We start from the raw sequence: 66,010 nt of genomic DNA, 5'->3' as shown, positions 1-66,010 counted from the left end.
GTCCATCCCAAAGTTTTATTTAGTTTGAAAGGATCGGAAACAAGTTGACAATCTACGAGGGCCGAAGCTGCAGGTGACAGTCTGATATTTGATGAAGAGACCGCCTAAGACCACGTTCTCACATGCAGTTTTTGGCTCAGTCTTTTAGCCAAAAGTGGATCCAAAATGAAGGAACGGTCTGAAGAAAAGACGGATGCATCTTCTTTCTTTTGTGTCTGCTCCTGTGTTTGGCTGGATGATTTTGTCTGTTACCTAAATAATATTCACCTGACCTAAGCTGTTAGTGAGACCGAGACGAGCGCTCTTCATCGACAGCATTGAGACTTGCACATTAGAAACCTGACAGCTGGCAATATTCTGTTAGCACAAAGGCATCACCCGAGGTCCTTAATTCGGGGCATCCCTGTAGGTGAACTTCTGCGACTGCAGAAATTTCTCTACTCTAAGGGTATGTTCACACGACCTATTTTCAGACGTATACGAGGCGTATTATGCCTCGTTTTACGTCTGAAAATAGGGCTACAATACGTCGGCAAACATCTGCCCATTCATTTGAATGGGTTTGCCGACGTACTGTGCAGACGACCTGTTATTTACGCGTCGTCGTTTGACAGCTGTCAAACGACGACGCGTAAAAATACAGCCTCGTCAAAAGAAGTGCAGGACACTTCTTTGGACGTTTTTGGAGCTGTTTTCTCATAGATTCCAATGAAAACAGCTCCAAAAACGGACGTGAAAAACGCCGCGAAAAATGCGAGTTGGTCAAAAAACGTCTGAAAAGCAGGGTCTGTTTTCCCTTGAAAACAGCTCTGGATTTTCAGACGTTTTTGGTCACTACGTGTGCACATACCCTAAATTAAAAAAAGAGGCCCACGATCTAGCTCTGCGCTTCAAACAGAGGGTTTACTCTGGCAGGTGTATAAAACGGGGGTATAATAAAGCCCTCCACACCGATTGTGAACTCTTACCTTATAAAAATATGAACCAACACGACAGAACTAAAGATAATACAATAAAACCTCCTGCGGTATCTAATGTTATGCAGAACAGGGTCAGATTTATTTCTCGTTTTGGTCAGCACTGGGATAATATAAGGCTATGTTCACACGCTTAAGAAAAAACCGTCTGAAAATACGGAGCTGATTTCAGAGAAAACAGCCTCTGATTTGGAGCTTCTTTTGAGGCGTTTTTCATAGTGTTCAATGGAAAATCCGCTCCAAAAAACGCCTCAAGAAGTGACATGCTACTTCTTTTTAAGGAGCGTCTTTTTACGCTTCGTTTTTTGACAGCGACGCATAAAATAACGGCTCGTGGGAACAGAACATCGTAAAACCCATTGCAGGCAATGGGCAGAAGTTTGTAGGCGTAATGGAGCCGTTTTTTCAGGCGTAATTCGAGGCGTAAAACGCCCTGAAATACGCCTGAAAACACTGCGTGTGAACATACCCTAAGGCTATGTTCACACGGCAAACTAAAAACGGCTGTAAAATACAAAGCTGTTTTCAAGGGGAAACAGCCTCTGATTTTCAGCAGTTTTTTTAAGCATCAAATGCTTTTTGAGGCAGCTTTTGGATCGGTTTTTCGATTGACACAATGAAAGACGGCTCAAGAAGTGACATGCACTTCTTTTATTTATGCAACATTTTTTCAAGCGGCCACGCAAAAAAAACACCCCGTCGGAACGAAACAACTTTTTTCCCATTGAAATCAATGGACAGATATTTGGAGGCATTCAGCTTCCGTTTTTCGGGGCGTTTAGGGGCCGAAAGACGTCTGACAATAAGCCGTGTGAACATACCCTAAACTCCGTAATTTTCATCTGTTTTTGAGTCTGCGTGTGAACATAGCCTTAGAGGGTTCCTCGTCAATAATTGGTCACATTTAACTTTGTGCAAACCTATACGCAACATGATAGACGACTATCCAAGTATGACATGAAGACGCGCTCCTAATTTGCGCGATCTACTTGTTTGGTCAGAATTTAGGAGATCACGCACAAGGTTCCGGCCAACTCATTCACTTAAAGAGGCTCTGTCACCAGATTATAAGTGCCCTATCGGCTACATAATGTGATCGGCGCTGAAATGTAGATTACAGCAGTGTTTTTTATTTAGAAAAACGATAATTTTTGACAGAGTTATGACCTATTTTAGCTTTATGCTAATGACTTTCTTAATGAACAACTGGGTGTGTTTTACTTTTTGACCAAGTGGGCATGGTGGAGAGAAATGTATGACGCTGACCAATCAGTGACCAATCAGCGTCATACACTTCTCTCCATTCATGTAATCAGCACATAGTGATCCTCCATTGTTCACGACGTGCTGTCAAATACACACACATTAACATTACTAAAGTGTCTTGAGAGTGAATAGACATCACTGCCAACCAGGACGCGATGTCTATTCATAATCCTGACACTTCGGTAACGTTTGTGTGGGACTTACAGCACATCGAGATCACATTGTGCTGTCATTTGCAGCGTGATCTCACGAGATTACGCTTGCGGTCATTAAGTCCCACACAAACGTTACCAAAGTGTCGGGATTGTGAATAAACATCGCGTCCTGGCTGGAGGTGATGTCTATTCACTGTCAAGACACTTCAGTAACGTTAAAGTGGGTGTATGTGACAGATCATGATGTCCGAGTACATGAATGGAGAGAAGTGTATGATGCTGATTGGTCACTGATTGGTCAGCGTCATACACAACGGCCACTTGGTAAAAAAAAGTAAAACACGCCCAGTTGTTCATTAAGAAACTCATTAGCATAAAGCTAATATAGGTCATAACTCCATCAAAAATGATCGTTTTTCTAAATAAAAAAACACTGCTGTAATCTACATTACAGCGCCGATCACATCATGTACAAGATAATATAATACTTATAATGTGGTGACAGTCTCTTTAAGGGAATGTTCCAATGGGGACATGTCCACAGTGTAAACATGTGAAAAAAACAATGAAAGTTTTTTGGGAAAAGGTTTTTGAACTGCTGCTCCACTATGGTTGTAGATCTGATTTTCTGCCCCTGTAAGAAGTATTATGTTGGTATAACCATCAGGGAATTACAATTACGTATCTCAGAACACACTCATGACATTAAAAATGGTGATGAGAGGAGCTCATTAGCGGTCCATTTTAGGGTATGTGCACACACACTAATTACGTCCGTAATTGACGGACGTATTTCGGCCGCAAGTCCCGGACCGAACACAGTGCAAGGAGCCGGGCTCCTAGCATCATAGTTATGTACGACGCTAGGAGTCCCTGCCTTGCTGCAGGACAACTGTCCCATAGTATAATCATGTTTACAGTACGGGACAGTTGTCCTGCAGCGAGGCAGGGACTTCTAGCATCGTACATAAGTATGATGCTAGGAGCCCGGCTCCTTGCACTGTGTTCGGTCCGGGACTTGCGGCCGAAATACGTCCGTCAATTACGGACGTAATTAGTGTGTGTGCACATACCCTTAGCGAACATCATGGACAGTCACCTGATGGCCTTTCCTTTATGGCTATTTACCAACTCCCTGGGGATAGCAGGGGCGATTGTCGTGATCGATTATTACTCCAAAAGGAAAGCATGTGGATATATACACTAAGGCTACCTTCACACGAGCGTGACAGATTTACGCGTGTAAAAAATGCACGTAAATCTGTCCGTGTGCTTTGCGAGTGGCATGCGTTTTTCACACACTCGCTAAAGCACTTTTTTTCAATGGAATTGATGCGCAAATCAGAAGGATGTGCATCCGTGTGCAGTGCGTGATTTTCACGCACCCATTGACTTCAATGGGCGACTAGGTGCATAAAAAAAGCACCAATATAGGACATGCAGTGAGTTTCACGCAACGAACACTCACTGCGTGAAACCTCCTGCATGTGTGAATAGCCCCATTGATATCAATGGGGCCGTGTGCTGTGCGTTGTTTCAATGCACAGCACGCGGACGAGAATCACGTTTGTGTGAATGGGCCTTTAAGTTCCTTCACCCACGTGGGTTGAGTAATGAATTAAAACTGCATGTTTCTTTAGATGCGGCCTTTGTCCCGGGACTTAGCCCACGTTACTATTTTCCAGTGCGCGGTCTGACTCCCAGGACCCAGTTCACATTTTCTACAATCGCTTGTTTTGCTTTTGTTTTTTCTTTTTCTCTCTTATTCACCTTATTTTTTATCTTAATGATTATGATTTATTTTTCTTTATATTTATAATTATATTTTATTATTTTTGATACATTGATTTTTGGATGACACCCAGTGGGGTAAATAATCAATAACTTTATTTATGTATGTGTTGTTGTTTTTGTTGCATTACCTCTAACTGTGTACGGCTATGTTCACACGCTTAACAAAAAACGTCTGCAAATACGGAGCCGTTTTCAAGGGAAAGCAGCTCCTGATTTTCAGCCCTGTTTTTTAGCAACTCTCGTTTTTGGAGCTGTTTTTCTATAGTCAATGAAAAACGGCTCCAAAAATAGCTCAAGAAGTGACATGCAGTTCTTTTTCTCGGGCGTCTTTTTTGAAAATCAGGCGTAAAAAAACGCCCCGTCGGAACAGAACGCCGTATTTCCCATTGAAATCAATGGGCAGATGTTTGTAGGCGTTCTGCTTCCGATTTTTTAGCCGTTTGAAAATAAGCTGTGTGAACATACCCTAAAGCCTTATTCAGACGAACGGGATATACGTCCGTGCAACGCGCGTGATTTTCACGTGCGTCGCACGGACCTATATTAGTCTATGGGGCCATGCAGACATGTGCGTGATTTTTACGCAGCGTGGGTCCGCTGAAAAAAAGTCACGACATGTCCGTTCTTTGGGCGTTTTTCGCGCATCACGCACCGATTGAAGTTAATGGGTGCGTGAAAACCACGCATGCCACACGGAAGCACTTCCGTGCGACCAGCGTGATTCGCGCAACAGCTGTCAAAAGGATGAATGAAAACATAAAAGCACCACGTGCTTTTCGGTTTACAAACATCCAAACGGAGTGTCAGAATGATGGCAGCTGCGCGAAAAGCACACAGCCGCGCATCATATGCTGCTGCCACACGGATCGGTTAAGTGCCTTTTGCGCAGGCAAAACGCAGCGTTTTTTGCGTGCGCAAAAAGCACACGCTCGTGTGAACCCAGCCTAAGGGTTAATACATTTAAGTCTGCACAAGATTGCTAATTGGTAGCCTATCCCTTTTAATACTCACCTTGCACTTACCTGGTCATGCAACGCTCTGAGGAAGTCGCGTGGTGACGAAACGCGTCAGCATATGCAACATACAGGTATGTCTGTCTGCCGGTATTCTTATGCCACTCGTTATGCTGCCTTTCCTGCTATATAACAGGTGAAATGATTGACATCACTGACTGTGACTGTGGAACGTGGCTACCTACTGCTGGGACACGTCTCTAGCCGAGAACCATTCTGCTTGCCGCAGCTGCAACCTTTATTGTATACTTATAGTGTGGCTTGAACTTTTCAGCTTATCAAGACCCTGACTGCACCTGTCTGGTCCGTTCCTCACGAGTACTCCGGAACTTTGGAGGTAATTTTCCTTGGTTGAGGCATATCTCCGGCAGATAAGTATTGGAGTCTCTTCACCGACATATGCAATATTGAGCTGATTTTCGATGCTCTCATATTTTTGTGCATCTTAGTTTTCTATCTTTACTGCACTTGTACGGTCTTCTGCCAGTTCTCGCCTTTATACTCAGCATAATATATTAAAGGGAGTCTGTCACCAGATGTCCGTATTCAACTACCAACAGGCTATTATCGATTAGGCTAACCCGATTCTGACGTGTATTATGTTTTTCCCCAGAGTGCCTCCTTTGAAGCGAAAAAGCCTTTATTACCTTTATGCAAATTAGCATTTTGGACCAGCGAGGGCGTCATAGTTGCTCCAAAAGGATCTCTCGTCATTCCCCAGTTCAACCCCCCTCCCTCCCTGCTTCCTTTGATTGACATGGGCCAGGCAGCGTACTAGGCAGGTTCACCACCTGGCCCCGCAGTGTAGTGAAGGTGCGCGCCCCTTCATTCCGGAAAATACGCAGCAATTATGTTAGATGTGGACGAGCCAAAGGTTGATTCAGCAGAAAGAGGAAATAGAAGTCCTACCTTTATTTCCTACTCCTTTAGAATCTACTTCTAAGTTTAGGCAAATTTATCAGAATTTGCACCAGAAACTGGCATAAATTGAGGCAGAAATCTCCACTAGCTCATGGCTGACGTAAATCTTATTTTCATAATAAATTAGGCGCATTTTACGCTAACTTTCTTTATATTAAGACATGGCTCTTACATAAAGCTCTAATACAATCGTGTAAAAAAAAAAAAGCCTTAAACCGATGAAAGGACGCACATACCTTTTTTGGCAATCAATCTCTTGGTCGGTGTGCACCAAGAGACTGATTGCCACTGATACACACCAATCAGGAAGGCCATGTGGCTTTAGGTCTTCACCTCTACAGCTCGATCACAGAAGACTAAGGCTGGCCATACAGATTGGATGTGTCGGCCAAACCCACAGATTTCGACGGGACTGGACTGGGCATGTTGAATTTAACCATGCATGATCCTTTTGTTCATTAGTAGATAAGCCGCTCCCAGGAGTCTGACAGCTGCTTTCTCCCTTTTCCCTATTGAAAACATTCACGCTCGGCCGTGTATGGGGGAGTCGGGAGGAATAGCCGCCATCTAAAGTGTATAGCCAACCTCAGTCTACTACCCGGGCAGTGGGTCTATCCTAGGGGGTGCAGAATAAAGCTTTGTTTGCAGGGAGGCTACTTGGGTCTTTCTTCACACCGTTGCAAAATGATATAAAGTTGATTGCCTTCATCTGGGGAGTTGTTGGACTGTGCGCCACAGAGTGGATTATAGGCTACCAATAACTCAACTCTATACAGCTAATGGATTTCCAATTCCTCTCAGCCCTACAAATTTGTTCACAAAGGGAGTAAATAGAAAGCCACACAATCCGCTTCATTTGCTTAGGATGGATTCAGAAAATATACTTTAGGGAACTGCTACTTGAGCAATTCCATAATATTTAGTGTTATATATCACAATTATCGAAATAGAGTTGCGAATGTCATACACAATATTTTTGACCCACTGATATAGAATTATGTTTTATTTGTTAGACATCTGGATAGAATGATTTTATTCAAAGATTTTATAGTATGATATAAATGTAGTGCGTTATGGATTTAAGTTGGATCTGTACACAATGTGGGCGATAATCCTTCATGGTGCATATGGATATAATAAATATAATAAGACGGCTGGGAACTTATTTTATCCCCGTTTGGAAATGGTATTAGGTAGAATGAAAAACAGAGTGGACAACGCATTTGTCAATTGATGAAATCAGATATTATAGGATGGAGAGGAGAGTGCATGGTTTTCACTGGCTGGGATAATGGTCCACTTTCTAAGGGCCTCTTCACATCTGCGTTGGAGGCTCCGTTAGAGGTCTCCGTCACAGACCCGGCCCAAGATACTGGAGACAATTGCGCAGCATGCTGCGCTATGGTTTCCGGTAAAACTACAGACAACATGACTGAAACCAACAGAACTAATTAAAGTCAATGTGTTCCGTTGGGCACCAATGGTGTCCGTAATGCAACGGTGCCGGCGCTAGTATTTTCGTTGTTCTGCTCCTCTGACAGAGCGGAACGGAAACACTGATGCAGGTGTGAACAGGGCCTAACTAGATCTGCGTGTGTAAATAACCATATTTTACTTCCAGTGCAATTCACAAACAGAAGGTGGCTGCAGGATAGAGCCCCAATCTCTTGCGCAAAAATACGTAAACTTTACCCAGCTCCAATGCCAGTGTAACTAAAGAAAAAAACTGAGGACTAATGGAACGTCTCCTGCCATGGTCAGGACGAGGTGATCCTGCTCAATACAATGGCCCTTGTTATATATACAGACAGCAACATCTGAGATGATCAGGTCTTCGGAGTACGAAAGTTTGGCACAGACATTTAAGTGCTTAAAAAAACCTAAAACCTTTCATTCCTAAAGCCTACAAATTGTAAGTAAAATATTTGACTACGGATAATATGCCTGGAATATGAAGCAATGACATGAAATTGTGCAAATATATTCTTCTCTAAAGGCCGGCCGTTCTCTCTCATTTACCAAGAACGTTTAAGGGATCGTCAAACGCTGTAGAAACCTTAGTATCTGCCTTTGTTTCAGACCCCTGCTGAGTCGACTTGGATTTTGACTTGGTCTTCTTTACATTGGACACGGATGCTGAAAATATATCATCTGTATGGAAAGAAAAAACTATTTTAATGGCACTGAAATACTTTATTGAAAAAGTTCTCATTGGAATTACCAATTTGAAAAAACCCCAAAACAATGATTTAACCCCTTAATGATCAAAATTGTTTGGACCTTCATGACCAAGCCGGATTTTTCAAATCTGGTTTGTCTGACTTTATCAACTTTATTTAGCTCTGCAATAGTTTTGCATATCCAAATAATTCGGACATTGTTTTTTTGTCACATGTGGTCATATATTTAGGTGGTAAAAGTAGACCAATACAATTTGCGTAAATTAATTAAAAAATACAAAAATCTGAAATTTTGAACAAATACATTTTTTTTCCCCCTATTTTGAACTGAAATAAATCACATATGTACATACTGTACACATTTTTTTTAATTAAATATATATTTCCATCTTTGTTTTATTTTAGCAGCACTTTTGTAAAAGAAAATAATAATTTTTTACAATTTAGAAGACTTACAAATGTAATAAATTTGAAGTACATTTTGTTTTCCTGCATCAAGCCAGGTTTTCAGAGGCTCATAAGTGTCAGAATGATGGAAACCCCCAAAAATGACCCCATTTTGAAAACTAGACCCTTAAGGTATTTATTTAGGGGTGTTGTAAGTATTTAGACCCCAAAGGTTTTTTTTGTAAGAATTCATGCAAAACAGGTGAAAAAATATATAATTGAAATGATACATTTGTGAAAAAATTTAAGAGACAGATTTCTTTCCAAAGTGAACATGAGAATGAAGAAACACGCCCCAAAATCTATCACCCCCTTTCTCCTGTGATCAAAAATACCCCCTTTGTGGCTATAATGCGTAGCCTGGACACACGGCAGGGCCCAAAAAGAATGGAGAACCCGGAGGTTTTCAGGACACATTTTGCGGTTTAGGCCGCTCTGCACATTTGGAGAGGCTTTGAGCTGCCAGAATGACAGAAATCCCGCATAAATGACCCCATTTAGAAAACTAGACCCCTTAAAGAGGCTCGGTCACCACACTATAAGTGCCCTGTCTCCTACATAATGTGGTCGGCGCTGTAATGTAGAGAAGTGTTTTTATTTAGAAAAATTATCAATTTTGAGCAAGTTATGACTTATTTTAGATTTATGCTAATTACTTTTTTAATGCCCAACTGGGCGTTTTTTAGCTTTTGACCAACTGGGTGTTGTACAGAGGAGTGTATGACGCTGACCAATCAGTGTCATACACTTCTCCCCATTCAGGTGTAGTGAGTATTTTGACCCCACAGTTTTTTGCTGAATTTAATGCAAAGCAGGTGAAAAATTAATTAATTCCACCTTTTCCACAAATGTATCATTTTAAAGACAGATTTCTTTGTAAAGCGAACATGAGACTGAAGAAACACGCCCCAAAATCTATCTCCCTGTTTCTCATGTGTTCAAAAACACCCCCATTTGCCTGTACATTTATGACTATGCCTTGCTGAAGAAGCCGTTGTCCCGCATCTGTGCCATTATGATGTCATAGGGACAGAATTCTGTTCTAATATAAAATCAATCAAGGAGAAAAAAATAAACTGTACTGGAGTGACGGGCAATTTCTTCAAACAAATGGAGGAAAATGTATGCAAACTCGAGTCTGTTCACTAGATAGAAGAACACCTGCAGGGCTGTCATGACAAGGTTTTTTTTTTTTCAGTGACTGGTTGTACATCTTTTTAGCTCTATCATTCCCTATATGAGGGACGAATGTGCCATGTGACGCGGTACACCATAACAGGCCCCTGCCCGCCAGTGTAGGAACCGCTATGTGCACAAAACAACCAATCACCTACAGAATATATAAAGGGACAGTGTCCAAAACCATCTATAGGAACAGTAAAGGATCACTAATCCCCAAAATGATGTCAGTATTTCCAGAAGAATTGTTGGGTGTACTAAGTCCAGTAAGAACCCAAACAAAACTGTAACAAAGCCCATGGTGTATTGATAAGGAACAGCTCAATTATTAGGGATACTCCAAAAAAATATCACGGTACAGAATTAGGAATGTAACAGCCGTATGTGGCAGGACAAAGTCATAAGAAAAAGGAAATACATCCCCAATTTATTCTTGTAACCATTGCTAAAATGCACGACTTCCACTAATTCAGGGGCGGCACGGGCCGCAGGTGTTGGATTTATCTACTAATAAATGCAATGCCCACATTTATTTTTTATTTCAAGAACAATTGTGGGGTCCATGTTCTGCACAGACAGATGTGGCTCCTGCACAATAAACTGCGTTAATGAAAAAAAAAATGTTTTTTAAATTTGTGAGAATTATATAATAGAAATGCTTTTGTGAGTAATCAATTCCTGGATTTAATTGTCCAAGAATTCTATAACATTTTTTTTATAAAGGGGTAAAATTAGTTTTACAGCCTGAAATAAATACATTTCCCTACCTCCCCATGAAAACATGAAAATCCCTCCCTCCCCTAGAAAGCCCAGAAACTAAACAAAAAATAGGAGTACATTAAATTGACTTTGTAATATGGTGTTTTGGTGTTCCCTAAATGTTATATAAAACTAATAATTAGAAACGGTGTGGTAGGTCTCAAAACAGGGAAAGCTGCACTGGGCTGGTTTTGAAGGGCACATCGGGAAGTAAAACCGGGTATCCCTCCTCCGTCCATGTTTACTGCACAACCGGCATCTTTGGTTCTCAGCGGCAGGGACGGGGTGAAAATGGCGCTCAGCGAGCCTTTTGATATCCTCTGACTAAGGATTCTCCAGGTGCGGGGAGTCAAACAGGAAGTGCTCTATCATTTTTTCCCGGTATTGTAGGAAACGGAGCGCTCCTTCAGTCTTGTAGAGCACACAGCGGTTATATGTAGCTATCTGGATGAGGTAGATCGCTACCTTTTTATACCAGGCCCTAGTCTTACGTTTTACTAAGTAAGGGCTTATTCACACGGACGCATGTATTTCAATGTGGACTTTCACACGGCCGTTGTTTTAACCCCTTAATGACCAGTCTATTTTAAACCTTCGTGACCAGGCAAATTTTTACGTTTTTCCCATCGTCGCATTCTAAGAGCTGTAACTTTTTTATTTTTGCGTCGACATAGCTGTATAAGGTCTTGTTTTTTGCAGGACAAGTTGTATTTTTTAATAGCACCATTTTGGGGTACATAGAATTTGTTGATTAACTTTTATTAACTTTTTTTGGGGGGGGGGGGGGGAATAGAAAAAAACCTCGATTTTGCGTCCTAATTCTACGCCGTTTACCGTGTGGTATAAATAACACAATAACTTTATTCAGTGGGTTGTTAGACTTACGATACCAAATTTGTATAGATTTTGTATGTTTTACTACTTTTACACAGTAAAAACACTTCTTTTTCAAAATTATTTGTTTTTGTGTCTCCATATTTGAAGAGCCATAACTTTTTTATTTTTCCGCCGATGCAGTTGTATGAGGGCTTTTTTTTTGCGGAACGACTTGTAGTTTTTATTGGTACCATATTGGAGTAGATGCGACTTTTTGATCATGCAAGTTGCATGACCGAGACAAAAAGTACGTTTGAAATGCCCTCCCCTTTATGAGGCTTCAGAGCTGCCCTTTCCCTTTAAGGCTTAGCATAATCTTAACATTTTCTTGAGGTGCTGACATTTCCTGAAATCAAGAACAAAAACTTACCATAAAATTGGACACAAACAGCAAAGGTTAGGAGAAACAGTAGAAATGATCCAGCGCTAAGTCCAATGGTAATTAAAAAGGAATCGAGGTTCCCATCTTTATTGGAGTAGTATGAATAAAATAGAAGGAAGACGCAGTCCCAAGAGAAAAAATACGAGCGGGCAACTGTGTGCTAGCCTACGCGTTTCGAGCAGCTCCTGTGCTCTTAATCATGGCAAAGAAATGTGAGGACACTAGCCGCCATGTCTGCTTAATAAACGTAGCTGATTAGTACGCAGATAGAACAGGTGAATAATTAACCCTGGTTTGCAATGGTCTCCACCGGAGAAATACACCCTGCATAAAAAAATGTTTGCAATAGTGTGATCTAAGAGGTAAAAACTAAATGAGTACGTTCAGGCACCCTAATTGAATTGTAATAATATGCATGCAGGATCGTAGATTTGGTAATATATACAGCAGACACGGCTATCATGTCCTCACAACGTATATCACAGATATTATATATTCGATATACAAGATTTAAAAACAACACATTTAACAATTCAGCCAGATTCTGAATATAACTTCTTCGAATACTTATACCAGCTGATGAAAAAAACATACAAAATCAAAATATATGATTAAAACATGAACGGGAATATAATTCCCGGTACAATAAAAATTAAATTGATTTTCACATGAATGACCTAGGTGAGCCTTATCCGTGTGAAAATACATAATGTAAGTGCTTATAGGTTCATATACAGATTACGGAAAATTGTGTAAAATTGCATGCAGGTTTAATTGGAAATGGTTGGCCAAACTGAATAAGAATAAGGTCTGAATGGAGGTATAATGTGCACATGTGTTATATAATGGAAAAAATATAACGCTCAAAGATTGCTATACTGGTTCATTGTAGGGAAAAGAAGTTAATACCCGTGCTTGCAGTTTATTGATTGTGAACATTCATTTCTGGAAAAAAATTCCTAGAGGTATATATATCAAAAGATCACTCTTTGAGTTAAACGTCTAAATGGTATTATATACTAATGTGTAATACATCTGTTCCTTTAGATATACACAATCATCGACTGCAAGGCGTCATCAGAGACCTATAGTATAACCCCATATGGGACAAGATGTGTCCAAGAAATATACCGCAAGAACATCTATATACACGAACCACCGGACCGATAGGAAGAAAAAAAAATGATTTCTATGTTCAAGTGTACTGAAAAAATATACATCCGTGGATATCAGTTATATTTAATAAAATTAACTACAAAACATTGCTGTCATTAAATAAGATGCGTGCTGTAAACTATCTGATATTGAATGATCTTGGATTTCAACTCATAAGGTGAATATTTTCCCAAAAGAATGATACTTGGACAGCCCAGTATAATTGGTATACATGTCCGGTTGAATACAACCGGCATGAATATAATATAGCTGGGAATAGCTCGTATACCTGATGGCGCTGTCCACGAGATATGGTGCTGAATGTACTGCAGATGCAGTGTTCGTTATAAGAAAAACCTCTCAGTAAAATATTGATAGCAAAAGATATTAAGTTGGCTGTACAAGATATGCCACCGTTTCATAACCATAGACTTTATTAGGAAATGTAATATTACCAATAAGTACCCGTCCTATTATTGTATGACATCTCTAGAAATCTACTGTGTTGGAACTGGCTTTCGATAATACTAGTATGTACATAAATTCTTAAGCTGACATAATTTGATTGTAATATCGCTGTCCGTAGTGGATAGTCTTTCATATGATCTAAACTGTCACAACAATCGGTCCCCTAGATTGAAAAAACTGAATATCAGAGGAATGTGCTCTATTGCTCTATCCGAAATGTCAGAGAGATATTTATAAAATAGAAACATCACATTGTCAATATTACAGTCCACCTTAAGTGGTACTGAAAGTGATGATAAGCCCAGATAGATAATGTACTAGTGGGAAAAGTCATGTAGTTGACAATATCAATCCCTCCATATACTAAGGGGACGAGATAGGCTAACTGTATACTTATTTATGAAACCTTTATACATGATGAATAGTACTTGATGTACTCTAGACTAACTCAGCTACTGGTCCCCCAAGTTGGCAAAGCTACATATCAACATGATGTACTTAGTTATGCTATCAAAACTGTCAGAGAGATATTTGGAGTAGGAACAGCACGTAGTCAATGTTGCTGTCCACCATGTGTAGTGCTGAAAATAATGATAAATCCAGAGAGATCGCATCCTAATAGGAAAAATTGAATAGCTGACGATGGTAATCACTAAGAGTATTGAGGGGACAAAATTAACTAATTTACTACGATTTAATTATTCAGTAATGAAACATGAGTTCCTTCCTCACATTTAGACCCAATGGGAATCGTGTTTCCAAGTAGAAGATCCAAAAGGCCTCCCTTGTTAGCAGGCGTTGTCTGATGTTACCCCCTCTTGTACTGCCTCTAACTTTTTCCACTGCATAGCAACAAAATGAATTTGTACAGCGGTTGTGTTGTGAGATGAAATGTCTAGAGGCACTTGAAATATTCAAAAAATTGGGGTTCCTGATATAGCTGAGATGTTCCAGAACCCGGAGTTTAAATTTCCTTATGGTGCATCCCACATATTTCAAATTACAAATAGTACATTCTATAACATAAACTACATTGTTACTATTACAGTTAATGTACGATTTGATGGGGAAATTGATATTGTTTGAGGAATTTGAAAACTCTTTAGTGATCTTTGAAAAATTACAGACCTTACATGGATGTGTTCCGCATTTAAAATACCCTTTGTGGGTTAACCATGAGGGTTTAGGGAGACTAGTTGTCAAAAGCGAGGGGGCTAACATGTTCCCAAGGGTAGGAGGTCTCCGTGATACAACACGACAACCCTTGCTTAGTACTTCTTCCAATTTAACATCCTCATATAACAAAGGAATATACTTAAGTACCATATTTCTGATAAGGTTAAATTGGTTGCTGTATTGTAATATTAAAGTTGGTATGTTGGTGTCAGTCGTGCTAGAGCATGTGGTGTCTGTGTTGCGTTCGATGGACAGGAGACTATCTCTATCTTTGTTTTTGACAATAGTTTTGGCCCTTTCTAATGTCCAATTCCTATATTCAGGATATACTAAAGAGGAATCCAGAATATGTCGTAGGCTCGCAGCCCGTGGGTATAGGAATTGGACATTAGAAAAGGGCCAAAACTATTGTCATATAGATCATATGAAAGACTATCCACTACGGACAGCGATATTACAATCAAATTATGTCAGCTTAAGAATTTATGTACATACTAGTATTATCGAAAGCCAGTTCCAACACAGTAGATTTCTAGAGATGTCATACAATAATAGGACGGGTACTTATTGGTAATATTACATTTCCTAATAAAGTCTATGGTTATGAAACGGTGGCATATCTTGTACAGCCAACTTAATATCTTTTGCTATCAATATTTTACTGAGAGGTTTTTCTTATAACGAACACTGCATCTGCAGTACATTCAGCACCATATCTCGTGGACAGCGCCATCAGGTTTACGAGCTATTCCCAGCTATATTATATTCATGCCGGTTGTATTCAACCGGACATGTATACCAATTATACTGGGCTGTCCAAGTATCATTCTTTTGGGAAAATATTCACCTTATGAGTTGAAATCCAAGATCATTCAATATCAGATAGTTTACAGCACGCATCTTATTTAATGACAGCAATGTTTTGTAGTTAATTTTATTAAATATAACTGATATCCACGGATGTATATTTTTTCAGTACACTTGAACATAGAAATCATTTTTTTTTCTTCCTATCGGTCCGGTGGTTCGTGTATATAGATGTTCTTGCGGTATATTTCTTGGACACATCTTGTCCCATATGGGGTTATACTATAGGTCTCTGATGACGCCTTGCAGTCGATGATTGTGTATATCTAAAGGAACAGATGTATTACACATTAGTATATAATACCATTTAGACGTTTAACTCAAAGAGTGATCTTTTGATATATATACCTCTAGGAATTTTTTTCCAGAAATGAATGTTCACAATCAATAAACTGCAAGCACGGGTATTAACTTCTTTTCCCTACAATGAACCAGTATAGCAATCTTTGAGCGTTATATTTTTTCCATTATATAACACATGTGCACATTATACCTCCATTCAGACCTTATTCTTATTCAGTTTGGCCAACCATTTCCAATTAAACCTGCATGCAATTTTACACAATTTTCCGTAATCTGTATATGAACCTATAAGCACTTACATTATGTATTTTCACACGGATAAGGCTCACCTAGGTCATTCATGTGAAAATCAATTTAATTTTTATTGTACCGGGAATTATATTCCCGTTCATGTTTTAATCATATATTTTGATTTTGTATGTTTTTTTCATCAGCTGGTATAAGTATTCGAAGAAGTTATATTCAGAATCTGGCTGAATTGTTAAATGTGTTGTTTTTAAATCTTGTATATCGAATATATAATATCTGTGATATACGTTGTGAGGACTGTGAGGACATGATAGCCGTGTCTGCTGTATATATTACCAAATCTACGATCCTGCATGCATATTATTACAATTCAATTAGGGTGCCTGAACGTACTCATTTAGTTTTTACCTCTTAGATCACACTATTGCAAACATTTTTTTATGCAGGGTGTATTTCTCCGGTGGAGACCATTGCAAACCAGGGTTAATTATTCACCTGTTCTATCTGCGTACTAATCAGCTACGTTTATTAAGCAGACATGGCGGCTAGTGTCCTCACATTTCTTTGCCATGATTAAGAGCACAGGAGCTGCTCGAAACGCGTAGGCTAGCACACAGTTGCCCGCTCGTATTTTTTCTCTTGGGACTGCGTCTTCCTTCTATTTTATTCATACTACTCCAATAAAGATGGGAACCTCGATTCCTTTTTAATTACCATTGGACTTAGCGCTGGATCATTTCTACTGTTTCTTCTATTGCATACCGCCAGCCGTAGCGGGGATCCGAGCAGCAAGTCAGGAGACGCAACAAACTGGTGAGCTGGAGGTTTCCTCCCTTTGCTATTTCTTAGCAAAGGTTAGGTTCTATGTATGTTAATAAGATAACAATGATTAACCCATACATACCCATGTCATCATGAAATATGGATTTAGGCTCTGCCTTCTTTTTGGACTTCTTCTCCTTAGGTTTGTGTGTAATATCAGCAAAAATATCAGTATTATCATCAAACAGATTGGTTTCTGATGCCACTTTTTTCTCTTTTGGTTTCTTCACTGCTTTGATATCTTCAGCTTCAAATAGGTCATCCTTAAAAACAAAGGACACCAGAAACAGATATCAGTGGTATCGTCATTCGTATCATTTATTGACACACCAATGCAAAAACCGCTCAGACATCTGAAAAGAAATTGCCTACTGTCAGGTCACTAGATTCCGCCTTTAGCTGTCCAGTATCTTAAATGCTGAAATCATGTTGTAATGTTACGAGGTTGTATCTCATTCTCAAGCCTTGATCAGAGTGAGATCAGCTGTAATCTATGGAAAACCTGGCAGCAAGTGCAGAATTTCCCTGCAGTGCCACCAACAGGGAAATGAACACCGTTTACATTGAAATCAATGATCTGTTCATATAATGCATTGACATTTTGGGTCCTCCAGAACGAGAGAAACATTTTGTAGCCTCTCTCTGCCCTGGTAATAGAGGAGGGTCCTGAATGCAGGACCCTCCGCTATTAACTTAGAATTGCCTAATAGGATATTTGAAAATTCATTTTGCGGTCAGATGTTTGCTGGAAGCCAATAATGAAATATAAAACAATGTTTTTTTTGTTTGAGAGGTTTTTCCCCCCTTTAGGCCAGGATCACACACAGTTTTTAGAGCCAAACGAAGAAGTGGACACTTCAGACTTTGGCTGAAAGAACTTTGCCAGAATGCCATAAAAAGTGTGTGTGTGTGTGTGTGTGTGTGTGTGTGTGTGTGTGTGTGTGTGTGTGTGTGTGTGTGTGTGTGTGTGTGTGTGTGTGTGTGTTTTCCTGGCCTTAGTGCGTTTTTTGGGTCTATGGCATTTTTTTTTCTAAACACAGCATGCTATAGGTGTATTTTTTTTTTCATGTGTTCTCTATATTACATAAAAATGTGTAAAAAAAAAAAAAAAACATTTAAAAAATACAAAGGGAAAAACAGGTTTGAATACAAGCAAAAAAATTAAAACACTGAAAAAAAAAAACAATTATGTGAAGGAATCTTTAATTATAACTCATTTAAAGAAGTATTCCCAGAATAGACAATTATCACCTATCCCTCACCGCGCATGCACGGTGCTGCTCAACGCAAAGTCTAGACAGAAACATCTGAGTGCTGTATTGCCTGCTTCCGTCAGTCCCATAGCCTTTGCATAGAATGGCCAGGCAAATGCTCGTCCCCTGCTCCTGCAAGCTCCTCCTCACTGTGGGGGGTGCAGTGAGGAGGAATAGGGGTCTGGGATCCCCATTCTAGTGATTGGTGGGGTCCCAGCATTGGGACCCTCAGCAATAAGGCAATTATCACCTATCCTGTGGATAAAATATACTCTCAACTGTCCGATCCCTGAAAGCAAGAGATCATGAAACGTTATAGTAATTCTTAAAGGCTATGTACACCTGTTAAATATATATTTTTTTGTTTTGCAACTTCCTAAATACATTTTATTAAAATGTTTTACTTTTTGAGATACAGCTGCTTTGTATTCTGTGTACAGAGCAGCTGTATCTCGCGCTGAATCCTGTATCCGTCAGGTCAGCGGCACTGTATCGGTCAGTGTGTCCTGTGTGTAAAAATAATTTTTAATAAAATGCATTTAGGAAGTTGCACCAATCACACTGATGCACAATTTAAATAAAAAACAAACAATCCAAAAAAAAAAAAAACGATGGCAAAAAGGCGTACTTGGAAAAAAAACGTACACCACTTACTTTAAACAGGATGCTGGCCGTGAACTTCTCTTTCGGAACAACCGGTGGAACATCTACTTTCTTCTGAGGTTTCTGAAACCCAAAAAGATCATCTTCAGGCTCCTTGTCTATTAGAGAGGTGACCTGGGGTGTCTTTTTGGGTTTGTCTTTTACAGACTTAAATAAGTCATCATCAGTGCCATAACCATCAAACAACACAGCTGAAGATTTCTTCCCCGGATCCAAGAAAGACGTATTAGGAACCTCTCTCCCTGGAGACTCTACTTTCTGTTGCCTTGATGCCCCTGGGTTAGGCAGTGAGCTCGCTGCAAAGAAGTCAGACCCGAATAAATCATTTACATCCGGAGTCAGGGGATTTACAGCTACTTTTGAATGTGTTCTGGGCTGTATATCGTTTTCTGAGAAGGATAGCTTCATAGAAGAAACGCCACCTCGATCGCTTCTCCAGTTAGACTCCGCTAGTCCAGTTTCAGTCTTTGCAGCTGATGTCGGGGATATTGGTGACGATGGGTCTCCATTCTCCCCAGAATCTTGGGATGCCAGCTTCCTGCCCATTCGTGTCGGAGGTCTTCTTTTACCGCTAGCTTTCACACGAGTCTGATGAATATAAAACAAGCCACAAAGCATAGAAGACTTACTAGAGATACATACATTTTGACTCTAATACAATAAACAATATAAAATATATTTGCCCTAGTAGGTGGCAGGTAAATATTTTGAAAAAACACAATTTGCCTATAAGGCAACTAACCCTATTTTCCACGCTACTAACAAAAGGCATTGAATTGTTCTATTCACATAATTCCTAATAATGACAATAACCTTTATTAAAGGCACGTAGCCTATATTCTAAGGACAACCCATGAGCCCAGAAAGGTTATCACTCATATCGATGTAATGATCAGTCTCTGCTGACAGCAGTAGAATTAATATACTGTCTATACGTCTGCAGACCACTATCCCAGAATTGATTCTAAGCTGATCGTATGTTAAAAGCATTCAACAGAGCCCCCCCGACATGCTTCCTCCCAGATAGCGTCAACGGGGCAATGGCTATGTCGCGGTTGCATCATATTGTGCGTAACACGAAGATATACACAAGGTGGCCTTGTGATCTTCGTGTCGCCAAGTTCGCCGTGTAGCTCTACCCTAAGGGCTCCGTTGCAGGATAGGAGCTCAGCAAAGCTAATAAACTGACCATAATCGAATATGTCTCCAATCTGGCCAGCGTTCCGATTTGTCGCTATAAGGACACTGATCATACACTGCAAGATATCCGTAACAATCAAAATAATTTTCCCCAAAGAAAGTCATTTAGATCGTTGCAAATATTGTACCTTAAAATTAGCGGCTAACAGTAACAAATGACCAATATATTAAATCATCACATTCCAGTAAGACGAATACTGGTTTATTCTACAATAGGTCTACCCAAACCAGAAGTAGACCCAAAGTCCATATATAAAAGAATAAAAGAAAATACCTTATTAGCATTATGAAGAGCGTCAACTTGTGCTGGGGACTCAAAGCTCGCGCTCTCCAGATTTTTTCTGACAGCGTTTGAAGCCAAATTCTCCTCCGCAACGGATGAAACTTGAGCTTCTTGCTCCGAGACAACCGCTCTTGCGCCTGACAGCTTGGGAACAGCCCCCGGTAACAACGCAGCTGGGTTAATGAGCAAATTTGCCTGCAAACAAATGATATATAAATGGTTTTTTTTTACGCAGTTATGATCAGGACTCAGCGATTGAGTGTATAGTAGTAGAAGATATTAGAAGGAGTGTTGCACTGGTAAGAAAATATGCCACATGCACTACCCAAAGGAAAGGCCAGCCCGGTATCCAGCTCTGCTAGTGGCAGAAAATGGAACACTGGATGAGTCTTAGGTTTCAAAGAAAGACTCAAACCAGTGGAAATGTTTTATAGGAAGAACAGAAGAAAGTTATTGTTTCGAAGAAATCTAGTGTGCAATAGTTACTTGGAGTTTTCCAATCCGAGAGGAAGGAGTTTTTGTTTTAATTGGTGCTGGGTCACTGGTTTTCTAAACAGAAAGAATTTAAAACCAAAAAAAAAAAAGATCAACAACAATAAAAATAAAAGATCAATAATAAATGACTGAAAATTATCTGGAAATATGAATATAGGGTAATTCATATGAAGGGTAGGTCCTTCCCTAGATTTGTAGAAGCACTTCAAGTTATAGAGATAAATCCCTGACCATAGACGGTCTTACAAAGGGTATGGAGTCTCCTTGTAGAGATCCAGCAGACGGTTGGAAGTCTTTGACTAGGGCTACCTGGCGACTTTGGCTGCAAAACAGGCTGCATGGCCAGAGATCGCTGTATTGAGCTGCCTGTAATTCGAACGCATTACGGATGATTTTTGCATCAGTATATCATCCGTATTAATGGAGGGCTGCCCTCTAGGGCAGGGGTGGGGAACCTTTTTTCTGCCAAGGGCCATTTGGATATTTAATGACATCATTCGCGTGCCGTACAAAATTATCAACTTATTAATGCCCCCATAGATGCCTCACAGTATAAAGCCCCTACAACTGCCCCCACAATATATTGGCACCCATAGCTGCCACATACAGTATAATGCCCTCCATAGTTGCCCCATACAGTATAATGCCCGATAGCTGCCCCATACAGTATAATGCCCGATAGCTGCCTCATATAGTATAATGCCCCCCATAGATGCCCTATACAGTATAATGCCACCATAGTTCTCATACAGTATAACGCCCCCCTTTAGCGGTCCTATACCCAGTATAATGCCCCCTCAGCAGCTACCATATGAGCCCCCTTCCATACCCAGTATAATGCCCTCCATAGCTGTCCCATACAGTATAATGCCCCCCATGCAGTATGCCCCCCGTAGCTGCCCCATACAGTATAATGCCCCTCATAGCTGTAGAATGCCCCCCATAGCTGTCCCATACCTAGTATAATGCCCCCTCAGCAGCTACCATATAAGCCCCCCTCCCATACCCAGTATAATGACTTGGTGTAGATAGGCGTCATGACGTAACTACATCGCGCCTGTCTGCACTGAATCGCTCGCGGCACAGTGAATACTGGAGCAAGGCTCCAGCATTGAACCCAAATGAATGTGCGTCCTGCGGACGCACATTCAGTTGGAGGCGAGACCAGCGCGGTCAGCGCTGTGTGGCAATGGGGCCCTGCGGACCCCCCAGGCTTAGGGGCCTGGTTGCAATTGCGACCCATTTAGCTACGCCACTCCCGGCCCGGGAGTGGACCAGTCCGGTCACCTGACCTCACGTAACTGACTCAGGTCAGGTGACTGGACTTGTCCACTCTTGGGCCGGCACCCACCGACCTCACTCAGACCGCCGCTGCTGACATACTTAGATCCTAAATCTGAGTGAGTAGGGCGGAATTATGGCGGCAGCGGCGGTCAGAGTGAGGTAGGGCCGGACCAGATGACCTTATACGGGCCGGACGTACCCCACCCATGCAATACGGATGACATACAGATGCAATACTGAAGACATATGGATGCAATACTGATGACATATGGATCACATACAGATGCATTTGGATTTTAATCACTCTCCATAGACTTCAGTGGGTGTTTTCCATCCGCAATAAGAATGAAAGTAGTGCATGCTGCATTTTTAAAATACGCACATATTTTATAAGCCCCTGTGAAAACCCTTACTGATTAACATTAGCTCCGTATTACAATGAGAAAAAAAAACGAATGGAATATGTATATATAATACACTCGTGTGAAAGAGGAATGTGACTGCAGCCAGCAAAGTCCAATCAATATTTTTATTGTATTTAATACATATACGTCCAGTCTTGGGGCGGGTTTAGAGTATACTTTCCCCTATGGATTATGCGAGGAAGCAGTATATATTTTTTCTATACATGTCTTCAGATGTAGCCATGGTAATCAGAATGGAAACATAATAGAAAATAGGAAAAATGTTTCAATCCCCTTTAAGAATATGTAGTTACAGTCCTGCGTACAAATGATTCAACTCTATAGTAATAAACATATTATTAAAGGGAATCGCACTATTAATACATTTATTTAAACAAATCCCTATATAAATCTATTTGCACTGAAATGTTAGTCTCTTGTATAAACCTCACCAGCCTTAGACTCACTACTGTCCACAGATCCTATGGAGCATACTAGGGTGGCCATGGGGTACAGCACCGGTCCTATGGAGTACATAGTTTGGACATCCCATTTTGAGTGGGCAGGAACCCTGTTGTCTAAATGTTCATGGGTGATCCTGATTTAGGAAAGTGACGCACTTTGGAATCAATGGGCATTTATGTAAAGTACAGAAGCCGGGGGCGCTCCAGAGCAAGAGAGCCTCCCTGCTCCAGTTAATAGGCCTGGTCCTTAATAACGGGGCATTTAGAAAAGGGTCGTTCCAAAACAGACATTTTTTAAGCACATGATGCATTGCATGATCACTGGTTACTTGTGATATTTCTTCCATTTCATTTTATATTGAGATACAAACCTCTGCCTCTTCAGTCTTTAAAGAGATCACGTCATTTACTTCTGATGGTCTGCCAGATTCTTTACAAGTTTCCAAGCCCTTGTTTTTGATAATGATTTTCTTCTCTTGAACCTTCTAGAGTAGGAAGATAAATGTCACATCCATCAATGATACATCTTTAATCTAGAAAATTGGCCATGATTTTTTTTTTTTTTTTTAAGGGCTGACCCAATTGTTCCTCCACCAAGATGGGCAGCGCCAGATGTATTTTCCACTACCTTCTAAATTTGGCCAAATATGCCGTTTTATCCGAAGACAGAAATGAAGATCAGGGGGGTTGAAAGTTTTATCAGTTCGTGCTCATCACATGTATCTGTCAAGCTTAAAACACAGGTTCACTTTCAAATGTCATTTTATAGTTTGTATCTGTATACAACACTGAAAAACATGGTTTTATTTATCTTGATCTGAGTTACAACCATTATTATAGGCCATCTTCATCCCATCACTGATATCAGGGAGGTAAGTATCAGAACTGCTAAAAGCCAGAAACTTCATTCCTATGATGCGCTGTGTAGCATCTGTTATTCCAGGAACTTGTATTCATATATTGTATGGCACTCATAGCGGTGGACAGGATCCTAACATCTTTATATTACCCAGTATATAGAAACCTGATGTAGCTTGTAATACATTACGGTCGCAGTTAGTTATCCCTTACAATATACACATCTAGCATCAGAAATTGGCACTTCTACATATATTATTTATATAAATACTTACAGGGGGCTTTTTTGGCTTAGCTGAACCGAAGAGGTCATCATTGTCATCATCACAAAATAATCCTGCTTCTGTTGAGAGTTTAGTGTGTTTGGGTTTCTCTGACTGAAACAAAAACAACTCAAAAAATTGAAGGAAAACTAACTGCAGAAAGTATATACAAAAATTTCCAAAATCACAGGAATTCCTCCCTTAAAACATACCTTTCTTTTCAACATAAGCGGTCAGGTGTGCATACATGAGGAATAACACTATTTCTTGCCATTACATGACTTGTATGTGTCATTTATTTATTTTTTAGCAGTTTTTCCATCGAAAGGCTCTCGCTCAAATTCTCAGTCGTCTCGGAACTAGTGGGAGGAATCTAACTTCCAGCACTGGAATGAGACAGTAAGACTCACCAGGAAGCTGCAGCAGGCCTATCATTCTCACTCTGCTCCTGCTCCCCCCTCCCCTCTCCACAGCCTTGTTAGAGAAGCGTGTCTATCTCTCTGTTTCCTTCTCCTGCTCCCCCTCCTCACTCCATAGACTTGTATGGACAGCTTGTCTGTCTCTTCCTCTCTGCGCTCTCTCCTCCCGTCTTAGACTCTCAGACTTGTATTAGCAGGCAGTTAAAAGACACCACCATCTTCCGCGCTCAGTCTGTAACTGGGATGGATTTCGCTTGACAAGAGGAGGTGACCAGCGGATTTCAGGAATGAAGTCACCTAGTGGCAGTGACGTCACACAGCATTTGCATGGATAAAACAATTTTTAACAGCAAGTACATTTTATATATGTCAGATAAACTATTAAATTAGAAAAGTTGTTTGAAAAGATAGTGTCCTTTAATTTCTTAATATCATTTGAACGTATTCTGTCTCGTATTGCAATTAAATCTATAAAGAATTCTTCTGTGTCCCAGGATAATCAGCCATTTTACTCCCCCCCTCCTTACAAATCAGTGTATGGTTTTAAGGATACTGCAAAAAGAGCTCTCATCTATACACACGTCAAAATGAGGGCCTATTTACATGTAGAATTAGACACCATGTCATACCAGTCATTTCAAAAAACACTTACTGATTTTTTATTGGTGCTGGCAAATAGATCTACGTCTGGATCATTATCCCTCTGTAGCTCTTGACTGAAGAGAAGTTCCTCATCTTGAAACACGCCAGTGCGCTTCCCATGAGTGCTTTTTTCTACCGAGTCCTAATATAGTAAAGCAAAAAGGTTGTTGCCGTTTCCGGTCTACTCAGGAGAGATTTTTTTTGCACCGTAAATTATCCTGTATCGGCTACTCATTTTATTTATTTCTTGTTATTTATAATATATGTGATCATATACGATCCGGAGTTTTAATCCAAACATCTGCAAGGAGTTTGTATATTCTGTTCTTCGCTACAAGTGAAATGTCAGTGTAAGATACTATATAGGATTGGGACACGTCTGCGTAGCATTACTGCCAATGATCAAGGAGTAGCAATCCAAAAAGATAAATCTAATTACTGATAAGAATGCGCTTATTAGCCAAGACTACGGACTTCTTCCATTCAATCTTGTGTAGCGTTTCCTGGGTGCAGATCTTCTTAGCATTGCCTGCGACACTTCCTAAACATTACATTTTAAGGATCACTACTTTAAGCTCCTTTGATTTTTATACGCGGCTGGCCCAATCCCCAGCAAGCATTTGTATGTACTGTATCACCAACCTTATTCTTCCATTGCATAGGTGATAAATATTTATGTCTGGAATACTCCTACAAGAACTATTGCAGCTTAGAGATTGCAGTAAATACACCTTAATGAGATGGGGATCTTTTGCAAATAAAAACAACAATATATTTGAAACATAAAAATAGCAATATAAGTGTAAGGGCCTGTCCATATCAGCGTTGGCTCTCTGTTACGGGGTTCCGTCTGAGGTTTCCGTCGGATGAACCCCGCAACGGAAAGTCAAACTGAAACCACAGCTTCCGTTTCCGTCACCATTGATACCAATGGTGATGGAAACATTGCTAATGGTTTCCGTTCGTCACCATTCCGTCAGGATTCCGTCATTAAAACGGAAACCATAGCGAAGTCGGAACGGAAAGCCAATGCTGACATTGAACTAGACCAGATCATTTCAATTAAAACGCATAAACTGTTCATACAATTTTAAATGTCACATCCCCTCATACAGTACCCGTGCTTACCTTCCCAGGACCCTGCTGTGTGATCTTAGTTGCCAACTGATCTTGTATATCCTCATCTTCATTCCCAAAGAGACTCAGTACATTCTTAGTTTTCACCTTGCTTGCTTGCTTGGCAGGTGGTGGTGATGATGATGCAAACAGATCCTCACCATCTGATTCCTCAAGAGAAACTGGTCCTACCTGATAGGAGTGAAAGAAAAACCCATTGAAACCAGAGCTTAAAGGGGATCTCAGTCATGCATGTTTTTATTTAGCTCAGTTATTCCTGAAGGATAAGTGGGCTTTAGAATTTATTTATTTAAGAACGCCCGCCAGCTAGATCTACAGCTCATCTACAGAAAAGGCGGTACGTATACATTAGATAGCGGTTTGCCTGACATCTATGGGCCCTAACTCCCTCAATAAGATGCATATTCATCTCTGCTGAACTAATAGAGATGGAGGAACTAGCAGCGGACAGAAACCTCTAGCTCCGCTTGCCTTCTGGGAAAACAATGGGATGGTAAAATCCAACCCATTTCCCCGTTTGGCAGCTCTTGGTATGACGGACACCATAGACAATCATTTCACACTTTATTTTTTTAATATTTTATAGAATAGTGTTTTCCATTCATTTGTTTAGAACTTACCAGAATTTTTTGTGGTAGTGGGGGCAATTTTTCCTTCAAAGCTTTCACTTCTACTTTAGGTTCAGCTTTCTTATCTGCATCATCAACTAAGGACACCTTCTCATTTTCTTTTTTTACGGAAACAGATATCTTTGGCTGTTCCTGTCATAAAAAAAATGTATGGAGTACAAAATATCCAACAGTATACTATGACTAACAACATTTAGGAAAAAATACTTAATACAGTTGTAAGACATCATTTTTAGGTCCCGAAGGTCCCAACTTGTAGATATCCCACTAGCACTGGGAGTATAAAGACTCTTTGAAGTAACTTTTTTGTTCCAATAAATAATGTTTATGTGATTTTTAGCAACGTGTCAATACACTTCAAATTTAGTTTTTACTTTTAAAGATACCGCTTCTATGATTCCTGTATACATAGAAGCTGTATCTTTCTGTCAAAGCCAATTCCGTCAGTTCAGCTGGACTGACGGCTTGGGTGAAATCTGTTAGTGCGGGTCTGTGATTGTGTCCGCTAATAACAATCACATCTAAGTTCATGTAGGGGGGTTTGGCCTGCTGTGATTTCTAGTGGAAGGGGATGGCCTGCTAACAATACTGGGTAAGCAAGAGGTTTTCTCTAACAACTGGCGGGGTGGAGGGGGGGATGTAATTTATTTATTTTCATGTGCATCACTTGCAAGTTGTTTAGACTACAGCATGTGGTCTCTGGCTCCTAGACCTGGCTAAGTAAAGACCGAATGAGAAAAATCCTTTATCCAGACATCGACATCACAAATCTTTGTAAAGCACAAAAAAAACTGAATGGACAAAATCTGGAGCAAGACTGCTCAGAAGAAATAATATAAGAAACAAGAATTTGGAAGCTCTTCGTATTGAAACATTGCAACAGTGACATTAGACAACCTAAACGAGGCCATCAAAAACAAAATAACTTGTGAATTATCCTAAAAAATATCTTCCTTCTTTATTTTTTCTATACGCCTCAATAGATAGCCATCTACCGTGTTTCCCCGAAAGTAAGACAGTGTCTTACTTTCTTTTTATCCCCAAAAGCCCCACTATGTCTTACTTTCGGGGTATGTCTTATATTGGGAAAAAATTGTCGAATTTTTTTTTTTTATTTTTTTTTTCACAAACTTTATTTAACTGTTTTACATTTTTTTTTTTAGTCCCACCAGGGGACTTCACTATGCGATGTGCCGATCGCATATATAATGCTTTGGTATACTTAGTATGCCGAAGCATTATTGCCTGTCAGTGTAAAACTGACAGGCAACCTATTAGGTCATGCCTCCGGCATCGCCTAACAGGCAGATGCTGAAGGCAGACCTGGGGGTCTTTGTTAGACCCCCGGCTGCCATGGAAACCCGACGGCGACCCGCGATTTGTTTGCGGGGGCGCCGATCGGGTGACAGAGGGAGCTCCCCCCTCTGTCAAACACATTAAATGCCGCTGTCACTATTGACAGCGGCATTTAATGGGTTAAACTGCCGGAATCGGCGCGCGCTTCGATTCCGGCAGTTGCAGCAGGAGCCAGGCTGTGTATAACAGCCGTGCTCCTGCCGCTGATCGCGTGGGTACAGTCTCAGTACCCGCGCCATCACAGGACGGATATATCCGTCCTCCTGCGCGAACTAGCAGCTGCTGAGGACGGATATATCCGTCCTTCGGCGTTAAGGCGGCATTGACAAGTGCAGGGGACGGCGCGGTGACGTATGGAGAGGGGGGCGGCGCGGAAGTGGGCAGGAGGCGGCAATACCCCCGTGTTTCCCCGAAAGTAAGACATATGTCTTACTTTCGGGGTACGGCTTATATTAGCCGACCCCCCTGAAACCCCCGATACGTCTTACAATCGGGGGTGTCTTACTATCGGGGAAACACGGTATCTACAGGATTATACATATATATATATAACCTTTAGCAACTTACCAAAGACTTGGTTACTCCTGATGAAAACAGCGGCTCTTCACTGTTGGCGTCATCTTCAAACAACAGGGAAACACGATGAGTTTTCTTCTGACTACAAATAAAGAGAGATCACCAAAATATGAGGAAAAGTAGATACACCACTCCTAATACATATGCAGAGGATACATTTCGGCGGAAGGTAAAAACATTAGCTAGCTATTGGTCTCCAGTCTTTTACATTCCTTTATTAGTGAGGAAATGCATCATGTTCATGTCAGAAGAAAGCCAATCTCCCACTAGTGTTCTCTTGCTACAGGAAACTACAGAGGAGCCGGATTGTAGTCCATGGTCTAGAGTAGACCGGTACTGGAGAGAATGGTTTGTCTGTTCCCTAGTAGTTTCAGACAAGACTCTTTAAGGTTGGTCACAGAAATGGTCAGCAATGCCACCAATTCTGAAGAGATCCGCCACAATTGAACATCTTTGAGACCAGCCAGACAATCTCTTAACGTCTGCTTTACGGCTCAATGAAATGCAGCAATTTTTCAATGCTCCATGGTTTGAATTATCCTTATGAGTATCTTACATTTAAAGAGGCTCTGTCACCAGATTATAAGTGCCCTATCTCCTACATAATGTGATTGGCGCTGTAATGTAGATAACAGCAGTGGTTTTTATTTTGAAAAACGATCATTTTTGAGCAAGTTATGAGCTAGTTTAGATTTAGTTTCTTAAAGACCAACTGGGCGTGTTTTTACTTTTGACCAAGTGGGCGTTGTACGGAGGAGTGTATGAGGCTGACCAATCAGTGAGCAATCAGCTTCATATACTTCTCATTGTTCCAGCCCAGCTTCTTTCACTGCACAATCACACTGTAACAATCACACTGTAACAATCACACTGTAACAATCACACTGTAACAATCACACTGTAACAATCACACTGTGCTGTGGATCACGCTGGGCTGTGGATCATGCTGGGCTGGAACAATGAGAAGTGTATGACGCTGATTGGTCACTGATTGGTCAGCCTCATACACTTCTTTACAACACCCACTTGGTCAAAAGTAAAAATACGCCCAGTTGGTCTTTAAGAAACTAAATCTAAACTAGCTCATAACTTGCTCAAAAATGATCGTTTTTCAAAATAAAAACCACTGCTGTTATCTACATTACAGCGCCAATCACATTATGTAGGAGATAGAGCATTTATAATTAGGAGATAGAGCATTTATAATCTGGTGACAGAGCCTCTTTAACGTGATCATAGTAACAATCTAATAATTTTACTAGACAATCGTTATGATTGCTCAGAAATAAATAAATTGTAACAATTCTTGCTACGTGTAAAGTTAGGTTTAGACCCATTCCAATTGGCCATAATACAGCCACATTTAAGGATCTGTATTATTCCTGCAACATCCGAAGCCACCAAGGTCTAACTGACCTGTTCTTAGATTATGAGTTAGGGCCTGTTCACATCACTGTTGGCTTTCCGTTCCGGGGTTCCGTCAGAGGTTTTCGTCGGGTGAACCTCGCAACGGAAAGTGAAAGTGAAACCACAGCTTCCGTTTTAGTCACCATTGATCGCAATGGTGACGGAAACATCACTAATGGTTTCCGTTTGTCACCATTCCGGCAGGTTTCCGGTTTTCCGACTGAATCAATAGATTAGGAACTTTGCAGATGTGGATTTGGAAAGACAGTCCGCCTAGGCCTTTCATTCAAAGGGTCTGCTGAACTTTCCAAATGGGGGGAAAAACAAAAACTAAACAGTGCCGCAAGGTTCCCAAGTCTTCAGAAAGCGCCTTAACCTACTTCAATTAGGAACACAGTGCGGAAACCAGGAAAGTTCATATGAAAATGGTTCAGACATACCTGTCTTTCGTAATTGCAAAAAGATCATCGTCCTCATCAAACAGGCTGGACGACCTCTCACTTGTTTCCTCCTTCAGCTTTGTTGGAACATCTGCATCTTTTTTGCTTTTCTCTAGCGGTTTTATTTTGGCTGTCTGAGTGACAGGATCCTGAAGGAAACAAAGTTAGGTGAAATTAAAGTCTGAAACTTACTGTCAGACTTACTCAGGTTTTGCAACTTATTACAGCTCCTTGTCAAATGGCCGCCTGACAAGAACCTGTGGATTCAGTTATGTTTTTACCATTTTGCTAGTTTACATATCTACCTATCCATTCTTTGTAAAAATGCTGTTTTATGTCTTTATTTAACCAATCAAATTGAATCCGATTTTCCTCAAGACGGTTGAAGGTTTTTTTTGCACCATAATTTTTAGCAACTAAAGGAGAAAAGGGTTAAAGAAAGGCATACCAATATTTGAAGGGATATGTATAATAAAGCTTTCATTAAGGCCTCATGCACACGACCGTAAAAACTCCCGTTATTACGGGTCGTAATTACGACCCGTAATAACGGGCTCATAGACTTCTATTGGCGACGGGTGCCTTCCCGCTTTCTCACGGGAAGGTGCCCGTGCCGTTGAAAAAGATAGAACATGTCCTATTTCAGGCCGTAATAACGGCACGGACAGTCCATAGAAGTCTATGGAGCTCTCGTAATGACGGGGGGCTACATGTGTGCACCCGTCATTACGGCAGCGTTGCTAAGCGACGTCAGTAAATAGTCACTGTCCAGGGAGCTGAAAGAGTTAACTGATCGGCAGTAACTCTTTCAGCACCCTGGACAGTGACTACCGATCAGTATAAACCTGTAAAAAATAAAAATAAAAGACGTTCATACTTACCGAGAACTTCCTGCTTCCTCCAGTCCGGTCTCCCGCCCGTTGCCTTGGTGACGCGTCCCTCTCGACATCCAGCCCGACGTCCTGGATGACGTTTCAGGCCATGTGACCGCTGCAGCCAATCACAGGTCAATCACAGGCTGCAGCGGTCGCATGGACTGCGCGTCATCCAGGGATGTCGGGCTGGATGTGAAGAGAGGGACGCGTCACCAAGACAACGGCCGGGTAAGTATGAATTTCTTTAACTTTTATTACAGAAAAGGCTGTCCCTTCTCTCTATCCTGCACTGATAGAGAGAAGGGGCTGCCGATTAGTGCAGTGCTATTTTGCCGCCAAAAACGTGCTCGTAAATACGGGTGGAATACGGGTGACACCGGACCCATATTTACGGGCACGGGTTCGTAAATACTGGTGCAAAACGGGTGGAATACGTGTGACACCGGACCCGTATTTACGCCAGTATTTACGGGTGGGAAAAAATACGGTCGTGTGCATGAGGCCTAAGCTTGTGTTCAGGGCCGTATGAAAATATATACATATCTACATAGTGGTTTTTTTACTTAAAATGCCAGAAGTCTAGCAAGCAAAATGGGGGAGCTGGAGGCCTTAATACTGGAAGAAGATATAGATATAGTTGGTGTTGCTGAAACATGGCTGGACTCTTCACATGACTGGGCTGTAAATCTACAGGGTTTTACACTGTTTCGGAAAAACAGGACAAATAGGAAAGGCGGTGGTGTATGTCTGTATGTGAGAAGTGATATGAAGGTGAGTGTAAATGAGACATTAGAGGGTGAAGACTGTGAGGAGGTTGAAACCTTGTGGGTGGAATTACAAAGGGAAGTAAACACTGAAAAAATTACTTTTGGTGTAATCTATAGACCCCCCAATATAACTGAAGAGATAGAAGGTCAAATATATAAACAGATGGAGCGGGCTGCACAGGCGGGTACGGTAGTGATAATGGGAGATTTTAATTTCCGGGATATTAATTGGTGTCATGGTTCGGCTTCAACTGCAAAGGGGAGACATTTCCTCAACCTGTTGCAGGAAAGTTTTATGGGCCAGTTTGTGCAAGACCCGACTAGAGGTGAAGCTCTGTTGGATCTGGTCATTTCTAATAATGCAGATCTTGTTGGGAATGTCAATGTTCGTGAAAACCTCGGTAACAGTGATCATAATATAGTTACATTTTACCTATACTGTAAAAAACAGACGCAGGCTGGGAGGGCAAAAACATTTAATTTTAAGAAAGCCAATTTCCCCAGGATGAGGGCTGCAATTCAGGATATGGACTGGGAAGAACTAATGTCAAATAATGGGACAAATGATAAATGGGAGATTTTCAAATCTACTTTGGGTAATTATAGTGCAAAATGTATTCCTAAAGGTGACAAGTATAAACGACTAAAATTAAACCCCACATGGCTTACACCTTCTGTGAAAGGGGCAATACATGACAAAAAAAGGGCATTTAAAAAATACAAATCTGAGGGTACAGCTGTAGCCTTTGTAAAATATAAAGAGCTTAATAAAATCTGTAAAAATGTAATAAAATCAGCAAAAATACAAAATGAAAGGCAGGTGGCCAAGGATAGTAAAATAAATCCCAAAAAATTCTTCAAGCATATAAATGCAAAAAAGCCAAGGTCTGAACATGTAGGACCCCTAGATAATGGTAATGGGGAGTTGGTCACAGGGGATCAAGAGAAGGCAGAGTTACTAAATGGGTTCTTCCGCTCTGTATATACAACAGAAGAAGGAGCAGCTGATGTAGCCGGTGCCAGTGCTGTTAATATATCAGTTGATATACTGAATTGGATGAATGTAGATATGGTCCAAGCTAAATTAAATAAAATAAATGTACACAAGGCCCCGGGACCAGATGGGTTACACCTTAGAGTTCTTAAAGAGCTTAGTTCAGTTATTTCTGTCCCCCTCTTCATAATATTTAGAGAGTCTCTCATGAGTGGTATAGTGCCAAGGGACTGGCGCAGGGCAAATGTGGTGCCTATTTTCAAAAAGGGCACTAGGTCTTCGCCGGGTAATTATAGACCAGTAAGCTTAACATCCATCGTGAGGAAAATGTTTGAGGGGCTATTGAGGGACTATATACAGAATTATGTAACAATAAATCGTATTATAAGTGACAGCCAGCATGGTTTTACAAAGGACAGAAGCTGTCAAACCAACCTGATTTGTTTTTATGAAGAGGTAAGCAGAAGCCTAGACAGAGGGGCCGCTGTGGATATAGTGTTTTTGGACTTTGCAACGGCATTTGACACTGTCCCTCATAGACATCTAATGGGTAAATTAAGGACTATAGGTTTAGAAAGTATAGTTTGTAATTGGATTGAGAATTGGCTCAAGGACCGTATCCAGAGAGTTGTGGTCAATGATTCCTACTCTGAATGGTCCCCGGTTATAAGTGGTGTACCCCAGGGTTCAGTGCTGGGACCACTATTATTCAACTTATTTATTAATGATATAGAGGATGGGATTAATAGCACTATTTCTATTTTTGCAGATGACACCAAGCTATGCAATATAGTTCAGACTATGGAAGATGTTTGTGAATTGCAGGCAGATTTAAACAAACTAAGTGTTTGGGCGTCCACTTGGCAAATGAAGTTTAATGTAGATAAATGTAAAGTTATGCATCTGGGTACGAAAAACCTGCAAGCATCATATGTCCTAGGGGAAGCTACACTGGGGGAGTCAATTGTTGAGAAGGATCTGGGTGTACTTGTAAATCATAAACTAAATTTCAGCATGCAGTGTCAATCAGCTGCTTCAAAGGCCAGCAAAATATTGTCGTGTATCAAAAGAGGCATGGACTCGCGGGACAGGGATGTAATATTACCACTTTACAAAGCATTAGTGAGGCCTCCTCTAGAATATGCAGTTCAGTTCTGGGCTCCAGTTCATAGAAAGGATGCCCTGGAGTTGGAAAAAATACAAAGAAGAGCAACGAAGCTAATAAGGGGCATGGAGAATCTAAGTTATAAGGAAAGATTAAAAGAACTAAACCTATTTAGCCTTGAGAAAAGACGACTAAGGGGGGACATGATTAACTTATATAAATATATGAATGGCGCATACAAAAAATATGGTGAAATCCTGTTCCATGTAAAACCCCCTCAAGAAACAAGGGGGCACTCCCTCCGTCTGGAGAAAAAAAGGTTCAACCTGCAGAGGCGACAAGCCTTCTTTACTGTGAGAACGGTGAATCTATGGAATAGCCTACCGCAGGAGCCGTCACAGCAGGGACAGTAGATGGCTTTAAAAAAGGCTTAGATAATTTCCTAGAACAAAAAAATATTAACTGCTATGTGTAGAAATTTTTTACTTCCCCTTTCCTATCCCACTTCCCCTTTCCCGTCCCTTGGTTGAACTTGATGGACATGTGTCTTTTTTCAACCGTACAAACTATGTAACTATGTAACTATGTAGAGGTAAAAATATGTTTTATCGTATTAACACTTTAGAAACCTAATCTAAGGTACAGCATCTGGACAATTGGACAATTAATGAAAGGTATTACCTCCTCATCACTGCTAAACAAGCCTGGTTTTGGGGTCTTCACTTCTGAAGGTATGGCAGATTTTTGCACTGGCTTTGGAGCAGAACTTGATAACTTTTTTTCTGGTACTGAACCAAACAAATCCTGAAAAGGAAAAAAGCACAACAACAAATTGGATTGTTGAACCAAACACAATTATTTTTTTTACTGACGTTGCCCTGCTCTGCTCCCCCTAGAGAATAATAGATATGCGGTTTTAGTTTAAAGTATAGGTCTGAGCATGCCTCCTACTGACAAAAAGCTTAGGGTCAACAGGAAGGATATAGTCTACGGAACAAAAGTCAGCTTTCCTTAGTCTGCATCCTAGTGCCGGGGTCCATAACCAAGGTTGCCGTCTCCATCGATGACAGGAGAGTCAAATGTACTCTATGGCCATGTTCACACGTTCAAGATTTGCCATGGCAGAAGTCAGAGTCTGACGCTCATATTTTTGCCGCAGATTTGTCAGCGGATCCTCATGTGGATTACCCCTAAACGCGGCTTTTCTGCTCAGAACCACGCATATAGTGAGCATGCTGCAGAATTTAATATCAGCAGCTCAGTCATTATTCCAGGCAGTTTTTTAATCCCCGTTCACATAAAATATCTTATTCACTTGCATTCGATGTGGAATGTCTGCGGATTTAATGAAGATTTAATTGCAGAATTTGCGCCTAAATCCTCATCAGATCCTGAACATGTCCTTATGTTTTTGAAGATTGAACAGCAACATTAAAAACTTTAAATTAAAAGAGTTGCATGACGTACCATGAATTTTTAATTGAAAGCACTGTATATATAATCAGCCCCAAACCAAAAAAACCCACAATCTGGCTATATTCAAAATTACTTTAGTGCTGCTGCCCCTTCAAAGTTTTTCCCAGCACAACACTGCTCCTGGCTAATCGCTGTACAGGAAACGCTGCCGTCCTTCACTCTCAGGATCGGTGGGGGTCCCGGCAGTCAGAACCCCATCGATTAGAAAGTAATGGCATATCCTAGCGACATGATGGGAATACCCATTCAGACTGTAAATATGGTCATATGTACATAGTGGAAGGACTAAACTAAGCAACTAAAGTCAAAATCAGGTTCCTAGTGGACCAGGGGCATACATTGGCTATAGTCGCTCTTTATATTAAAAAATAACTTACATCATCTTCATCATCAAATAGAGATAAGGATTTACTAATCTTGGTTTCAGGTACGCTTGCTGTTTTAGACTTGCTGGCAGCTTGACTTGGTGAAAACAAATCAGACTATAAAAAAAGAAATATAAAAAAGTGAATAGTATAATACGACTATATTAAATATAATTTTATACATGGAAATATTTATTTAGTAAAATACACTACCGTTCAAAAGTTTGGGGTCACCCAGACAATTTTGTGTTTTCCATGAAAACTCACACTCATATTTATCAAATGAGTTGCAAAATGACTAGAAAATATAGTCAAGACATTGACAAGGTTAGAAATAATGATTTTTATTTGAAATAATAATTTTCTTCTTCAGACTTTGCTTTCGTCAAAGAATGCTCCATTTGCAGCAATTACAGCATTGCAGACCTTTGGCATTCTAGCTGTTAATTTGCTGAGGTAATCGGGAGAAATTTCACCCCATGCTTCCAGAAGCCCCTCCCACAAGTTGGATTGGCTTGATGGGCACTTCTTGCGTACCATACGGTCAAGCTGCTCCCACAACAGCTCTATGGGGTTGAGATCTGGTGACTGCGCTGGCCACTCCATTACAGATAGAATACCGGCTGCCTGCTTCTTCACTAAATAGTTTTTGCATAATTTGGAGGTGTGCTTTGGGTCATTGTCCTGTTGTAGGATGAAATTGGCTCCAATCAAGCGCTGTCCACAGGGTATGGCATTGCAAAATGGAGTGATAGCCTTCGTTATTCAAAATCCCTTTTACCTTGTACAAATCTACCACTTTACCAGCACCAAAGCAACCCCAGACCATCACATTACCTCCACCATGCTTGACAGATGGCGTCAGGCACTCTTCCAGCATCTTTTCAGTTGTTCTGCGTCTCACAAATGTTCTTCTGTGTGATCCAAACACCTCAAACTTCGATTCGTCTGTCCATAACACTTTTTTCCAATCTTCCTCTGTCCAATGTCTGTGTGCTTTTGCCCATATTAATCTTTTCCTTTTATTAGCCAGTCTCAGATATGGCTTTTTCTTTGCCACTCTGCCCTGAAGGCCAGCATCTCGGAGTCGCCTCTTCACGGTAGATGTTGACACTGGCATTTTGCGGGTACTATTTAATGAAGCTGCCAGTTTAGGACCTGTGAGGCGTCTACTTCTCAAACTAGAGACTCTAATGTACTTGTCTTGTTGCTCAGTTGTGCAGCGGGGCCTCCCACTTCTCTTTCTTCTGTGGTTAGAGCCTGTTTGTGCTGTCCTCTGATGGGAGTAGTACACACCGTTGTAGGAAATCTTCAGTTTCTTGGCAATTTCTCGCATGGAATAGCCTTCATTTCTAAGAACAAGAATAGACTGTCGAGTTTCACATGAAAGCTTTCTTTTTCTAGCCATTTTGAGAGTTTAATTGAACCCACAAATGTAATGCTCCAGATTCTCAACTAGCTCAAAGGAAGGTCAGTTTTATAGCTCCTCTAAACAGCAAAACTGTTTACAGCGGTGCTAACATAATTGCACAAGGGTTTTCAAGTGTTTTCTAATCATCCATTAGCCTTCTAACACAGTTAGCAAACATAATGTACCATTAGAACACTGGAGTGATGGTTGCTGGAAATGGGCCTCTATACACCTATGTAGATATTGCATTAAAAACCAGACGTTTGCAGCTAGAATAGTCATTTAGCACATTAACAATGTATAGAGTGTATTTTTGATTAATTTAATGTTATCTTCATTGAAAAAAACTGTGCTTTTCTTGCAAAAATAAGGAAATTTCTAAGTGACCCTAAACTTTTGAACGGTAGTGTATATTAACGTTCCCCTTCACATAGTAACATAGTTTGTAAGGCTGAATAAAGTCATAGGTCCATTCAGTTCAGCATATTATCCTGCAATGTTGATCCAGAGGAAGGCAAAAAAAAACATATGCAACCCCTTTAACACAAAATTGAGGCAAATGCCTTAAAGGGGTTGTCCAAGATTCGAAAAACATGGCTGCTTTCTTCCTCCTGCAGCCCGGTGGTCTAACAGAGGGCTTGACATGTGTCGTGTAAAGTAAAAGTGTAAGTCGACTCTTATTATATGAAATTCTAGGAGATATTCTAGGAGAAATTATAGGAGAGGTGCCCTCAAAGGAGAAACAAGAATATAAAAAAACAAAACACAAACATGTTTCCTAGGACCAAAAGACATAAGTAGGTCAGGTCAGAAGAATTGCACTACAGTGAAGCTCAAAATGACAAAAAGCAATGCAGCGACCCGTAGCACTTACTGTGTGCCACTTCATCCGCAGACATCACAGCAGCGCCTGCCATTTGCTCAATACTACTCTGTTTTTATTTCCTCCATTCCCACAGTACCCACAACAAGGCCTCCCCCTTCTACCGCTGCTCAACAGTATACAATGTTCTTTCTGCCCCTTCAGCCACACCACCTTTCCACCATATGAGCCTGGGAGAGAAAAGACATCGTAAAAGATGTCACCTGGCAGGCAAATTACTTTTCTGCCCGCTGGCTTTCCCCAGCCCTCTGCAACATGCTGAGTGACAACCGCAAAAACATTGTCCTGCCCTGCTTTCTTGCTCAATCTGGTGGAGTAGAAGTCTTTAAAGGGGTTTTATGCAAATAAATCTAATCACTGTATAAATAAAATGTTAAACCACTTCTAATATACTTTGTGTTTCAATTCCTCACCATTTTCAAAGTATTTGTATTCGGTGAATGAGAACTCTTGTTTTTCTAATCCTGTGAAACCCCTTTAATACAAAATTACTTGTGGAGATGAAAGCAGGAAAAATAAACTGGACGAAAATTCTCCCTGATGGCAACTGTCTGAAAACGGTCTCACACGAACGCTTCAGCCGCTTCGTTCTAGCGAGTGGTGGGGGTCTCAGTGCTCGGACCCCCACCAATCCAAACTTCTGACATGTCACTATGACATGTCAGAAGTTTGTCAAACGTTTAGCTAAACTTTAAGTATTACTTGAGACCAAGTAATACATATTCATATCAAGTCCTCCAGAATAGCCACACTATTGCAACCACATAAGAGAAACGAGTTACTTATTCCCTTACTGATGTCACTATTGAGCTGCACTTCGCAGCAATTCCTGTTTTCAACGTAGTCAAGCACGCATGTATTTTTCAATGGCAAATAAGGAAATTAAGACACTATTAAACCCGCCTGGCAGTGGCTTATCTCCCCCCGAAACAAAGGTTCAGGCATATTAAAATAGTCAGGAAACCCACCATATACATCAGATAGTGGGCCGATCCTGCCAAAATCATCAGGTTCGGATGATTTTTATCGAATATGTATGGCTTTATATTCAATGAAGCAAATCTGAGGGATGAGAGGGTTCTTGTTTGGCCGACCACTATTTCTCCCGATTCCCCCATACACGTGACCGCTTGGCTCACCCGGGTGTGCATGTGTTTTCAATGGAGAGAAGTAAGAAAACCGCTACCAGACTTCTCTCGGCTTAACTACAAATTCAACATGCCCAACCATTCTCTACCCCGAAAATTTGGCATCCGGGGAGAATCGGGATACCGCCATACAGATTAGATGATCGGCCAGTCCAGCCAAAATCTCCAGGTTTGGCCGACATACATTTAATGTTTATGTCCAGCTTTACAGTGATTGGCTGTGAGGCAGAGCGGAGGAAGTGTACCATTTTAGTGGCCGGTTAATAGATAAGGCACATGAGCTGGTATGGCTGAAAATAATGTTGGAAAGGTTAGAACAAACTGCTTGACAAGATAAAAGAAAATGCAACTTTGCAGTAAATTGTATTGACTAGAGTCCTTTTAATTATAAATATGGCTCTGCAAACACAATCCAGTGACCATACCTCAGAATCCTCCTCATCGGAGAAGAGACCCTTGGTTTTCTTTTTGATTGACGGTTCATATGGCTGAGTTTTTTCTGTAGGGATCTGTATGTTTTTGAAGCAAGCAAACAAATTTTATATAACAATACAACAAAAAAATTCTTAATAATAAATATGTATTCAGCACTATATAATCTCTAAAATCCCACCCATTATATAGTGACAAATGGCCCAATACAAGTTGAAGTAAAATGCACACAACCCAGACATCTAACTGTATATAATTCTAGATTCTCTTCACAAAGAACATCCAGTGTCCTTAATTACCAGAATAATCTGCAACTATGAAGTCCACCTTAACCCCTAGACAACCCCATAACATACTGTATATATGCGTTCTAGCTGCCGATGCCCCCATGCAGTTAGAACGTAATTGTACATGGTTTTTTTAATGAAAGAATGTGCTGTACAGCGCTTTTCCATTAAAGAGATTGTCGGAGTGCTCAAAATGCGGGCTGTGTTCAAGACAACAAGCTTTCTTCCTGCTTTCGAGCCATTACCATCGAAATCTGTGAGGTCGTTATAGTGTCACAGGATTCCAAATCACCTTTAGAGAATGTATCATTCCGAAAGATGACATTTTGCTGTGGACATTCGGGCCTCTAAAGGCCTTGGTCTTGAAATGGTTAAAAAGCCGTTTTACTTATGAACCAGGAGTGGACTGAGGCGGCTTGGTAACCACAAAGTATCACTCCCTCCTCCTTCAAACTGGGGCTAGAAAAGTGACAAATGATCCAAATGGCAATTAAAGGGTTTTTCCATTTAAGCACATTTGTCACCTATCCAAAGGATAGGGGATAAAATGTATGATCGCTGGGGGCCACACCAATCACTAGTACGGGATCCCGAACCCTGTTTCCCCTCACAATCGCAGTGAGGATAATTTTGAATGGAACGACGGCCCCAGATGTGCGCTGCTGCTTCATTCAATATCTATGGGGCCGATGGAGACCGTCCAGTACAGCGCATTTACTGGCAATGTTTAAACAACCACATCCACACCTTTCTCTCCAGTGTTTTCGGTGTTGGAGCCTCAGTCTCTTTTGGTTTAACAGTTACAGAATTAAAAGAACTGCGGTCATTAAATAAGTCGTCTTCATCAGCAAACAGATCAGAGGCTTGTTTGGCATTTCCTGTAAGAAAGGAAATTAAAAACTTAAGATTGTCGATTCTATTTTATAGCAGATATAAAAGGTAAGTGCATGGATCTTGGGCCAGAAGCGGCTATGGAAATCAGACTGAACAGGAGCCAATGAACGGGAAGGTTAGGGAGTTTTGAAAAATAAATCTTCATATGCTCCTAGCACCCTTCCCAGGTTCACCCCTTCCCCTAGATGTGGCCAATCACCATTAAACCCTAGGAAACATAACCAGTCACTTATTAAAGAACACCAGCCAAACCATCCTCTGGTCCTATGCTGAATTTGTAATAAATATCAGATAAATAATAATAATAAAAAACACTATCTATTTAGAAACTGAATCACATTGGTTAAAATGGAAATAATTTGTTTATGTTTTTTCCTGGGGGTGTTGAATACCTGATGGTTGCGTTGGAGCTGCTCCTCCAAAAGTAACGTCATCATCGTCAAACAGACCTGCAATGGCTGAAGGTTTAGGGACCGTATCTGTAGGTGTAGGATGTTTTCTTTTATCCTTCTCGGTTAGCACTGAGGAGTTGATGACATTCTCCCCGCCTGTGGCATATGTAATGTTTACAATAGGCATAACACTGCACATTATATGTATTGATCATAGTAAAAAGAGGATTGCAAATCAAAACGCTGCCGCTACCATGTGCTAAGATTTTGATGTATTTCAAATGGTAATCTAAATGTAACCAACCAGCAAAGTTTGAAAGCAAACATATAAAGTGTGCACTTAAAGGCTATGTAAACCTTTCAAGACTTTTGTTCTTTTAAAACAATGTACTGTAGGGTTTAGTGAAACTTTGTAATTGTTTTTTATTAAAAAAAAAGTTTACTTTTTGAGATACAGCTTCTATGTATTCTGGGTACAAAGAAGATGTATCTTGTGCTGAAACCCTAATCTGTCAAGTCAGTGGGACTGATGACTTAGAGACACGTAGGACCCGCTGTCACCAGACACGCAGGACCCGCTGTCACCAGACATGCAGGATCCAGCTGTTATCCATAACATCTAAGTTCATGATAGCATGGCCGCTATACAGTGGTCGGAGCCATCTGCTACTGGCACCGACCCTGCACAGCTGATTTGTGTTGGGTCCAGATGTCGGACCCCCACCGATCATATACTGATGACCTATCCTGTGGATAGGTCATCGGTATAAAAAACACCCTGCTGCCTGAACAACCCCTTTAACATCTAATGTGAAGCTACACTTGTCACCTTGACAAATTGTGAAAGAAGACCTCAAGAGAAAACCCCTCTTTCCATCACTGCTCCCCCTCACCTGATTGGTTTATCGAGCTCTAGACTTCTTTTATGTATATTGTACTCACTTCCCTGCCATCCAGTCATCTATCTGTTTCTGACACCGTCATGAATTTTAGATTTCAACCTGCTCTGCCTCCTCTGTGCTATGCTATCAATCCCATGACGCCTGAGTGCAGCATCATGCGGGCAGCGAGAGCCAGTACCATCTCTGCCTCCTTGGGGGATATTGGGATTATCCTTCCCGTAACATTCTCCTATATAAGCTAAGAGATAATATGTATAGAGTCCGGGATGCGGAGCGGTGATCATCTTCATCATTATAACTATGTGACAGGAGCCTGTCTAATCATTAGAAGTAACTGTCACTGAGAAGTTTGTCATGGAAACGTAACGTGGATTAACACCACCATCCACATCGATGTTCACACACAAACACATAAGTCAGGTAGGATTAAAATATTGGCGAAGAGAGTGACTGGTGCTTTATGAGGCCATAGGAACCAAAAAGTTGCAGGCTTTAGGCCTATAACTTTCCAGCAAGATAACTCTGAAAAAAGGTAGATTAATAAAACAGACTCGTGAACCCAGCCTAAATCTAAAGGTTTCAGCTTAATCCACAATTTTGAGTGATCTATAAACGTAGTGCCAATCCTGTAAATGTATTATATATATATACACACACATATGACTGTATACCTGGGAAAAGGGAGACGCCTCCATAGGGTGGTTTCTTTTTCACATCGGATGGTAAGGTTTCTGCAGTGTAGACAGAGTTATTAAACGTCACATTTTAAACACTATAATGTGAGAGCATAGAAATACATGAAATGGACAGAACTGTGTACCCGGCCTTGCTGCAGGAGTTGGTTCTGTTATCTTGTGTTGCTTCTTCTGAACATCAGAGAAAAGGTCGCCCTGCAGCCAACAAGAAACACAAAATGTATTACACAGTCATTTTTTTTTTTATAATATAATTTTTTATTATTGTTGAATTATATTTTCCATACTAGAGAACAAAAAAAAAAAACATTCAGAGTTAACATTATATTAAACAAACTATTATATAGTACAGACACTACCCGAAAGGGGTTCAAATAGATAATACTGAAAATTCAACAATCACCCACTTAAACCCTTGAAAATATCGCGTGGGAAGTGGAGAGGAAAAGAAAACCATTACTCAAACAGCTACGAACACATTTTAAACCAGCTCTAAGGTCTTTTTCTGTTCGGGGGATAGTTCCATTATCCATCTATTCCAGATGTTATAAAAAAAAATGTCCCCTTCCTCTTTACTTAGTGTCAAGTAATATGATCTTTCTAAAAGCATCACTCTATTCACCTTATTCTACTTCCCGTGGGAAATCTGTTGAGATCTATTTATAAATGATAACCAATCTTGCCAGAAATAAAATCTTTCTGATTAGTTTGCTACAACCACAGTCTTTCAAAAGACCAGAGGTGCCAAAAATAAACAGCATCGGTTCGATTGGAACCCCTTTCCGAATTAATTTAGAAATAGATGCTGTCACCCCACTTCAATATCTATGTAGCTTGGGACAACGCCACAACAAGTGGATGTGAAACATCAGTCATAATGGCAGCAAGGAGGGAAAACATCCAAACAATCTTTTTGACAAAGAAATAAAAAGGAAATGGAAAAAATAGCAGCAATAGAATCTAGTCTATTGTGCTTGTTTTCTTTTCAGATTTGACATCAGATTATATGTAAATTATTTTTTTCCAATTTTCATTGTCCTCGTCACAGAGTTAAGTTTCTCTTTAAACTGCGGTTTGTGATATAATGATTTTAAAAATGTTTTACTAAAAAATCTGCCAGCAAATCCCGCTTGTACGGTGTTGTATGAACGACACCAGTCTGTGAGTGAGCATTCAGCCTGCAGAAATTACAGGGCAGCCCATAGGTAGCATCTCTGATGTTCAAAGTCACTGGCAACAACCATTATATACAAATCAATTAGACAAAATTGAGAGAGTTTAGATTTTGAAAAATGCATGAAAAAACTTTGGAGCGCAAAAACTTTTTGGACCCATAATGAGGCAAATGAAAAGTTTATGTTCACTATGAATGGTCCCTTAAAAGTTTTAAAAAAAAGTTTCAACACATTCACCAACCTCTCCTCCATCTCCATCATCATCATCTTCGTCGTCGTCGTCATCATCATCATCAAAAATCCCCTTCCCTCCACTGAACAATCCTCCTTTATTGCCAAAGAAATCTTCATCTGTAAGCTTGGGTGGCTTAAAAATATCATCTTCTTCATCTTATAAAAAAAAAAAAAAAAAAAAAAGAGAACATAAAAATATAAAAAAATAAATTCAAAAGTAGCACTGCCAAAGCGGTTATCCAAGAATTTTTAAAATTGGCAGCAGGGCAGGGGGTGGCATTACACAATAAACGAACAAACACTTACCCCCTGCAGTGCCCCTCGCTCCATCGTTGAGGTCCTGTCTTCTGCCACTCCGCTATCGGAAAGCTCCTGGAGCGGTCAGGTGCCATTCACCAGTCACATGCTGCTGCAGCCGGTCGCTGACCTCAGCGACCGGCTGCAATGGACGGCACGTGACTGCAGCAGGAGCTTTTTGTACCGGAGCGGCAGTGAACGGGACCTCAGCACTGGAGCAGGGGGTACTAAAGGGGTTGAGAATCTGTTAGGTTAATATGTTTTGCCATCCCCTGCCCTGCTGCCAATTTTGAAAAGTCCTGGATAACCCCATTAAATACAGTGATATCTGAACAGACTAATAAATAGTATATTGATATAATGAACGGTTTGGAATTAAAAATATCCCCCTACCATCAGAGGGAAGTTTACGGGCCTCTCTTGTCCCCTTCTCTTTTTTGTTTTTGACTTCAACAGATGATATAGCTGAAGTAAAAAAAAACAACACATCTTTAAAAAACTATTTCTGCTATACCGAACGGGTAAACAGAAGACTTCTATCAACATACAGGACTCATCTGTCTCCTGACGTTTTGGAACTTCCGATTGTATACGTGCGGCTAATTCATCGGCAAAGGATTTTGTTCTGGTCTTCATCTGAAAGTAAACATTAAAATAATTTTATTATCTTGTCAGAAATGCTTCATTGAAAATAAACATCATATTAGAAAAGCATCTTGATTTATTCTGCATGGCCAAGATCAATATATAGTTGGGTAACTATAGCATTTTATTTTATCTAAATAGGTGCAACATCTTTTGTAGGGGTCAGAGCTCTGTATTTCTAAGGCTATGTTCACACGGGGTATTTTGCCGAGTTTTTTGACGCGGAAACCGCGTCGCAAAACTCGGCAGAAACGGCCCGAGAACGCCTCCCATTGATTTCAATGGGAGGCGTCGGCGTCTTTTTCCCGCGAGCAGTAAAACTGCCTCGTGGGAAAAAGAAGCGACATGCCCTATCTTCGGGCGCTTCCGCCTCTGACCTCCCATTGACTTCAATGGGAGGCAGGAGAAAGCGTATAGCTCGCTGTTTTATGCCCGCGGCGCTCAATGGCCGCGGGCGAAAAACGGCGCGATAATTGCCGCGAAAATCGGCGTGCAGGGAGAGGAATATCTGCCTCAAAGTTCCAAACGGAATTTTGAGGCAGATATTCCTCCCCCAAAATACTCAGTGTGAACATAGCCTAAGGCTACATGCACATGTCCGTTTGTATTTTGCGTCCAGTAAATAACGGATCCATTGTCCGTTTTTTTAGTCCGTGTGAAACGGAACGGGGAATTCCCCGTCACCTAGTAACTCATCTATGAAACATGGGCAGCATACGGACAGCACACGGATGACAACAGTGTGCCGTCCGTAGTCTTCATGTCGCCACAGACTTGAATGGGTGAGACCGAGCCGCAAACATGGAGAGAAATAGGACCTTCTCTGAGTTTTGTGGCCCAGTACCATAGCCCACACACGGATCTGTAAAAAACTAGTGTGCATAGTGCCATATAAATAAATGGGTCAGTGTGCGATCTGTTAAAAAAACAAAAACAAAACAACACATTGACGAAGACAACGGTAACGTGGATGTGGCCTAAATCAGTCCTCCTAAAGCCGTTCCTTTCACACAACCATTGAGGCAAATGATGAAATTCTGGCTGTTTGCAACCACCACCAGGAGCTCAGCTTAATCATTTAAAAGATGGTCTGTCAGGTCTCCTAAACGACCTTATCTGGGGGCAGTACCACAAGTAAATAAAAAGATATTGCATTTACATATCTTACCGTTTTTTCGTGGTCCTCTTCATCTTCTTTGTCGGAATCACCAAACAGGTCTGAACCATTATCCTCATCCTCGTCACTCAGAGCCGGATGCTGCTAAACAGTAAAAATACTGTATAAAGTAAAACGATTTTCATAAAACAACTATGGTTGCTTTTACTGTGATGGCTTGAAACATTCCAGAATATCATTACTTCTGAAAAGGAGAGAAGGAAACTTTAAGCAAATGTGTAGTTGTAATCTAAAAGGGGCATTACGACCACAGGATATGCCATCAATGTCCGATAGGCGTGTGTATGTGAAGGGGGGGGGGGGTTCTTATCTTTGGGACGACCCCCTAAATAAGTAATGGATGTCACGGTTACGTATCCGTCACCGGCCTTCGTTTAACAGATACGTCAGGAAGCTTTGGTGACGTAACTGTCCATATATGGACAGTTACACTGGAGCTTCCCGATGCAGCAGACGCCGTCCCTGCCTGCAAATTCTAGCCGCCCCGGTCAGGCAATGTCAGCTCTGTGGGATCCTCTGGGACCTTCCGCGCAATCGCACCTTTCTAGCAGCCAGACTCCCCAGGTGCTACCTCGGCCCGGGGAAGCTACGTCACTGGAGCTTCCTTGGAGTAGCCCCAGTGACGTAACTGGCCCAGGGAAGCTCCAGTGATGTAGCTTCCTCGGGCCGAGACAACAACCAGGTACTCCTATCAAGGACTTCTGCCAGAGTCCCCGGCTACAAGCTTCCGAGATAACCGCCAGTGAACTAACTGGCCAGTTATGTCACTGGGGCTACCCCAGGGAAGCTCCAGTGATGTAGCTTCCCAGGACCGATGGCATCTGGGGACTTTGGCTGCTTGGAATGGAAGATAGGGTCGCTGTGTGGGAGGAGGGGTTCTCTGTGTGGATCCCAGAGCTGACATTGCCTGACAGGGTGGCAAGAGTCTGCGGGCAGAGCGGCTTCTCCTGTATTGGGAAGCTCAAGTGATAGCGGTCCATATATGGACAGTTACAGCACTGGAGCGTCCCAGCGTGTAAGTTTAACGTATACCCTTGATGGAAGCCATACAGTAACATTCTTCACCAATAGGCCCCCCCATGTTAAAATAATGTATCCCACGGGGTATACATTTTTAGGGGAAGGAAAAGTGTAGGCAACTCTTTGCTACGCCATCCATCAAATATAAGAAAAAATAAATGACAAAAAACAAAAAAGATCTACAGATGTAAACCATCTAACGGCGACCTATGGACACAATCAGCGTATACGTGGGGAGCTTTCATAAACGTGATGTGCACAGGGCCTTATGCGTTCCGATCTGCCAAAAATATAAGGGTGTCGCTGGTGTGAGCTTAGCCTACTCAAACAGTATAGCAGAAAGACAAAATGGCTCACAGGTTTCTTTTCTTCCTCAGAGTCGTTTCCAAAATCCTCATCGGACTCCTGTTATTGGTAAAAAAAATTATCAACGTTTTGTCTTATTATTACAATTAACAATACAATTAATATTAACCCCTTAACGACCAGGCGTTTTTGCACATTAATGACCAAGGATTATTTTTGTTTTTTTCACTGTCGCATTCTAAGAGTTGTAACTTTTCTTTATTCTGTCGACATAGCCGTATAAGGGCTTGTTTTTTTCAGGTGAGTTGTATTTTTCAATTGCACCATTTTTGGGTGAATATAATATATTGATTAACTTTTATTAACTTTCTTTTAGGAAAGAATTGAAAATAAGCAGCTATTCCAGCATTGACTTTCGCGTTATAAATTTACACCGTTCACTGTGCGGCAAAAATAACAGGTTACCTTTATTCTATGGGTCGGCACGATTACAGGGATACCAAATATGGAACGGTTTTATATTTTCCTACGTTTGCAAAATAAAACCCCTTTTAAAGAAACAAATTACTTGTTTTTGCATCGCCGCATTCCAAGAGCCGTCACTTTTTTATTTTTCATCCGATGTAGCCGTATGTGGGCTTGTTTTTTGCGGGACAAGGTGTAGTTTTCATTGGTAGTATTTTGACGTACATGGGACTTATTGATTAACTTTTATTTTATTTTTTATGGGGGAATGGGAGAAAAAAAAAAAAAAAGGAATTTTGCCATTGTTTTTTGGCGTTTCTTTTCTTACACAGTTCACCCAGCGGTTTAATTTATGTGTTAACTTTATTGTTTGAGTCGTTACGATTGTGGCGTTACCACATATGTGTGTGTTTGCTTTTTCCATTTTTCTTAATTAAAACAACTTTTTGGGGAAAAAAAAGGTGGTTTTATTATTACTGTAATCTTTTTTTTTTTCCCCATAATCTTTATTTAAACTATTTGACTTATTTTTTTATTTGTCGCACTAGGAGACTTCACCATGCGATCTTCTGATTGCACGTACACTTAGTATCCCAAAACATTTTTGCCGGTCAGTGTAAAACTGACAGGCAATCTATTAGGCCATGCCTTTGGCATGTGGGTCTTTAGACCTGGGGGCCTTCATTAAGCCCACAGCTGCCATGGAAACCGATCAGTGCCCCGCAATATCGTTGCGGTGCTGCCGATGGGGTGACAGAGGGAGAACTAGCACCTGCTTGTGACGGATATTTCCTTTTGCTCGTCGTTAAGGGGTTAAATACAGCTAGAAAACTACTTTGATAAATGCATCAAATACTGCACAAGAAAAATGAAGAAGCTACAGAGATACATCTTTTTACATGAAAAAAAAGAAAATAAATCCCTTGAGGGATCACAGTGCACGACAGTGACATTAGTAAGACAGGATTTCTGCATAAGATTGTATTACACTCATATACCAATTGTTCCAATTATTGATGAAGAATACACTGGCTAGCCATTTATCCAGGGGTTAACGTTACGTTCTACACAGTAACAATTATGAGTTTCCTGCAAATATCAGCAGAGAAGTGTTGAGAAGATTACAACATTAAATGAAAAAAAAATTACCTCATCGTTCTCTTTGTCATCTTCCTCCTCACTGTCAATGGCACTTCCCCTATCATTGTCCACAGACCCTTCTGTAGAAACATGAAAGTATCTATAAGTGCTCAGTCACCAGTACAGTTCAAGAGTGACGCATATACAGACGAAAACTAATGTCCAAAAAAATATCTTGGATCTTCATCCTGAAAATAGGTGATTTTTTATTTTAAAGCGGTTTTTTTTATGGTCAGAAATCACACGCGTCAGCCGGAGCACAGAGCGGTAGAACGGGGTTTTGGGGCCCCCGTTCTAGAATAGGTGTGGGTCCCAGAGGTGGGATGTCATCAATGTCCCCGATAGTAAAACTCCTTTAAATAGGTTCTCCAGACAAATGTACACAGGTAATGGCTGTAATATTCTGCTGCTGGATCCCACCGATATTATACAGGACATATGCCCAATCTTATGTAGTGCCCAAGTATCAAATGCAGAACGACACAAAGTGGGCATAAACCTAGTCCATAGGTAAATTATTACACACACACACACACACACAAACATACCTTCACTTGATAGGTCCCCAAGACCTACATCCTCCTGCTGCATGAATAATTGGGAGCCAATCAAAAAAGGCAATGGACGGTCTATGTATAGATCCTAAAAATAAAGGAGATGTGAACTTGTCAGATTTATAGCCCCTAAATGAAAACTTTGAGCTTGATTGGCCAATAAATCATTACGGCTGAAGCTACCGTTACACTGTGCTAGATACTACTAAGCAATTATATTTTACTAAGAGAATGCTATGATTTCACAGGACGACTAAGTGGCAAGTATATTATTAAAAAAACTTAAATGGTACACCTGGACTGCCCAATTTAATGATCTGCCCTCTTCTCTCTGATCTGGAGTGATAAGATGTTAGAGGTGCGACTGCAAGGAAATCAAAGTGCTAGCGGGTCCTTTAGCATAATACGGGCAGCCGCCTATGATAGATTATGGTTGGTCTATGGAGTACATGCTGCAGACGGCCAGAAATATGTGAAAGACTACAGGGAAGTCATGGGTTAAGATTGCTTCTGCTTGTAGCACGAGTGATTCTGCCAATGAAAGTATATTAGGAAATTGTACTGGGTATTGATGTATAAAAGTTACAACTATGACGCCATTTATTCCAGCTTTTTAGACTTCATAGCACTCCTTATTGCAATTTGTATACTACCCCTTCTGACTACTATGTTTATGACATCCTAACATGTTGCTGATCTCCAACACTCCTGTTATCATCTGTGTGACGAACCACACAGCAACCAAAATTGGATTTTAGACTTGGAAAACGTCGGCTTCTTAGAAAAGTCTTGTCTAGTCTCCAGTTGGCCAATCAAGGCTTTTATGCTTTCCCCGTATATTCCACCCTGTTAAGCTAAATTATATGCTGCACCTCTTAAAGGAAACCTGTTACTAGATTTTGGGGCACTAAACCACCAGCGAGTCAATATACTGCTGGGAAATAGCGTCCTATCAAAACTGGCCATTTTAGTATTGGGTCTATAGAGAAGTTATAGTATGTAAATTACCAGAGAAGAGTCCAGGTGTACTCACCTCAGCTTCATCTGAGCATGTGCAGGATGCCATTGGACTCAATAAATATGGGTGGACAGCACTCCAGCGGCCAATGATAAGATGATGTTGTGCCCACCTCATCTCAGGACTCTTCTCTGGTCATTTACATACAGCGCCCGCTGTATTATAACCTCTTTTTTGACAGAATACTAAAATGGACAGTTTTGAAAGGAGCATGTTTAGGGAGTAGAACAACATGCTGGTGGTTTAGTGTCCTAAAATCTAGTGCCAGGTTCCCTTTAAGGGTGTTGAACTGAGGACATGAATGGTCCAGGGGAGGAGAATGTTCCTTGAATACAGCAAGTGCAGACAGTCTGGTGACCAGACAAGACTGTCCATATAGCGGGCAGCGGATGCCTTATTTTCCCTGCTGGTTCCCCTTTGCGGGATGAAACATGTGGAGGGATAGGATGCTGGGACAGGCGTCCTAACTTGTCAATTTGTTTCTTCAGCACTGGCTTAGAACTCTACTTCTACACCATTTTTATTATTGGGTTTAGGTGTTTTATCTCTGCCCCCGGATCTGGAAGAATTGGGCTATATCTTTTTGTGGCACAGTAGCCCACCTCTCAACTGATGCTGCTTTTTTTTTTTAAATAAACATCAGCTACTTCTATTAGTGATTCTGGTGGTTCTTACCCGTGAGGAAAGACTTTATGAGATCTCATTTCAGCGATAGTCCTTCCTGATATGTTACTTTTTTTTGGTCTGGTGTAATGATACTTTACCTTTGGCTCCAGAATAAGTTCAAGTCGCTCATTGACTTCCTCATCTTCGGAATCAGAGTTTCCTGCCTTGATATCAAGTTTTTCAAATGCTGTTTCCAGAACTTGTAATCCATAATTTACAGCTTCCTGGATTTTTGGGATTAGTTGTACTTCCTTCTGCTCTCTGGTTTTCTCCTTTAAAATAATAATAAAAGCCATCAATGAAATTTAAAAAAAAAAAAAAAAAAAAAAAGAAGAAGGAAGAAATAAATAAATACAAAGAACCCAAAAAAATGATTCCGAATGAAGAGAATCAGACCTGGTCTATACAGATCAGCCCCACCACTCACATCAAATACTAGAAAAAAACAAAAAACTTTGAGATATGCTGGATAGGAGCAGAGTTGCAGTCCTGCAGCACAGTTGCTATACTGTGACTGGTGCCACCGGCTTCCGACACGGACATCCAGTGCTCGGAGGAAGCCGGAGCAGCTGATTGGTGCGGGGTCCAGGTGTCAGACCCCCACCGATCATTAACTATCCTATCCTGTGGATAGGTCATCAGTTTGAAAAACGGTCCCGTACCCGGACATCCCCTTTAAGGGAACACCTTTCAAGCATAAATGCAATATAAGTCTCTCTTGGATAAGAATAACACGGCTTTCTTTCAAAAACAGCACCACACCTGTCCATGGGTTGTATAAGGTATTGCTGCTACGCCACATTCACTTTAATGGAGATGAGAAGCAATGCCAGACACAACCCATGTACTGGTATAGTGTTGTTTTTGGAAGACAGCAGCCATGTCTTTCTTACCTCGTACAACCCTTTTAACCCCTTTATGACCAAGCTATTTTTTACGTTTTTCCATCGTCTCATTCAAAGAGCTATAACTTTTTTACTTTTGCGTTGACATAGCTGTATATGGTCTTGTTTTTTTGTGGGACAAGTTGTCATTTTTAATAGCACCATTTTGGGGTACATAGAATTTATTAATTAGCTTTGATTAACTTTTTCTTTTTGAGGGGGGGGGGGGGATAGAAAAACTGCAATTTCGCCACACTTTTTTGCGTCCTAAATTTACGCCGTTTACCGTGTGGTATAAATAACAATAACTTTATTCAGCGGGTTGTTGCGATTGCAACGATACCAAGTTTGTATAATTTACTACTTTTACACAGTAAAAACACTTTTTTTCAAAACTATTTGTTTTTGTGTCTCCGTATTTGAAGAGCCATAACTTTTATATTTTTTCGCCGATGCAGCTGTATGAGGGCTTTTTTTTCGTGGGACGACTTGGAGTTTTTAAATCGGTACCATTTTGGAGTAAATGCAACTTTTTGGTCACTTTTTATCACATTTTTTTTTAAGGCAGGATTCAAAGAAAACAGCAATTTTTGCATTGTTTTTTATTTTATTTTTTATGACGTTCACCGTGTGGGTTAAATGATGTAATAGCTTTATAGTTGGGGTCGTTACGGACACGGCAACACCAAATATGTGTAACTTTTTTTTTTTTTTTAAAACCTTCATTTTTATTTGCATTTTTTCCAATTTTACATAATAACAATTCAATACAACATTGAACAACAAATTAACATTTTCCAAAATGTATCGACATCATTATCCTACACAAAATAATACTTTTTGTTTTTTTTAAATAATAAAGCAGTTTGTAAGGGGAAAAAGTGGGTTTTTCATTTTTTATTAAACTTTTTTTTTTTACTAGTCCCACTAGGGGGCTTCACTATGCGATCCTACGATCGCATTTATAACGGACTGCAATACTTCTGTATTGCAGTGTATTATGCCATTCTGTGTAAACCGGACAGGCAACTGCTATACCATGCCTCTGGCATAGCCTAGCAGGCATTCACTACAGGCAGACCTGGGGGCCTTTATTAGGCCCCCGGCTGCCATCGGAGACACAGACATTTGGCGATCTTATTGCCGGGTTCCGGTGGGATGAGAGGGAGCTCCCTCCCTCTCTCCAAAACCACTCAGACGCGGCGCTCGTTATTGAGCGCCGCATCTGAAGGGTTAAACGTCTGAGATTGATACTAATATCGTCTTCACCCAGTCGAGCAGGGACGCTCCCAGCCCTCAGCTACCTCTGGCAGCTGAGAGCAGGGAGATTTAACGGCTCCCTGCTCTGTTTACTTATTCCGATACAGCGGCGTGAAAAGTCTATTGCATCGGAATAAGGCCCATTAGTGGCCGCCGTGATAACCCTATGGGGCGGTCACTAACGGGTTAAGCAGTAAAGCACAATAAATACAAGTGAGGCAGTAAACAGGTATCCAAATTCTTACTATCGATATGGCAAAGAATCAGAAGATTTTTTTTTTATTTGGTTTGTATGTATAAGCACAAAAATACACCTGTATAAAAAGGGTGGATTGCCATGAACATGTGGGAAATTGCTGAAATGTGATTCCCACATCGTCTGGGGCAATGCCCCCTTGTGTTATTGTTTACATTGTCCTCACTTATTCATTGCTTCTTGAAATGTATTACTAAGGTACGGTGCGCGTTCGTGTGGTATATATGTTAGAGAAGAGGCTTGTCACTTTTGTTGGGGGGTATGGGGGTAACTATATGCATTTGTTCATCTTTTTTTATTCAGGGGATTGTACCTTTATATTTGCCCGCTTACAGATTTGTTGGGAGACCATTGGATTGGGGCCATTTTATTGAGATGGGCCCTTGTTTGTGACTGTTTATAATTATGTTTTAAGTGTTAGTTTATATAAATCACATAACCAAAGTTTGTGTGCCATTGGGCATAAATGTGAATCACTTTAAATTAAATATATATATATTTTTTAAAGTATGTGGTAATGTGTCCTTCCTTTAGGTTGTTATTATCGTTTATACTTCTCTCGCAGCATAACAATGTGGGGTGAGTGAAAGTTTGTATATATTTCTCTCCAAATATTAGTGTTTGTCTGATCTCATAATAGCGCAATTACCTTCATAATAAATAAAAAGTAATAGCAAGTGGTAATGCAAGTGACAACTATAAATTTAAATAAAAGATAATTTTTTTTTTTTTTTAAAACTCCAAGTTATATATAAAAGATCTCGGTATAATAAGGTTCAATTCAAGATAAGACCTACCTGTTCCGGTTTCTCTCCTGTGTCAGGCTTTACAACACGTTCCTCAACTTCTTCATCATACACCCTCTGCAAAAATGTTACATGTTCCTATTACAATTAAATGTCAAAAAGATTCACAGAAGCAAATCAAGTTCCGTCATTATTGCCATAACAAGTCATGTAAGGTCCCCTGCACACCACATTCATGCCATAAGTTTCACACGTACCTCAGAAAAGCACATGCTTAACGTGCCCATGAGGCTACATTATCCCGATGGAGGTCAAAAGAATGTCCTTTTGGCCACAGTTGGGTTGGTATACACCAGTATACCTTTACTTTGAAGGTTGGAACAGTGTAGCAAACTACAATATTCCATCCTAAGGAATTCCACAAAAACCGTCGTCATGTTACGCATTTCGGTTTCATCAATTTTCTTTCCCCGGCTTCAACTGTATCCCATACAGTTGAATCCAAAGGTAAAGCAGGGAGCTGTAAGGTCCCTGCTCTACCATTCACTGTGTATTTCCTGACGCTCACGGGTCGGCCCAGACAGGCGCGAAGTAGTGATGTCATCGCGTCTGTCTGCACCAAGTCACACAGACCGGAGTAGCAGAGGGATCTCCTCGACTCATCGTTAGAATGGGGTTAGGCGAGTATTTTATTAGGCGCTATTGGGGCTGTATGGGGGAATTGTACTGTGGGCAGGCAACTGTTGGGCATTATACAGCGTGGGGGCCATTGTGAGGGACTTTATATTGTGTGGAGGTCCGCTATGGGGGCATTATACAGTATGGGGGGCAGCTATAGGGAGCATTAAACTGTGTGGAGGGTACTATACTGTGTGGAGGGCAGTTATAGGGGGCACTATAATGTGTGGAGGGCAGTTATGGGGGGCAATATACAGTGGGGAGGGCAGCTTTAGGGACATTATACAGTGTGGGGGGGGGCAGTTATGGGGGCATTATACAGTGTGCAGAGCAGTTATGGAGGCATTACACTGTGTGGAGGGCAGCTATAGGGGCATTATACTTTGTGGAGGGCAGTTATGGGGGGCACTATACTGTGTGGAGGGCAGTTATGGAGGGCACTATACTGTGTGGAGGGCAGCTATGGGGACATTATACAGTCTGGAGAGTAGTTATGGAGGCATTACGCGTGTGGTAGGCATTATACAGAGTGTGTGGGGAAGTTATGGATGCCATTTTACTGTGTGGGGGGCAGTTATTGGAGCATTATAATATGTGGGGAGCCCTGTGGGGCAACATACTGTGTGGGGGCAGTCTCAGGGGTATATTATATACAGTAGTTTACAGCAGGCTCAGGGGATGAATATTAATTCAATGATGTAGCATGCAAATAGGGGGCGTAGTATGCAAAAAGGGGTGTGGCCTAAATAATCGTTCATTTATCGTAATTGAGGTTACATGTTCAATTAATTGTTTTGATTCAGGTCATAACTGCCCAGCCCTACCGCGCAGTCTACTATTTTTTAACATGGGAGCCCACGTGTAACGGATGCACAGTGACGTCAGGAGCTTCCCCAGGCACGGAGTCCCCGGCCTCAGGTAGCAGTAACCTACATTCCCAGCGAGTCACCTACATTCTCTAAAAACTGAGTATTAGATAACATGAGGAAATCATTGAAGATATTGTGGAGCCGGCATTCTGTGGCCTTCGCTTCACGAACAAGTCCATCCAGTTGCTTCTCAATGTCATGTGTTCTGGAGATGGTCTGATGGGAGAATTCTTGGAGAAAATTCAGGAGCTAAAGCAACAAAGCACAAATAAGAAGGGGAATTAATGTCAGATACGTTTATTGTTTCGCAAAGGATTAGATAAGAGTCTGATGTGCCAGACGTACAATGGGAGATGACAAGGAGCCAACAAGACAGATATTTAGGTGGAGACTTCACTTATATAAAAGGGAATCACATCTACGATCAATGCCCCAATATATACCCATTACAAGCAGGTGTGATCGGAGCAGGAAAAGCAAATATTATCTGCCATGTTGGGCCTCTGTATTCCCTAAATGCACAGAGGAGAGGGACGGTAAATGTGCTAATGGACATTGAGCTACAGCCCTCTCACCATCCAGAGAATATGGGTGCTGTAAATGCAATACCTTAATATATAAGCAAACTTTCGTCAGGGCACGCCAATCACACTGATACACATTTTTATTTAAGGTGTACATAGTCTTTGAGGGGTTGTGTCACGAAGACAAACCTTGTTGAGACAACCCCTTTAAGAGTTCTTATTAATAGGACCTGTGCCCAAGACTCTCTGGGCATCATAAGGTTGCCTTGGCAACTGTGCCGCCTAGTGTGCACCTTGCGTTCCTTCACACCCGGTGACAGATTGCACAATAGCTGTAAATATTAAATGCTCCTACTGGAAGAAGCCATAAACTCCGCACATCCTTTATTCTTAGGATCGATGGGGATCTTTGTGGTTAGACCCACACTATTCATAGCTAATTGATAGTCCATCAAGAGCGGTTTCCAGGAGTCTAGGATAAGACATAAATTTCTGATTGGTGGGGGTCTGACATCGGGGCCGATCAGCTGAATGAAGGATTCATTGTTTACACACGCACAGCCACTCATCTCGATTGGCAGCTACACTTGGCACTGCCACTCATTTTCATTCATACAGTACCAGGTTCACATGCATTGCACTGTAAAGTATGGACAATCCGCCACGTCTAAACTAGGAGAGGTCATCAACATCAGATTGACCCCCCTTAACGATCAGCTGACTGTAGGGGACATGGCGATGAACGCTGCGTCCTCGTCATAGATTACCACACTCAGCACCATGCACATCCCTTGTGTACGAGACTGTTCCTGGTAAACATTGATAGGCCATGGCGTTAGTCACCGTGGCCCCTTCACTCAGCTGATTGTCGGGAATTGGACCCCCACCAATCTGATATTGATGACTTATCCTTGTATGCCCGGAAAACCCCTTTAAGATATTCAGAAAGAACAGGGGTGGGGGGAGTCTACCATTAAAGATACCCCCACTGTCAACCAGAAAGGATAGTCGCTATATAGGACTGGCACGGGCATGCATTACAGAGACATCCTATTAATTTCAGCATTACACAAGAGCCCCCGTCAGCAGGACCCCATGATTAGCTACTATATGCATGCTCCCTAATAAGTCTTATGTATAACCACCAGTTACCCATAGCAACCAATCACATAACGTTTTACACCCTGCCGAGGGAAAATGAGAGCAATAATCTGATTGGCTGCCAGAGACAACTACTCCACTTCTTGCCCGCAATAGTAGTTTTATAGTTACAATGTGCGCCGGGACACAGCACCGGCACTGCAGAACATTGTGACATCTCCCTCACCCCAGCATCGGCCGCAAGAGACCAGTTCTGGCTGCTCCTTCCAATCTCTTCCAGGGACCACGGTCTCTCCCACACTGGCTCATCCGTCACAGGGCTCATGGGGCCGTTCATGATTTCCCGCTTCCCAAGAAGCGCGCGTCAGCCGGCTACTACAACAGAACCCACAACTTGGAGAAGCGGCGATCAGTCTGCTGAGGTTATGAAGAAGGAGCACGACCCCGTTTTACATGACTTATCGGTGTCTTCAGTCAGCCGAGGGCGCCATGTTGGAGCTGAGCTCAGGTGACTGGCGTCATGTGACATTGTAGAACACGTGACCCGCCTGACAGGAGACGCTGAGACCGTCAGCCGCGCTCCTGCATCGTTTCTGGGCGCTGCGCCGGTCTAGGTGCTGACTGGATAATTGTTAGGGTATGTTCACACGGCCTATTTACGGACGTAATTCGGGCGTTTTGGCCCCGAATTACGTCTGAAAATAGCGCCTCAATAGCGCTGACAAACATCTGCCCATTGAAAGCAATGGGCAGACGTTTGTCTGTTCACACGAGGCGTATATTTACGCGCCGCTGTCAAATGACGGCGCGTAACTAGACGCCCGCGTCAAAGAAGTGACCTGTCACTTCTTTGGCCGTAATTGGAGCCGCTATTCATTGACTCCAATGAATAGCAGCGCTAATTACGGCCGTAATTGACGCGGCGTTCAAGCGCCTGCACATGCCGGTACGGCTGAAATTACGGGGATGTTTTCAGGCTGAAACATCCCCGTAATTTCAGCCGTACCGGCATGTGCAGGCGCTTGAACGCCGCGTCAATTACGGCCGTAATTAGCGCTGCTATTCATTGGAGTCAATGAATAGCGGCTCCAATTACGGCCAAAGAAGTGACAGGTCACTTCTTTGACGCGGGCGTCTAGTTACGCGCCGTCATTTGACAGCGGCGCGTAAATATACGCCTCGTGTGAACAGACAAACGTCTGCCCATTGCTTTCAATGGGCAGATGTTTGTCAGCGCTATTGAGGCGCTATTTTCAGACGTAATTCGGGGCCAAAACGCCCGAATTACGTCCGTAAATAGGCCGTGTGAACATACCCTTATATATATAACTGGAGTTCATGGCGCTCGTCATATACAAAGATATATATATATATTCTGAAATAAAAATAGGTACAGCCTCCATCCCTCACCACATACACATATGCCCCCTTTTTCCGTGCCATATATTGCCATCAAAAGACTTTCCTTTGGGTATGTTCACACGGCCTATTTACGGACGTAATTCGGGCGTTTTTGCCCCAAATTACGTCCGAAAATAGCGCTGACAAACATCTGCCCATTGAAAGCAATGGGCAGACGTTTGTCTGTTCACACGAGGCATAATTTACGCGCCGCTGTCAAATGACGGCGCGTAAATAGACGCCCGCGTCAAAGAAGTGACCTGTCACTTCTTTGGCCGTAATTGGAGCCATTATTCATTGACTTCAATGAATAGCAGCGCCAATTACGTCCGTAATGGACGCGGCGTTCAAGTGCCTGCACATGCCGTTACGGCTGAAATTACGGGGATGTTTTCAGGCTGAAACATCCCCGTAATTTCAGCCGTTACGGACGCCCTCGTGTGAACATACCCTAAAGCCCCAGTCTTTGCCTCCATAAGTTCCATTCACTGTCCCCATAATTCTCTCATATTTTACAGCTACGATGACACCCATAATTGTCATCTATAATAAGCGAAATGTGCAGTGCCCCAATAAGTGCCAGATTTACTTTAAAGGGGTTTCCCATGAATAGAAAAAGGGTCTGCTTTATTTTCCAGAACCAGCATGGGCTATTATGCAGACATCCATAGCAGGCTTGGGGGCCTCTGTTAAGCCCCCAGCTGCCAAGCCAACCCTTCGGTGGTCTGCGATCGTGGGCTGCTGATGGGTGACAGAGGGAGGAGCCACCTCGCTCTGTCAAAATACTTAAATGCCGTGGTCGCTATTGACCATGGCAATTAAGGGGCTGTACAGCTGGGATCTCCAAACATGGCCGTTGGAGCAGGAGCCCGGCTGTCAGTCAATGACGGGCTCCAGCACTGATCGTTTGCGCACAGCTCTTGTGTCCGCGCAATCACCATGACATAATTGAAAGCCATGGTGGCTTAAAGAGAACCTTTCACTTGCCCATACATGTACAGCTGAGTGCAGCATGTAATGGGCAGGGCTGTACAAACCTTGTCTACCTATACATTTTTTTCCTATTTTTCTCCGTTATTTAGATATCGGTGCCGTTATATTTGGCGCCCAATATTTAAATAACCCCCTGAACTGCCAATGGGGCATGTCATTGGCAAGGGGGCATGTAACATCGCTGTGATACTGTCCAATCAGCTACGGACAGTATCACAGCAAGAGCTGGAGAGAGGAGAGCGTCTGCGCGCACGCACAGCTCAGCCGTCACCACGAAACAGAAGAGGAGAAGAAGAATGTTCTTCCGTTCCATGGCGGTGGGAGTAACTTCACCAGCGGCATTGGAGCGCACGCTCTCATTCACTCTTCAGCTCTCAGCAGACATCGACAAGATCGCGAGAGATCACACAGTCTTCTCCAGCTTGTCTGCTGAGAGCTGAAGAATGAGAGCGCGCGCGCGCACGTCTCCGAGCTGCACACACGCTCTCCTCTCTCCAGCTCTTGCTGTGACAGTGTCACAGCCATTTTACACACCCCCTTGCCAATTAAACGCCCCATTGGCAGTTCAGGGGGTTATTTAAATATCAGGCGCCAAATATAACGGCACCGATAGCTAAATAACGGAGGATAGGAAAATTTTGGGTTAGATATTAAGGTGGTCCTTTACTTGATGGTGGAGGTGCATTGTCGTCTGCAGGGAGCACATCCATTGCATCCTTACTACATATCATATCTGTTCCTTGCCTTTTTTCCTTGATCCCCTTCTTGTACAATTTCCAGCTTGACTCCACACATTGGGGCTAATGCTTATACCCGTACAACACATGAAGAAGATCCGCCATTTGTGGATGATACAGTCACATTGTTTTGAACACCTACATTGTAGTCTCTCTATAGGGTGTGAGAATAGATCAATATATGCATCCTAGGGATTCAAGAACAAAAACTCAATGCATTGCTACAGCTGCAACCATAAGGCTCTGTTCACACCTGCGTTGGTGTGTTCCATTGTTCTGCTCCGTCAGAGGAGCAGAACAAGGGAATAACGGAACCAATGGTTGCTGACGGAACTCATCGACTTCCGTTAGCTTTCCATCGGGGTGTGCATGCTGCACTATTGTCTCCTGTAAACCCTTCCAGATATGCGACGGAGGCCCCTAACGGAGCCTCAGACGCAGATGTGAACAGAGCCTTAGATGACTATGCATGGTGAAACTTTACGTTTCCAAGTTATTGGAGCATAAACATGGTAGTCAATATATTATTATTAAAAATATAGGCCTTTTTTCATTGTTTTTATTTATTTACTTTTTACAGGCAAATACTTTGGTGGATCAGAGACTGGCAATAGAAAAATCGCCATATCCAAGAGGATACCATAATCAGGACCTGCTGAGTTCCTTCTGTCACTGGGAGACGGGGGCAATGACATATGAAATCTGATTACTACTGCCAAGATCTCCATTGCTCTTTATACTAGCGCTGCTTTTTAGAAATAAGCCGCAGTTGCTGTTGACTATCTTTTGATCTTGAATTCTGAAATTGTTGTGTATTCATTCTTTATGATTCCAGTCTAACATGCCTTATGATTCCTTGTTCTTTTCAGTACACATTTAACTTTATTAGGTAGAAAATGTTAAAATTAGATGCAAATCTACAAACTTTTACATAATATATATAACATTTGTGTATACAAAATTATGGGGGAAAAAAATATTCTCTTTGTTTTTTAATGCAATAACCAAACGTTATTAATAGTAAAGGTAATTGGATATTTATTAGGATTATGGGGATACTAAATATATGTACATTATTTATGAACTGATTGATTGAGGTATATTTTTATTGTAATGTTAACATACCCCTAATAAACTTGTCATTTGTTACTACTCTTTAAAATTTATTTTTATTTTTCTAATTTTGTTACCAGTCCATTATGACCAGGGAGCCAGTTGCAGGGCTGCGTTATAGGTAGTATAAAAGGGGCAATTGCTGCAGGACTTTCACCACTAAGGATCCTTTACCACATAGTTCCCTCCAGCCCACCCCAGACATAACCAGCTGCAAGACATGTGAATTTAAAGAGGCTCTGTCACCAGATTATAAGTGCCCTATCTCCTACATAATGTTATCAGCACTGTGATGTAGATAACAGTGGTTTTTATTTTGAAAAACGATCATTTTTGACCAAGTTATGAACAATCTTAGATTTATGCGAACGACTTTCTTAATAGACAACTGGGCGTGTTTTTTAACTTCTACCAACTGGGCGTTGTGAAGAGAAGTGTATGACGCTGACCAATCAGTGACCAATCAGCGTCATAAACTTCTCATTGTTCCAGCCCAGCTTCTTTCACTGCACAGCGTGCTGTCACATACTCACACAGTAACTTTACCGAAGGGCCTTGAGAGTGAATAGACATTGCCTCCAGCCAGGATGCGATGTCTATTCACACTCCCGACACTTCGGTAACGTTTCTGTGGGACTTACTCACAGCACAGCGTGATCTCGCGAGATCACGCTGTACAGTGAAAGAAGCTGGGCTGGAAAGATGAGAATTGTATGACGCTGATTAGTCAGGGTCATACACTTCTCTTCACAATGCCCAGTTGGTAAAAGTAAAAAACCGCCCAGTTGTCTATTTAGAAACTAATAAGCATAAATCGAAAATTGTTCATAACTTGGTCAAAAATGATCGTTTTTCAAAATAAAAACCACTGTTATCTACATTACAGCGCCGATCACATTATGTAGGAGATGGGGCACTTATAATCTGGTGACAGAGCCTCTTTAAAAATATTTAAAGTGCACCTCCAAAAATATAAAAACGTTATATATAGAAGAGGTAATTATACAGCTTTTACTTATATTTATTATTAAGGGTTAATGCTTCATTTTCCCCAAGAGCAGAATTCGGGGGTGAGTGAGCTTGTTTTTAGGTACTATCGACAGTTATCTAATGTCTATGTCCAGCTTAAGGTACCAGCGCATTACACAGTATAGCACTGTTATATAACGGCTGCCTGCCACTCAGGAAACGCCAGTGACATCATGGTTTCCTCAGTAATGTCAATGGAAACCCCTCGACAGAGGAAAGTAGCCATAATAGGTAGCCCAGTTTTAATATAACCCTTATGAAAAAAAAAGAAATTCATATGCCCATATTATATGCAGTGAATGGAAAACTTGCTGAGAAAAGATGTTCATACCATAGAGGAAGACCATTCGGCATTACGTGCTCTCTTGAGAATGGAAACCCAGACCAGGTCCGATGCATCCCTTATTTTAATGGTTGGTGAGAACCTTTGCAGGTTTCCCTTCTCCCCAGGCCCTACAAATAAGGATGTGGAGAGTTAACCCAAGGATCATGAAAAGGAGATTGTGGTTCGGGGTGTGGTAGTATTAAATATTACCAAAAGAGGACCCATTGGAATCTTTACCATAAGGCCCCCTTATACATAGGTATGCCAGTGATGCTGAGATTTCTTGTATTACACTCATAAGATGCTTAGTAGTGATAGCCAGCAATGGCCACTTTGTATTGCTATACTGTTATTAGTAAAAGTGGCATCTCGAACCCTAAAAAAACATCTGACACAATGTTAAATACCTGTGTATGAAATTTCAGAGAAAGGTACGTTTTCTTTTGGATATCATTGGTCGGTGTTGATCACATGACCAGTACGTCTCCCGTGCGGCCAGGGCCATTGTGATGTTTACGTTTGAACGGCAGTTGACAGTTGTGAGTGACAGTTGGAAGTGACCAGCGACGGCGGAGGATATGTCTGCTGACCCTAAGCAGAGCGCTTATATGGATATAGAAGAAGAGGTGGTTATGATGAGGAGAGGAGGAGCGAAGAGACGAAGACCCACCATTGACTCATCGGCTGATGAGCGGAAGTCTTCAGTCAAGAGGACCCAACAACCAGTCCAGAAGAAGGAAGAAATGGAAGAGATGAAGGAGGCGATAATTCAGAAGATGGGAGCCAAGAAGAGAGTAGTCATCTTCAGCACATCCGGGGATAAAGAGAAGACATCAAAAAAGAGCCAGAAGAGGAAAAGGCAAAGGATTACATCAGGGCAGAAAACCATGGATCATATGGAAGAAGAGGACATGATTGAAAGAAGAGGGACCAAGAAGAAAAGATTCATCTCTGAGAAATCCATCCAGAAAGATCAAGAGGTCCAGAAGAAAGAAGACCAGAGAGGCTCAGGTAGATATTCTATATGTGATTAGCATGGTAAACTATACATTCATAAATACTGTACACATATTTCATATCTAATAATAAATCTGTTTTTGTGCTCAGTCATCTACAGGTAAAGACTAAGCAAAATTATTCCAAGTTTACATTGTATAATATGAACTAGCAAAAATAATGTCATGTTCAGGTCTTATGTTGTCCTATATTTACCCCTTCCCGCGGCAGCCAATTTTATTTTTTTCATTTTCACTTTTTTTTTTTTGCGGGACGAGTTGTGGTTTTCCACTACACCATTTATTGAAACATTTAATGTACTGGGAAACTCGAAAAAAAATCTTTGTGGAGTGGAATGGCAACAAAACAGGGATTCCTTTGTTTTTGGGTTTAGTTTTTACACCGTTCACTATGCACTAAAAATGACACAGGTCAGATTAATTTTGCGGGTCAATACATTTGCGGTGATACCAAATTTGTATAGTTTTTTTTTTTTACTACTTTTACAAGGAAAAAACGAATTGTTAAAAATAAAATTTATTTTGTGTCGCCACATTCTGAAAGTCATAAAAATATTTTTATTTCGTCGATTGAGCGATGTTAGAACTTGTTTTTTTGCGTGATGAGTTGTATTGGCGAAAAGGTGATCAAAAAATGTGATTGTGGTGTATTATTTTTTAATTTTTTTCACTGCATTCACCGTACAGTTTAAATAATCTTATATATAATAGTTTGGACTTTTACGGATGCGGTGATACCAGTTATGTTAGAATGGTTTTAAAAGTTTGTTTTTTTAACTGAATATTTAAAAAAAAACAAAAACATTATATGTAAAAAAAACCTTTATTTAACTTTGTTCAACTTTTCCCATAGGGGATTTGAACCAGCAATCCAACTAATGTATGGCAGTATATCGTGATTTTTACAGGCTTCAATTAAGGCAGGACTTAAAGGGGTTGTCCACTTTCAGCAAATTAATGTTATTTTTTGTATAATTAAAAGTTATACAATTT

At 41.2% G+C, this 66,010-nt stretch overlaps 1 protein-coding gene across 6 annotated transcripts; it reads right to left on the bottom strand.

Annotated features, from left to right (window-relative positions):
- Positions 1-7,114: 7,114 nt before the first annotated feature.
- Positions 7,115-58,938, bottom strand: LOC142663151 (WASH complex subunit 2C-like). 6 transcript variants are annotated; one of them, XM_075841507.1, is made up of 30 exons: positions 58,630-58,938; positions 56,863-57,027; positions 55,283-55,348; positions 52,184-52,357; positions 50,396-50,489; positions 49,857-49,927; positions 48,294-48,341; positions 46,908-47,000; positions 45,643-45,730; positions 45,488-45,559; positions 44,805-44,953; positions 43,514-43,583; positions 43,365-43,424; positions 41,792-41,947; positions 41,253-41,383; positions 40,212-40,295; positions 36,357-36,461; positions 35,185-35,307; positions 30,763-30,911; positions 28,907-28,997; positions 26,975-27,115; positions 26,346-26,525; positions 25,228-25,359; positions 24,169-24,270; positions 23,407-23,520; positions 20,875-20,937; positions 20,380-20,583; positions 18,897-19,493; positions 17,072-17,252; positions 7,115-8,277 (listed from the first exon to the last, which is right to left on the bottom strand). In XM_075841507.1, exons 1-30 carry the CDS (start codon positions 58,738-58,740, stop codon positions 8,138-8,140), a joined length of 3,954 nt encoding a protein of 1,317 aa, XP_075697622.1. In that variant the 5' UTR covers positions 58,741-58,938; the 3' UTR covers positions 7,115-8,137. The 6 variants fall into 6 exon arrangements, with proteins under 6 accessions (XP_075697622.1, XP_075697623.1, XP_075697624.1 ...); XM_075841508.1 differs by having other exon boundaries at positions 46,908-46,997; XM_075841509.1 differs by lacking the exon at positions 58,630-58,938 and adding an exon at positions 58,274-58,363.
- Between the last annotated feature and the right edge of the window lie 7,072 nt (positions 58,939-66,010).

Source organism: Rhinoderma darwinii, chromosome 11 (assembly GCF_050947455.1).
Source record: "Rhinoderma darwinii isolate aRhiDar2 chromosome 11, aRhiDar2.hap1, whole genome shotgun sequence".
Lineage (NCBI taxonomy): Eukaryota > Metazoa > Chordata > Amphibia > Anura > Rhinodermatidae > Rhinoderma > Rhinoderma darwinii.
The sequence above is the reverse complement of the archived record's forward strand: the minus strand, read 5'-3'. Positions and strand labels throughout refer to the sequence as shown.

Bases quoted from the DNA above. Each gene is read 5' to 3' on its own strand.
- LOC142663151 (XM_075841507.1), bottom strand. From the start codon at position 58,740: ATGAACGGCCCCATGAGCCCTGTGACGGATGAGCCAGTGTGGGAGAGA. The intron at 48,342-49,856 runs GTAATTTTTTTT...TACCAATAACAG, and splicing joins ATGACAAAGAGAACGATGAG to GAGTCCGATGAGGATTTTGG. The intron at 36,462-40,211 runs GTATGGTCACTG...CTTTTTTTATAG, and splicing joins CCGATGAGGAGGATTCTGAG to TCTGATTTGTTTTCACCAAG.